The sequence below is a fragment of the Arachis ipaensis genome, chromosome B3 (assembly GCF_059453495.1).
Source record: "Arachis ipaensis isolate K30076 ecotype BB chromosome B3, ASM5945349v1, whole genome shotgun sequence".
Taxonomy (NCBI): Eukaryota; Viridiplantae; Streptophyta; class Magnoliopsida; order Fabales; family Fabaceae; genus Arachis; species Arachis ipaensis.
Genome location: NC_142438.1, coordinates 133420009 through 133480956, shown reverse-complemented (window position 1 = coordinate 133480956; position 60948 = coordinate 133420009). Strand labels below are relative to the sequence as shown.

The 60948-nt window shown below is 34.5% G+C and overlaps 3 protein-coding genes across 5 annotated transcripts; 2 read left to right on the top strand and 1 right to left on the bottom strand.

Annotated features, from left to right (window-relative positions):
• The first annotated feature begins 24110 nt into the window (after positions 1 to 24110).
• LOC107631191 (isoflavone 4'-O-methyltransferase) lies at positions 24111 to 25657 on the top strand. The gene is made up of 2 exons (XM_016334548.3): positions 24111 to 25019; positions 25112 to 25657. Exons 1-2 carry the CDS (start codon positions 24225 to 24227, stop codon positions 25412 to 25414), a joined length of 1098 nt encoding a protein of 365 aa, XP_016190034.1. The 5' UTR covers positions 24111 to 24224; the 3' UTR covers positions 25415 to 25657.
• Positions 25658 to 44801: 19144 nt separating this feature from the next.
• Positions 44802 to 46533, bottom strand: LOC148572506 (uncharacterized). Its single transcript, XM_088507554.1, has 3 exons — positions 46351 to 46533; positions 45706 to 46233; positions 44802 to 45161 (listed from the first exon to the last, which is right to left on the bottom strand). The coding sequence occupies exons 1-3, from the start codon at positions 46531 to 46533 to the stop codon at positions 44802 to 44804; spliced, it is 1071 nt and encodes a 356-aa protein (XP_088363680.1).
• An 8036-nt stretch (positions 46534 to 54569) lies between these two features.
• On the top strand, positions 54570 to 60014 carry LOC107631192 (auxin response factor 3). Of its 3 annotated transcripts, none has more exons than XM_016334553.3 (11): positions 54570 to 55571; positions 55811 to 55867; positions 56285 to 56446; positions 56697 to 56781; positions 56882 to 56972; positions 57059 to 57223; positions 57841 to 57960; positions 58044 to 58119; positions 58281 to 58440; positions 58533 to 59423; positions 59749 to 60014. In XM_016334553.3, the coding sequence occupies exons 1-10, from the start codon at positions 55230 to 55232 to the stop codon at positions 59375 to 59377; spliced, it is 2103 nt and encodes a 700-aa protein (XP_016190039.1). In that variant the 5' UTR covers positions 54570 to 55229; the 3' UTR covers positions 59378 to 59423; positions 59749 to 60014. The 3 variants fall into 3 exon arrangements, 2 of the variants coding, with proteins under 2 accessions (XP_016190039.1, XP_016190035.1); XM_016334549.3 differs by having other exon boundaries at positions 56273 to 56446; XR_015907327.1 differs by having other exon boundaries at positions 54584 to 55571; positions 56273 to 56446; positions 58533 to 59632.
• The last annotated feature ends 934 nt before the right edge of the window (positions 60015 to 60948 follow it).

Here is a 60948-nt window from a genome sequence, read left to right as displayed (position 1 = left end):
CATTAGATTCTGGTTATATGTATCTGTTGAGTACTTGAATGTAGTAAATGCCAAATGTCATCTTTAGAGTGATCTGATAATTATGAGCCTGCTCTGGCTGCAACGAATTGCAGGCTAATGTTATTCAAGCTCACTAGTAACATATTTTCATATTAATAAGAAATATGTAATAAAAAGATGTTTTGACTCAATTCTTTATTATTACTTTAAAAATCTCTTAATAAAAATATATGTATAATTTAAAAAACATATATTAAAATGAGGTATCTTTTTACTTACCAAAAATTTTAATTATTTAATACAAGAGGTAATGAACAAATCAGTACCGAAAGATTCAAACGCTGACATTTTGGTACCTTACTACTGTTATTGACAAAATGGTCCTTAAAAGGTTTTAAAATTTGACAAGCGTATCCACGAGTTCATCGGAGCACATTTCCGGCAAGCACAGTGCTGATGTGGCCACCGTGTTTTGGTGACTTGGCAAACCACCTCCAAAGTTTCCTCCCCAACGCACACTCCCTCTCCTTCCCTCTCCCTCCCTATCACAGCCCCCATCCCCAACGCACACTTCTCCCTAATCGCAGTTCCCGCCGCATCACAAGCCCCTCCCCAACGTACACTTTTCCTTCCTCCCTCAACACCACCATTTACATCAACAACAACTTTAACATCAACAGCAACAACAACCTCCACCACACTCTCTCTCTCTCTCCACCACTCCCCTTTTCCCAACGCACACTTCCCTCTCCCTTCCTCAACACCACCATTCACAGCAACAACAACCTCAACATCAACAGAGTTGCCCCAAATCATGAATTGTCCCAAATTTTTAGGTTAAATTATCATTCAAAAAAGATTAATCACAATAAAACTCAGAAACAAATTCATATACAATAATCAAAATAAAATAAAATAAAATAAAATAAAATTTAATACAGACACCACCAAAGCAAGAATAGAAGAAGAACACCAGACACAGAGGGGGCAGGACACGATAGAGTCAAGATGAAACCCAGACAGAGGAGGCATGGCAACGACTGGGGGCTAGCAGCAAGCAGATACAAGCAGTGAAGGCGACAACGGTGAAGGCGTGCAGACAACGCCATGCTACGAAGGAGACACTGGCGGACGCAGAAGACCCGACGACGAGATGGCGACAGTGCGGTGTCGATGACACTGGCTCTGTAAGACTGAGAAGGTTGAGCTCTACTGCTGTTTTAGGAGAGAATGAGTTGAGAGTGTGAGACACTGTGTTGGGAAGGGGATTAGAATTCAAAGAGGCAAGGGAATGGGATTATGGTTTAGAAAGGGGGATTTTGGACTGAGGAGGGGGGAAGTGCGTTGGAGATGGAAAATTAGGGTTAGAGAGAGGGAGGGAAGAATTAGGGTTGGGGAGGGGGGAGAATGCATTCAGGAAGGAGAAGGGGGGAGTACGTTGGGGAGGGAGAAGGAGAAGGAGAAGAATTAGGGTTAGAGAGGGGGAGGGAAGGATTAGGGTTGGGGAGGGGGGAGAATGCATTCAGGAAGGGGAAGGGGGGAGTGCGTTGGGGAGAGGGAAGGAGAAGGAGAAGAATTAGAGTTGGGGGTATTTGCCATATCATCAAAACGCAGTGGTCATGTCAGCACTGTACTTGCCGGAAATGTGCTTCGGTGAACTCGTAGATACGCTTGTCAAATTTTAAAATCTTAAAGACCATTTTGTCAATAACAATAGTGAGATACCAAAATGTCAGCGTTTAAATCTTTCGGATATTGATTTGGTCATCACCTCTTTAATACAAATATAAATGTTAGAATTGACTCTTTCACTTTTTACTTTTAATTAAATTTGAATCTTTTAAAATAAGAAGTTGATAAAATAGTAAAATAAATAAATAATTATTATTAATTTTATAATTTTTATAAATATATTTTTATTATTTTAATTTAAAAATAATTAATTTTTTTTATCAATTTTTTCATTTTAAAAAATCTAAATCTCCTTTAATTTTAAGTAAATTAGGCATAAATTTTATAAAACACCGTAGAGTTTTTTTAAAATAAATCTATTTAATTACCTATTATAATAATAGAATATATATATATATAGTGCATGGAGAGACTTGATATACACGAATATGTTTTAATACTCTGTCCTTATCACTCTGAGAGGTATATAAGGAAAATGTCTATAAAATAAAGTTTGGAAAGAATAAGCTTATGTTGTATATCACATAAAAGAGACGACAAATATGATCATGTATGCTTGTACAATATATATATTATTAAATAATACTGAATCACTGACCGAGGTCACCTATTTTGACTTACTTTATGATTATTCCGTCGAACAAATATGATATAGTTATTATTAATTGCAAATAAATATGCATGTATATAATAATACAAATCAAAATAGAAAAAAAATTCCCAAAAGAAAAATAAAAAATATAAAAAAAAACAGCTACCTCGCCAGCCGGCCACTCTCATCAAACCAAAAAAAGTTAAAAAAAAATACATAAATTTATTATATATTATTAATTTTATAATCAATATATATTGTATATCCTTTTTATTGTAATTAAAATTAATTTTTTAAATCAAAAAAAATTTCTTTTTTATTTTTTCGTTTCTTTAATAATTTTTTTATATATTAATAATTATAATTAATTACAAATTTAATAATTATAATATGTAATATAATATTTTATAATTATAATTAAAATTAAATTAAAACTAAAATTATAATTAATTAAAATATATAATTATATTATATTTATTAATTTGACAACTAAAATGTATTAAATAACATTCTCTCATTAAAATTGAGAAAAAATTTTTTTTTTAAATTAATAAACTCCTTTTTTTCATTTGTTTTTATCCATTCCCTCTTTCCTTCTCTGTTCTTCTTTACCTTTTTTATTTTATATATAACTTATAGTTTATATTTTGTATTATTAATTTGACAAATCAAAATATGTGACAAAATATTCTTTTATTACGATTAAAATAAAAAATTTTTCTTTAAAATTAACAAACTACTTCTCTCCTTTTTCTTCATCTTTCTCTCTCTTTTCTCTCTCATTAATTATCTATCTCTCACTATTTTTATTCTAGAAAAAATAAATTAATAAAATAATATAATTCAAATAAATTCATAAAATTATAAAAAATACTTTAAAATTATAATTAAATACAATTAAAAAAATATCTCATAATATTATTCACATGAAAATATATTATTGTTATTATAGTATGTATATTCTTTTAGTTTTTTTATTTAGTTTTAAATTTTTACCGTTTATTTTTTAATCTATATTTCACTTTATTTTTTTAAATATTTATTATATATAATTTGAAGAGAATATCAATGTTGTAATTAATAATTAGAATTAATATTCAAATATTTCAAAAAATATTATTTTGAGTTAATTTTATAACTATCAATATAATTTTTTTTATACTAATATCTAATTGTATTTTTATGTATAGAGAGAGGTAAGTAATTCACACAAACAAATTAAATGGAGAGCAATATTACACCAATATCCTACAATAAAAAAGCAGACATACATGTCTATTTTTCACACCAATTTTATGTAAATCGTAGCTATTATACTCGATTTACACTAACTCTATGTAAACTGATTTATATGTAAATGCTGCAAAAATAGTATTGATTCGATTTACTATTGACATAGCATATATTGTAAATCGAATCAAGTTGATTTAATTTACTATGTGCTTCTATTATAGTATAAATCAAATTCAATTAATTCTATTTATATTAAAAATGTATAAATCGAATTTAATTATTTCGATTTACATAGATTTATTTTAGGACATGCATATAAGCTAATTCACTTTAGAATATAGAGGTAATTTTGATTTTCAAATGATTTTGTTTGTGTGAATTATCCTATATAGAGAGAACAAAAAATAGGATAAAGTATACTTTTTATTTTTGAAGTTTGGCAAAAATTTTAAAAATATCTATAAGTTTTATTTTGTTTTAATTTTGTCCCACAAGTTTTCCATTTGCATCAAATATACTCCTAACGGCTAATTTTTCAAAAAATTTAAGACTAATTTAACTATAATTTCATAAGAGCAATCTTCAACACAAGCAAATCAAACATAATCATCATGCATTATTGTTGAATTGGTCTTAAATTTTTTGAAAATTTAACTCTCAGAGGTATATTTGATGCAAATCAAAAACTTTTAGGACAAAATTGAAACAAAATAAAATTTAGGGGTATTTTTAAAACTTTTATCAAATTTCAGAGATAAAAAGTATATTTTATTATTTTTAAATAATAAGCATGAAAATTAATTATTTTATTTGTACAGCAGACTTAACACTTAATCAAATATAAAATTATACACATTAAATTCTTTCAAATTTTAGATAATAAATATTAAAATTAATTATTAGTAAAAAATTAAATTATTTCACATGAAAATAATAATTAAAAAGCTTATTATTTAATTTATTTTAATCTACGAAGACTCTAGTCTTTTTAATTGACGAAGACTATTGTCTCTGTTACGTTGGGTAACCGGAGATTATTGGGCTGGACTCACTGGGTTAGCCCAATCGTCTAAGGGAGGAAGCCTTCGAGCGGGTTCACGTCTTGGGGGCCTCCGTCCGACTTGTGAGTATGAACGAATGGGGGGTGGTACCTGCAAAGACACTCCGATGCCTAAGTCAGCAAGGGTGTGAACAGGTCTAGAAAGTATTGGAACTTAGAGATACCTGAGGGATGTCAGGGTATTTATAGTGGTGAACCCATAACCACCGTTAGAGTAGTTCCACCTTTTAAGGTGGATAACCGTCCCTTTATCTTAGGGGAGTTGGGATATGGCTCCTGGAAGTGGGTTGAGAGATTTTAGGGGCAGTTACCCATTTGAATGAGTGTTTATCTGCCAGCTAACTCTCGTCCCCGACTTCTTTTAGAGCAAGACGTGGCTGGAACCGACTTCTTTAGGGGAAGGTCGGCGTGGGGTGAGGCTCAATCCTTTGGATTGGGTCTTTCTTTTGGACCTGGGCCTTAGCGTTGGGCCAGGGTATGAACAGTGCCCCTACTTGAGTCCAATTTCTTTTAAGAATTGGGGTCGAGTATTTAACTCAGAGCTGTAGCCGACCTGATGAAGAACCGACGTGATGTTTCAGAACCGACGTGTTTTAAAAATTCTCAACAGTCGCGTCTAATCAAACGTCGCGTCTGTTAGGGATTTGTGTATTCATACGCGGGGGTCAGTTACATTGGAAACGGTGCCTATCTTTAAATGACGACTTCCGCTTTTACCATTATGCCCCCAACGTCCTTATAAATACTTTTCCCTCTCTTTCCTTGTTTCGTTTCTGAAAATTTTTACACTTCTTCTCCTCTGTTCGTAAGAAACTTGTGCTCGAAGGGATTTTTCTTTCTCTGCCCCTATCCTTCCCCAAGTAAAGGTTAGTTTTCCTCTGCTTTCTTTTTACGAAATGCTTTTATTTGCATGTCTTTATTTTAGAGAGGAGGGTAGGCTTCTGTTTGATCCCCTTAGAGACCCTGTTTTTTATTCTTTTCCTTTTTTCCTTTGTAGGTTTCACTAATCTTTTTTAGGAAAAAATGTCTTCCATAGAAATTCTGGCTCAGTGGGTGGATGTCACAGTTCTGGGGGAAGAACCTTTTGTTGATACTGATTTTATCATCAACCTTCGCACTCATCATAGGCTCTGCACCTCTGATGAGGATGAGCCCAAGTATGAACTTCTTGCCCTGGGTCCGGAAGACCGGGTTTGTTTCGGGAGGGCTTCTGAGGCGGCCCCTCATTTCTTCTATATGTATGATAGTATGATCACTCGCCTGGGCATTTTTCTCCCTTTTTCTGATTTTCAAATCGCTGTTTTACGTCACTGTCGTGTTGATCCTACCCAGCTTCACCCCAATTCCCGGGGTTTTCTAAAAATTTACCAGTTTATCAGCCATGCCTTAGACTTTCTGACTTCTTTGAGGATTTTCTTTTTCTTTTTCCACATGACGAAGCCCTTTAGTGGGTAAAACAACAAGCAGCAGTGGGTGTCTTTCCGAGCTATACAAGGCCGGATAGTCTTCACCCTTTTTGATGAATTCTTCCATGACTTTAAAAATTATTTTTTCAAAGTTCAAGCTGTAAAGGGTCACCACCCCTTTTTCCTGGATAAGAGTTCTTCTTCTCACTTTCCTCTGTACTGGTTAGAGGCTTCCCCCTGTGAGAAATATAGTTTGGATGACCTGGATGAAGTGGAGGTAGCCATTGTGGGGTTCCTCCGAGAAGTGTGGGGGAGGACCCCGTATCTGGATACCAAAAAATTTCTCCAGGGGGCTCCATCCTTTGTCTAGACACAATTAGGTAGCTTTTGGTTTGTTTATATTTTCCGACTTCGCTTCTTCCGACTTGTTTGGCTAACTTTAGCTACCTATTGTTTTTTACAGAGATGGCAAAGAAGAATTCCAGGGAGTCTTACCAGAGGGTTCAGGAGGCCAAGGCAAGATCCCGCGCTAGGGTTGGTGGTGTCAGGGTAACTAGCTCTTCCCCTCCTTCTCCTCCCCCTTCTTCCCGCAATTTGGGGACTCCTTCCCGACCTATTGTTATTCCTTCCTCGGCTCCTTCTCGGCCGTCTCCTCCTCCCCGATCTTCTCCTGAGCCAGAAAAGAAGAAGCGCAAGACTTTAGAGTCTAGCTCTTCTTTTGAAGGTGAGGCTAAAGTGGATGCGCCTCAGTTTGTTCAGAAGTACATCTATCTTCATACCCGTATAGGTATGGATGATGTTTCTATCCGGAACCATCTCACTATTCTGGCTCAGGAGAGTATCAGGGCAGCGGGCCAGGGGTGTGCACAAAGTTCCTTGATATTTTTGAAAAGACTCCTCTTAGCTCTTTGGGTTCAACCTCGAGGGTTGAAGAGTTAGAAGGGAGGCTTCTCATATATTAGGAGCAGGAGAAGGGGTCAAATTGAGGGAGGAGAGGGACGGCCTCCGGGAGAAGGAGAGTAAGTTGCAGGCCCAATGCAACATGGAGGAGGGCTTGAGGTTGAAGGCCCAAGAGAGCTATTCAAGTTTGTTCGAGGACCTTGTGGCGGTGAAGAAGGATTTGCTGAAGGCTCGGAATGACTTTACTGAGTTGGAGGACTCCATTGCTGACGGGGCCGAGGAAGCATGGAGGATCTTTAAAGAACAGGTCGGAGTCCTTGCTCCCGACCTGGATCTCTCGCCTTTGGATCCGGACAAGGTCGTCATTGATGGGGCTATAGTCTCTCCTCCCTCTCCCCAGTATGTCACCGAGTCAGATTTGAAGACTCGGGGGCAGAGGATAATGGAGTCTCCTCCCCGACCAAAGGATGCCCCGAGTTCCTCGAGAGCTCCCAGAACCTCCTCTCCGTCTCCTATGGATACTTCTCTCCCTGGTCCTGATGGCGCTCCGACTACTCTTCCTGACTCTGGTGGTGATCCTCTTTGAAAAAATGATTGTGGCTATATGGGACCCGGCCTGTGGGTCCCCTCTTTTTTAAACTCTTTATTTTCTTTGTAGTGGTGGTAGTTTGTTGACATTCTCTTTGGCCTTTTAGGACCGTAAACAAAACACTTAGAAATACCCTTTTTTGGATAAGGGTTTAAGTTATCGAAAAAAATACCATTTTTTGGATAAGGGTTTTAAGTTACCTTTCTTTGTCTTTTTGTGTGCATGTTTTTCTGATTTTAGGTTTTTAGAAAACCCCTTTGATCCTTATTTTGAAAACCATTTTTCTTGGCTGGCTGTCCTTTCCTTTGAGTTTCTTTTTTCCTTAAGAACTTAGGACAACTTTTAGCTTTGGCGCTTTTAATAGGTTTTTCGATCTCTTTTTTGGTATTCCTTATACTCAATTTTTTGATTTATTGAGTTCCTATGACTTAGGTTAATTTTGTGATGCGTTTTCTTTGCTGCTCGGTTTTTCATTTCGACTTATGAGTCGGAATGTTTCCGAGTTTCTCACGATCAACTTTTATAACCTCTTTACGCCGACTTGTACCTCGTCGTTTTATCCTGACGACCATCTAGGTCGGTCATGGGATTTTCACGCTTTGTCGAGCTTAAGTCGGCGCGTTTCGTAGAAAGAAAAATGAAAAGAAATTTATAAGGGATAAAAGATCTTTATTTATTTGCGAAGGTACTTTTACTGCTACTAAGGGCTTTTCACTATTTATGACCCCTTAGTCTCTACTATGATGCCTCGTTAAAAACCCCCCTTCAGAAAAAATCCTCTTTTGGAAAAATTCATGAAGTTGGGAAAAGAGTACATCAGGAAGTAGAGTTCGCTTTTAACTGTAATACCTTTTCATGTTACAAGCATGCCAAGACCTAGGTAACTCGGCTCCGCTTAAGTCGGTTACTTTGTAGTAACCCTTTCCTAGGACTTCACTAATTTTGTATGGTCCCTTCCAATTGGCAGCAAGTTTTCCTTCCCCAGATTTGTTGACTCCGATGTCGTTTCTGATCAAGACCAAGTCGTCTGGGGTGAAACTCTTTCGAATGACTTTTCTGTTGTACCTGGTAGTCATCCTTTGTTTCAACGCTGCTTCTCTTATCTGGGCTTGCTCTCGGACTTCGGGGAGCAATTCAAGCTCCTCTTTGTGCCCCTGTATATTTCCGACCTCATCATGGAGGATTTACCCTTGGACTTTGTTCGCTGATCTCTACTGGTATCATGGCTTCTACGCCGTAGACAAGTCGGAAGGGTGTTTCTCCTGTGGCGGATTGTGGCGTCGTCCGGTAGGCCCACAATACTTGCGGGAGCTCCTCAGCCCAAGCTCCTTTTGCATCTTGTAGTCTTTTCTTTAGTCATGCCAGTATGACTTTGTTAGCTGCCTCAGCTTGTCCATTTGCTTTTGAATGTTCTACTGAGGTGAATTGGTGTTTGATTTTCATACTGGCCACTAGGTTTCTGAAGGTAGAGTCGGTGAACTGGGTTCCATTGTCTGTAGTAATGGAATAGGGTATCCCATACCTTGCGATGATATTTTTGTAGAGGAACCTCCGACTTCTCTGGGCAGTGATAGTGGCCAATGGTTCTGCTTCTATCCACTTTGTGAAGTATTCTATTCTCACAATTAAGTATTTGACTTGTCCTGGGGCCTGGGAAAAAGGTCCTAACAGGTCCATCCCCCATTTTGCGAAAGGCCATGGAGAAGTTATACTGATTAGCTCCTCTGGTGGAGCCACGTGGAAATTTGCGTGCATCTGGCATGGTTGGCATTTCTTGACAAATTCTATGGCATCTTTCTGCAAGGACGGTCAGTAGAACCCTGCTCGGATTACCTTTCTTGCTAGCGACCGGGCTCCGTGGTGGTTTTCGCAGATTCTATTATGAACCTCCTCTAGTACTTCAGTTGTCCTTGAGGTCGGTACGCACTTTAGCAATGGTGTTGATATTCCTCTTTTATAGAGGGTATTTTTCACCAAAGTGTAGTATTGTGCTTTCCTCCGGATTTTCTTGGCCTCTTTTTCCTCTTTGGGGAGGATGTCGAATTTTAGGTATTTGACCAAGGGATTCATCCATCTGAGGTTTAACCCGGTCACTTCAATGACTTCCTGTTTGTCCTCTGTTTTCACCACAGAAGGTTCTTGGAGAGTTTCCTGGATCAAGCTTCTACTATTCCCCCTGGTTTGGTACTTGCTAACTTGGAGAGGGCGTCTGCTCTGCTATTAAGATCGCGAATTATGTGTTTGATCTCGATTTCTGCAAAGCGCCCGAGATGCTCAAGAGTTTTTTCCAAGTATCTTTTCATATTTGGGTCTTTGGCCTGATACTCTCCATTTATTTGGGAGGTCACTACTTGGGAATCGCTGAATATCAGCACTTTGGTTGCGCCGACCTCTTCTGCTAGCTTTAATCCTGCAATCAGGGCTTCATACTCTGCCTGATTGTTAGAAGCTGGAAATTCAAATTTGAGGGAAACCTCTATCTGCGTTCCCCCTTCATTGGCTAGTATTATGCCTGCACCGCTTTCTGTCTTATTTGAGGATCCATCTACGTATAGTTCCCATGTAGTTGGTTTTTCCTCTTGGTCTCCCGCGTACTCCGCTATGAAGTCGGTGAGGCATTGGGCTTTGATTACGGTCCGAGTTTCATACTTCAAGTCGAACTCGGAGAGCTCTATCGCCCACTGAACCATTCTCCCTGCAACATCCATCTTTTGGAGGATTTGCTTCATGGGTTGGTTCGTTCGGACTCTTACTGTGTGGGCTTGGAAGTAGGGTCGTAACCTTCGTGAGGCTATCACTAAGGAGTAAGCAAACTTCTCTAGTTTGTGGTACCTTTGCTCGGGGCCCTGTAGAACTTTGCTGGTGAAGTACACTGGGTGCTGTCCGACCTCATCCTCTCGTATTAGGGCTAATGCGACAGCTTTGTCTGCCACAGACAAATATAGGACGAGTTTTTCCCCAATTAGAGGTCGGGTGAGGATTGGTGGTTGGCTCAAGAACTTTTTGAACTCTTGGAGTCTATTCGAACTGGCATCCTTTTCTTAGCAGAGAGAACAGTGGAAGGGACCTTAATGCTGACCCTGCCAAGAACCTGGAAAGGGCTGCTAGTCGGCCATTCAGTTGTTGGACCTCTCTCAAGCAAGTTGGGCTTTTCATTTCTAGGATGGCTTTGCACTTGTCAAGATTTGCTTCGATCCCTCTTTGGGTTAGCATGAACCCTAGAAATTTTCCAGCCTCCACTGCGAAGGTGCATTTTGTGGGATTTAGCCTCATCCCATGTGCCCTTATAGTGTTGAAAACTTGTGCGAGGTCCGTAAAGAGATCGGCCTTTTCCCACTTTTTTACCAGCATGTCGTCTACGTAGACCTCCATTAAGTGCCTGAGGTGGGGAGCGAACACTTTGTTCATCAGCCTTTGGTATGTGGCCCCTGCATTTTTTAATCCGAAAGGCATGACCACGTAGCAATAGTTTGCTTTAGGCATGATGAATAGGGATGTCAATGGGGCAGGGTGGGGGCGGGGGATGCCTCCCTGCTCCCCATCCCCGCCCTCAGATTTGCTCCCCATCTCCGCCCCATTCCCCGCCGTGGGGGAATATTGCTCCCCATCCCCATTCCCCACAGGGCCCCATTCCCCGCGGGGATCCCATTTTCCATGTACATAATAGTTCTAACTAATTATTAATTTCCATATGAATAGAGCTGCAAATATCTATCTTATACAAAAACTGCAAGATTTTATACAAAAAGTCTAAATGACACGATGGTGACTTCTTTCGAAATAACGTAATGGGGACGCAACGACGAGCCAAAGGATAAAGTAGTAGACGAGGTGGGAGACGCGGCAACAGAGAGGAGAATGGACACGACGGTAGAGTTACGAAAAGGAACGCCGCAAAAAAAAAATTACGACGCGGTAAGGGTGATGGCACGGTGAGGTGTGACGATGCGGTGAGAAGGGTGACGAGGGGGTGGCTACAAAGAGGTTGGATGAAGTATGGACTGCCTTAGGAATCTATGAATTGAAGAAGGGTTATGCAAATAAAGATTAGGAGTTTTGAGTTTCTATATATATGTGTGTGTGAGAAATCTCTAAAAAACATATATGAGAAATAAACTATTAAGGATAATTCAAGGAATTCATAAATTTCGGGGAATAGCGAGGACGGGGCGGGGATCCCCGCTCGGGTCCCCGCGCCTGCTTCGGGGGAATTTTGTCCCCCATCCCCATCCCCATGGAGAAAATTCCCCACAATCGGATCCCCATTCGGGGCAGTCCCCGCAGGGATCCCCGCGTCTCGGGAAATTTTGCCATCCCTATGATGAATGATGTCTTTTCATGATCTGGCTTGTACATCGGAATTTAGTTATATCCCGAGTAGGCATTCATGAACGACAAGTATTGATACCCTGAGCTAGAGTCCACTAGGGTATCAATGCTTGGGAGAGGATATGGGTCCTTAGGACATGCCTTATTCAGGTCGGTATAGTCGACGCACATCCTCCACTTGCCGTTTTATTTCTTAACTAGCACTACATTTGCTAGCCATGTTGGGTATTTAACTTCTCTGATGAAGCCGGCTTCTAGGAGTGCTTGTATCTGCTCTTCTACCGCTTGAGCTCGTTCTAGGCCGAGCTTACGCCTTCGCTGTTGTACAGGTCAAGACCCTGGGTGGACCGAGAGCCGGTGGGACATGAGCTCGGGGTCTATGCTTTTTCTTTTAGGAGCTTTGTCAACCTTTGTTTTAAGTTTTCTTCTAGGTTAGCTCCTATGTGGGTATTTTTCCCTTCCTCTTCGCCGACCTGTATTTCTTCAGTTTTTCCTTTTGGTTGTGGGCGCAGCTCTTCTTTGGTTCTTGTGCCACCGAGCTTTATGGTGTGGACTTCCTTGCCTTTCCCTCTCAGGTTCAGGCTTTCATTGTAGCATTTTTTCGCCAACTTCTGGTCTCCCCGTATCGTTGTTATCCCTGCAAATGTCGGGAATTTCATGCAAAGATGAGGGGTAGACACCACCGTTCCGAGTCGATTTAGGGTAGCTCTGCCAATCAAGGCATTATATGCTGATCCCACGTCGATGACTATGAAGTCTATGCTCAGAGTTTTGGATTTTTCCCCCTTTCCGAAGGTCGTGTGGAGGGGTAGAAATCCCAGTGGTTTTATCGGTGTGTCGCCTAATCCATATAAAGTATTGGGGTAGGCTCTTAACTCCTTTTCATCCAATCCTAATTTGTCGAATGCGGGCTTGAAAAGGATATCTGCCGAACTCCCTTGGTCTATTAGGGTTCTGTGGAGATGGGCATTGGCTAGGATCATGGTTATCACCACTGGATCATCATGTCCAGGGATTACTCCTTGCCCATCCTCCTTTGTGAATGAGATTGTGGGGAGGTCGGGTGATTCACTCCCGACCTGGTAAACTCGCTTGAGGTGTCTCTTGCGAGAGGACTTGGTGAGTCCCCCACCCGCAAATCCTCCCGAGATCATATGTATGTGTCTCTCGGGGGTTTGTGGCGGTGGGTCTCTTCTGTCGCCATCCTCTCGCTTTCTCTTCCCATGATTGTCCGACCTTTCCATGAGATATCTATCAATCCGACTTTCTCTGGCCAGCTTTTCTATCACATTTTTAAGGTCGTAGCAATCATTTGTTGAATGACCATAGATCTTATGGTACTCACAGTAATCGCCGCGGCTTCCTCCCTTTTTATTTTTAATGGGCCTGGGAGGCGGCAGCCTTTCAGTGTTGCAGATTTCTCTGTATACATCCACCATGGAAACCTTTAGAGGAGTAGAAGAGTGATATTTCCTCGGTCTGTCGAGACCAAGTTCTTCTTTCTTCTTGGGCTCTCTCTCTTTTTCTTTTGTCGAGTGGGCGTGCCCGGACCGCCAACTCGGCTCTCGTAGTCTGGCATTTTCCTCCATGTTGATGTACTTCTCTGCTCTTTCTTGTACATCGCTCAGGGAGGTAGGGTACCTTTTTGATATGGACTGTGAGAAGGAACCTTCTCTGAGTCCATTTACTAACCCCATGATGACTGCCTCGGTGGGCAGGTCTTGAATTTCCAAACACGCTTTATTGAACCTTTCCATATAGTCCCGCAAAGGTTCTCCGACCTCCTGCTTTATTCCCAGGAGGCTCGGTGCGTGTTTTACTTTATCCTTCTGGATGGAGAACCTCATCAAGAACTTTCTCGAGAGGTCCTCAAAGCTGGTGACCGATCTTGGTGGGAGGCTGTCGAACCACTTTATCGCTGCTTTTGATAAGGTGGTCGGAAAAGCTTTGCAGCGAGTCGCATCAGAAGCATCAGCCAGATACATTCGACTTTTAAAATTGCTTAAATGATGCTTCGGATCTGTGGTTCCGTCATAGAGGTTCATATCAGGGCCTTTGAAGTTTCTTGGAACTTTTGCCCTCATGATGTCCTCACTGAACGGATCTTCTCCTCCCAGGGACGGCTCTTCTCGGTCGCCACGGGAGTTCCGACTTCTAAGGGAGGATTCTAGTTTTAAGAGTTTTTCTTCTAACTCTTTTCGTCGCTCCGCCTCTCGTTGTCGTTCTAACTCCTGTTCTAATTGTTCCAAACGGCCTTGGTGGCCGTGGACCAACCCCATTAGCTCGGTTGCGTGGGGTGGCCCTTCCTTTCCTGACTCCCGTCCATCCGAGGAATTCACCTTCAGATTTTTAAGCCCGGAAGTGCCTTCCTGGTGTTGATCGCTGGCTTCCTGGTGGGGAGTTGGGTTTGCGTCGTTGTTTTCGGTATCCAGGTTTTCCTGTTCAGAATCAGACGCCGTGTGGCCATCTCTCGGTGATTCGTCCGCCATCACTGGTTGATCTCTCGGGTCCCCGGCAACGGCGCCAATGTTACGTTGGGTAACCGGAGATTATTGGGCTAGACTCACTGGGTTAGCCCAATCGTCTAAGGGTGGAAGCCTTCGAGCGGGTTCACGTCTTGCGGCCTCCGTCCGACTTGTGAGTATGAACGAATGGGGGGTGGTACCTGCAAAGACACTCCGATGCCTAAGTCAGCAAGGGTGTGAACAGGTCTAGAGAGTATTGGGATTTAGAGATACCTGAGGGATGTCAGGGTATTTATAGTGGTGAACCCATAACCACCGTTGGAGTAGTTCCACCTTTTAAGGTGGATAACCGTCCCTTTATCTTAGGGGAGTTGGGATATGGCTCCTGGAAGTGGGTTGAGAGATTTTAGGGGCAGTTACCCATTTGAATAAGTGTTTATCTGCCAGCTAACTCTCGTCCCCGACTTCTTTTAGAGCAAGACGTGGCTGGAACCGACTTCTTTAGGGGAAGTTCGGCGTTGGGTGAGGCTCAATCCTTTGGATTGGGTCTTTCATTTGGACCTGGGTTTTAGCGTTGGGTCAGGATATGAACAGTCTCCTATAACTTTTTTATAAAAATAGCTTGATTTTATAATAGTAGTTGATGAAAATTTTGAATGTTTTTTTTAATAATTTTAGATTTTTTTGTTATTGAATGTTTTTTCGTTTTCCGTCTAGTGTCGTCGTTCATAATCAAAACAACAGTATTGTCACAGCGCAAAAAACATCCCTCGTCATTGAATATATTGCTTACCTCCAGTCGTAACTTATTATAAATTTGGATTTTTTTAAAATAATTTTAAATATTTGTTATTTAATTTTAGATTTTTTAATAATTTTTAAAATTTTTTGTTATGTTTTAATATTTTTTGTTAAATTTTGAAGTTTTTTCAATTATTAATGTTTAATTTTTTGTTATAAAATCGACTAATTTATTAAAAAATTGACTGAAATGAGAATTAATTATCTATACTTTTTCATTTAATTAAATCCAACTTAAAAAAAGTATATCCATTCAATTCATTCATTCATTCTATTCAAATGAAATAAATGTTGTTATTATTGTTTATTCCATTCCTTTGACTTAGTGGATTTTGTTGAATAATAATGTCACAATTCACTAATTAAGTCATTGAGCTATTGAGGCCTGCTATTGACTTGACTGCTGCGTGGGCCTCATGTCAGATTGTCACCCATTTTCTCTCCTCATTACCACAAAATTCACACTCATCCACATAAATAATAGTAAAAAATTTGACTCCTATTTTATATATATAATACTTTATTAATTAATAATAAATTTTTAAATAAAATTTAAATTTATAACAAATTAATCTTTAATTTATCAAATTAAAAATATCGTAAACATAAAAAAATTCATAAAAAAGAGAAAATACTATATTTAATACTTATTAGTTATTTCTTTACTTATTTTGAGCGGTTGCTAATCATTTATTATAAAGAAAATCTTAACAGATTAGTAAATTTTATAATTTGTAATTATTAATTAGTTATTATTGATATTTTTAATAGTGTAAAATTTTATCTAATAATATAAAATTATTTTTTTTACTAATTAAGTACTGACCAAATTTTAATAAAAGTACTAATTTTTTAGATTTTTTTAAATTTTTTTTATTATAAATATAAATATAAAAAATGCTACTTTCCGTCCAAAAAAAAGCTACTGATTTGATTTTTTAAAATATTTTTTCAAGTAAAAAATACTAAAAATATTAGTAGTAGTGAAAAAATATTAATTATATCAGTCATGCTACATGTTCATATAATTTTGTATCAAAGTTCATCCAAATTGGTCCAACACTAAAAAAATCCAACATCTTTTTTCCGTGCTTTTTCTTCTTTTTCTCTCGCACTTCTTTTTCTTCTCATGCTGGTTTACGCATGGAGTGTCTTCTTCTTCGCCTTCTTCTCTGCGTTCCTCCTTCTCCTCATCTTCCTACTTCTTTTTCGCGTTCTTTCTTCTTCACGTGTTTTTCCTTTATCGTCATTCTTTGTTGTTGTTGCTGCGGTAGTTTTTTTTTTCTTTTCTTCCTTCTCTTTGGTGAAGAAGCAGTAGAAGGTGAGGATGAAGAGTTTTAAATTGTGCAGAACAGAAATGAACCAAACATGTTATTATGGTGAAACAATTGTATAGTACTAAATGAATGAAACTTTATCCATTATATAAATTCAAATTCGAACACGTACTCATGGTGAAACAATTGTATAATATTGAATGAACAAAACATAATCCATTATATAAAATCAAATTCAAACAGCTTTCTGCATAATGAACCGAACACAGTACTCATGATGAAATAATTGTATAGTACTGAGTGAACGAAACATAATCTATTATATAAAATCAAATTTGAACAGCTTTTTGCATAATGAACCGAACACGTACTTATGGTGAAACAATTGTATAGTACTCCGGAAGAAACAGGATCCATTATATAAAATCAAACTGCCTACAATTTACAGATTATCAAATCAATTCAATTCAGTACACCTCCGTCCATTCAATTCAATTCAAAATTGAATAATCCAAACTTCGTCAGTTTGATTCGTTTTAGAAGAATAATCCAAATCGCTCTCATTCAACTGATTTGAAGTTGAGTCCTTCATTATTTCGATTCAGAAGTGCATCGAAGAAGAAAACAAAAAAGAATAGGAAGAAGATAAATGCAACGTAACCAGATCGAAAGAAGAAAAAAAAAATATGAACGCGACTAGAGGAGAACCATGAAGGCAATGCAGATCAATAAGGAAGAATACGAGCAGAGAAGAAGAAGACGCGAATAAAGAAGAAGAAGTTTTATGTTAAACAAAGCTTTAGGTTGTAGCACGTTATATGTAGCGCATGTATGACAAACGAGTGAGAAAAGAGGAAGTGCATTTGACCAATATTGCTTGGATAACTTAAATGTATTTTTTATATGGATATAGAGCATTATTGTAATTATATATTATGCATTTAGACGATAAAAAACACTTATATATCTCAAGATAGAATTTAATTTAATGTAGTGTTAAAAAAATATATATTTAACAAATTAATTGTCACGTATGAGTGAAAATAGTTGTTTTAAATTTAGTGTAAATAGTCATGCAAATTAATCTGAAAGAGGAACTCAAGCTCACAAGAAATGAGGCATTTGCCCCCACTAAATAGTAAATAGCAATTTTATAGGAGAAAGTTTAGGGTCAATTTTTTATTAAAATTTAGTTAATATTTAATTAATAAAAAATAAATAATTTTATATTATTAAATATAATTTTATACTATTAAAAAATTAATAATAACTGATTAATGACTATAAATTATAAAATTTATTGATTTCTTAGTACTCTTCATTATATATAAATGAAAATTAGTAAAACTAATTTTAGAAAATATATAAATAAATAATAACTAAATAAAATGAGAGATAATAAACAATCTTAGTTTATAACCTTAGAATTTTAGTGGTTGAAAAAGAGAAGAATTATATACCTCTAATTGACGGATGGTTCATATTGAAGAGACTCACCTATAAATTGAGTTTTTCTTTAATTCATTTCAATCAAGTCATCCAAAGAGAATAACATAATATTTCTTTAAGTAGTTTTCTTCTATATATATAGAGAGAAGTGTGTTCTCCTTTTGTCAAGAGAGAGTGTTATTATAGTCTCCTTGTGATAGAGAAAAGTTGTAATTCTCAAAGAAAGTTATTCAATTGTTTCCATATTTTATACAAATTTCTAATTTTTTATCTCTATATTTTGCTGTGTCATTTGTCTGGTACCTAACAGTGGTATCAGAGCCAAAGGTTGCTGATTAATATTTTTTTTTTTCACTGCGAGTTACCGTCCAAAAAAAAATGGCAGCAAAGTATGAAATTCCAAAATTTAGTGGGAGTAATTTTTTCATATGGAAATTGAAGATAAAAGCCATTATGAGAAAAGACAATTGCGTGACAGCAATTGAAGGTAGACCCACTGAAATTACAGATGAAAAATGGAAGGAGATGGACAACAATGTTGTTGCAAACTTACACTTGGCACTAGCTGATTCAGTTTTATCAAGTGTAGCAGAGAAAAAGACAGCAAAGGAAATTTGGGATGCTCTCACCAGATTATATGAAGTCAAGTCACTTTACAACAAGATATTCTTGAAGAGAAGACTTTATACTCTTCGAATGAGTGAATCCACATCGGCAACGGATCACATCAATAATCTAAATACGCTATTTTCTCAACTCTCATCGTTGGAATATACCATAGCGGAAAACGAACGTGCAGAGCTCTTACTTCAAAGTCTACCAGATTCATATGATCAGCTTATCATTAACTTAACTAATAATGTTTTGACTGATTATCTTTCTTTTGATGACATGACTGCTGCGGTTCTTGAAGAAGAATCTAGGCGCAAGAATAAGGAAGATAGATTAGAAAGCTCAAAACAAGTAGAGGCTTTGTTGATGACAAGAGGGAGATCAATGGAGCGTGGTTTTAGTGGGAGTCAAAGTAGATCAAAGTCACAAAGTAAGAAGCAGGTCAAATGCTACAATTGTGGTAAGAGAGGGCACTTCAAGAAAGATTGTTGGAATAAGAAGAGTATAGAGAAGGTTCCAGAAGGATCAAGTTCTCAAGGATGTGTTGCAAGTACCTCTGATGATGGAGAAATCCTGTATGGCGAAGCAACAATTGGTTCTAAAGGCAGTAAACAGCTCACTGATGTTTGGATTGTTGATTTAGGAGCAACATGGCACATGACTCCTCATCGTGATTGGTTTTGTACATATGAACCTGTCTTGGAAGGATCTGTGTTTATGGGAAACAATCATGCCTTAGAAATTGTTGAAATGGGTACTGTCAAAATAAAAATGTTTGATGGTTCTATTCGTTCACTTCAAGGGGTAAGACACGTGAAAGGCTTGAAGAAGAATTTGTTGTCGATTGGGCAATTGGATGAACTTGGTTGTAAGACCCATATTGAAGGTGGGATCTTAAAAGTTGTTAAAGGAGCTCTTGTGGTAATAAAAGCAGAAAAGATTGCAGCAAATCTATACATGCTTATGGGAGATACTTTGCAAGAGGCAGAGGTATCAGTTGCTTCAACAAGCCAAGAAGAAATGACGATGATATGGCATTGCAAACTAGGCCACATGTCAGAACGAGGCTTGAAGATTCTTGTATAACGTAATCTCATTCCTGGACTCAAATCGGTAAACTTACCATTTTGTAAGCACTGCGTTACAAGCAAACAACATAGTTTGACGTTTGGTAGATCAACTGCTCGGAGCAAGCACATATTGGAGTTGATTCATTCTGATGTGTGGGAATCGCCGGAGATGTCCCTAGGAGGAGAAAAATATATTGTATCATTTATTGATGATTACTCTAGGAGGCTATGGGTGTACCCGATCAAGAAAAAGTCAGACGTGTTTGCGATGTTCAGAGAGTTCAAAGCAAAGTTAGAACTTGAATCTGGAAAGAAGATCAAGTGTTTAAGGATAGATAATGGAGGAGAATATGTTGATGGTGATTTTCTAACATTTTGCAAGCAAGCATGTATTCAACGACAATTCACAGTTGCATATACGCCTCAGCAAAATGGTGTAGCAGAGTGAATGAATAGGACTCTCCTAGAAAGAGCACGAGCTATGTTGCAAACTGCAGGTTTAGCCAAGTCTTTTTGGGCAGAAGCTGTTAAAACCGCCTATTATGTGATAAATCGGTCACCATCAACTGCAATTGGGTTAAAGACACCAATGAAGATGTGGCAAGGTAAGCCACCTAATTATTCTTCTTTACATATATTTGGTTGTCCTGTGTACGTGATGTACAATTCCCAAGAAAGAACAAAGCTAGACCCAAAGTCTAGAAAATGTATATTCTTGGGTTATGCTGACGGTGTTAAGGGGTATCACCTGTGGGATCCCACTGCCCACAAGGTAGTTGTCAGTAGAGATGTGATATTTGCAGAAGATGAATTGCAAAAAGAACAAGAAAATGACAGCACTATTAAAGAGATAACCACTGTTCAAATAGATGAAAAATGTAGAGAAGGTGATCTTTCTGAAGCAGAACTACAGCACGAAGAACAAGAAGCAGAGGCTAATGACATAGAAGTTCGTCGATCCACTCGACAAAGAAGAACACCATCATGGCACTCAAATTATGTTTTGACAAACCATGATGCATATTGTCTTTTGACAGAAGATGGAGAGCCAACAACTTTTATGGAGGCTATGCGCAATCCAGACGCTTCTATGTGGATGACAGCAATGCAAGAAGAAATTGTGGCATTACATAGAAACCATACCTGGAAACTTGTTGAACTTCCAGCAGGTCGGAAAGCCATTGGTAACAAATGGGTTTACAAGATCAAACGAGATAGTAATGATCAGGTGGAACGACATCGTGCAAGATTGTTTGTCAAGGGATATGCTCAGAAAGAAGGTATTGACTTCAATGAAATATTTTCTCCAGTGGTGAGACTAACTACTATTAGAGTAGTTTTGGCTATGTGTGCTGCATTTGATTTACATCTAGAGCAATTAGATGTAAAGACTGCTTTTCTTCATGGAGAACTTGAAGAAGAGATATATATGCTCCAACCAGAAGGTTTTGAAGAAAAAGGAAAAGAAAACTTGGTTTGCAGGTTAACTAAATCTCTGTACGGTCTAAAGCAGGCGCCAAGATGTTGGTACAAGAGATTTGATTCTTTCATTATTAGCCTTGGATACAACAGACTTAGTTCAGATCATTGTACTTATTACAAGAGGTCTGGTGATAATGATTTCATCATTCTGCTGTTGTATGTGGATGACATGTTGGTGGTAGGTCCCAACAAAGATCAAATCCAAGAATTGAAGGCACAGTTGGCTAGGGAGTTTGATATGAAAGACTTAGGACCAGCAAACAAGATTTTAGGGATGCAAATTCACCGAGACAAAAAGGATAGGAAGATTTGGCTATCGCAAAAGAATTATTTGAAGAAGATCTTGCAACGCTTCAACATGCAAGAATGCAAGCCAATTTCAACCCCACTTCCTATTAATTTTAAATTATCCTCAAGTATGTGCCCTAGTAGTGAAGCAGAGAGGATGGAAATGTCTCGAGTACCGTATGCATCAGCAGTGGGAAGCCTTATGTATGCCATGATCTGTACAAGACCAGATATCGCTCAAACAGTTGCGGTGGTAAGTCGATTCATGGCAGATCCGGGTAAAGAGCATTGGAAGTTGTTAAGAGGATCTTGAGATACATCAAAGGGACCTCGAATGTTGCATTATGTTTTGGAGGATCAGAATTCATTGTCAATGGATATGTCGACACAGATTTTGCAGGTGATCTTGATAAACGAAAATCTACTACAGGATATGTATTTACACTTGCAGGAGGAGCTGTGAGCTGGCTATCTAAATTACAGACTGTTGTAGCTTTATCTACTACAAAAGCTGAATATATGGCAGCTACACAAGCATGCAAGGAAGCTATTTGGATCCAAAGGTTGATAGAAGAACTCGGGCACAAACAACAGAAGATTTCTGTGTATTGTGATAGTCAGAGTGCCTTGCACATTGCAAGGAATCCTGCCTTTCATTCAAGAACAAAACACATTGGAGTACAATATCACTTTGTTCGGGAAGTAGTAGAAGAAGGAAGTGTTGATATGCAGAAGATTCACACTAAAGATAACCTAGCAGATGCCATGACAAAACCAATCAACACAGAAAAGTTTGAATGGTATAGATCCTCATACGGCCTATGAAAAACATGAGCAACATGAATTTTGAAAATTTATCAAAATTAGCTTTAAGTGGGAGATTGTGAAAATTAGTAAAGCTAATTTTAAAAAATATATAAATAAATAATAACTAAATAAAATGAGAGGTAATAAACAATCTTAGTTTATAACCTTAGCATTTTAGTGGTTGAAAAAGAGAAGAATTATATACCTCCAATTGACGGATGGTTCATATTGAAGAGACTCACCTATAAATTGAGTTTTTCTTTAATTCATTTCAATCAAGTCATCCAAAGAGAATAACATAATATTTCTTTGAGTAGTTTTCTTTTATATATATATAGAGAGAAGTGTGTTCTTCTTTTGTCAAGAGAGAGTGTTATTATAGTTTCCTTGTGATAGAGAGAAGTTGTAATTCTCAAAGAAAGTTATTCAATTGTTTCTATATTTTATACAAATTTATAATTTTTTATCTCTATATTTTGCTGTGTCATTTGTCTGGTACCTAACATAAATGAATGTGTATCTCACTGTTGTATTATGTTTGTTCCTACAATAAAATATAAATTTTATTCAGTTTTTATGTTAGAAGAAATTTATTATATAATAGTCATTTCCTATGCATTAAATATCTATAAAAATAATAGATATAACATTGTTCAAAATGATAAACACCTTGTATTCTTATTAAAATGTCTTTAAGTTGCAGAATTTAGACAAGTAAAGTATAATAATAAAACATTTTATCTATCTAGTAATATTCTTTATCTTAAATTTATATAGTATTTATTTATTTTTAAATTTTAACACTTAAAGGTAGCGTTTGTTTTGAGGTACTGGAACAGAGACTGAGAGACTGAGATTCAATATCATGTTTGTTGGTTCAGAGACTGGTATTAAAATTTATGTCTCTGTCTCTAAAATTTCAGTATTTCAGTACCTCCAAAAAGTGAGGACACAGGGGACTGAAATTTTTAGAGATAGAAATTGAAACTTTAATAACATTTTATACCTAAAATACCCTCATTTCAATTAATTAATTTCAATTTTACCTTTTGTACAAATTAAATTAGAGTTTCATTCTTGTTTTAATTTCTGTCTTCCACTTTGCACCAAACAGAATACTGAGATTTATTTCTGTCTCTGTCTCTCAATTTCAGTCTTTCAGTCTCTGTCTCTCCACCAAACACTACCAAATAGTCTTACCTCAAGCAGTTATTTAATTTTGGTTACATTAAATCATTTTTATGTCATATATATGGTAATAAGTAAATTTTGTAATGGAGTGATATGTGTTATCGCTGACTTAAGAAATAAATTGAAAATAAAAAAATATATACGTAATAAAAACAATAATCAGTTCAAAGGTTAGGTTTAAAAGAAAGAATGGAAAGTACATTAAGCATAAGAAGAAGAAAAATATTTAATCACTTGCACAATTAGGTATTGGTTCAGTCACAGATAAAGAATATATAAAGAGTGTTCAAAGAATACAAAAAATAAAATTAAAAAAAATAACAGAAAAAAAGACTCACATTGCACAATATCTACTTTTTTTTTTCTTTTTCTTATTATTTAATTTGTTATTGTTTTCTATTAATTAGTGGCTCTTTACAGTTGTGTAACTCTTCTCATTATGTTCTTTCTTTTAATTGTTTTGCCTTTTTTACTTGTATAGTCTAGTAAGAAATAGTTGAATAATTGTTTAAAATTACATGTAAAAAGAATTATATTTAATTATGTTAAAAATAAATAAAATACTTTTGAAAATGAACTTTTATTATTTTATATTAATATATATTTTTTATCGTAAAATATATTCATGCAAGAAAAAAAATTAACGAATATACTTAATTATTGACTATGAATCAAAAGTAAGGTTTTGAAGAGCCAATATAGACAATATAATATATATAAATTTAGCTTTGTTTGTAAAACTGGTCAAATTAAACAGAAAATGACAAGAAATAAAATTCAGTTAACCTGCCTGAACATAAACAAGTAAAACAGCCTCACCTACCCCTGTCCTCACTCAACTTCACCCACCCACTTTACCCTGCACTGCCTCACACTTGAGACGACGACAACAACAACAACCGTCTTTCTTAAATAAAAAGCTTTCGTATATAACACTTTATTCTTCACACTCCATACTCCATACATAGCTAACAAACAATTATGGATTTGAGTGCTAACTCCAACGGCACTAGCAGCAGTGAAGAGAGTGAATTGTACCACGCACAGATCCACTTGTACAAGCATGTCTACAACTGGGTTAGCTCCATGGCTCTCAAGGCTGTTATGGAGTTAGGCGTTGCTGACGTCATCCACAACCACGGTAAACCCCTCACTATCTCTCACTTAGCCTCTGAGCTCAAGCTCCACCCTTCCAAAGTCGGCGCCCTCCACCGTTTCCTCCGCCTCCTAACACACAATGGTTTCTTCGCCAAGACCAAGCTTCTAGAAGGACAAGAAGAAGAAGACGCTTACGCTCTCACCCCTCCCTCCAAGCTTCTCATCAAGAGCAAACCAACGAATCTTTCGCCCATCGTGAAGGGATCACTCCATTGGAGCTCCCTTAACATGTGGCACTCTTCCGAGAAGTGGTTCACTGAGGACAAGGAACAAACCATGCATGAGACCTCTTCTGGAGGACAGAGCTTCTGGGATTTTCTCAACAACAACCCTGATTGCATCGCCATGTTCCAGGAAGCCATGGCCGCTGATTCATACATGTTCAAGATTGCGCTCAAAGAGTGCAGGCACGTGTTTGAGAATCTCGGCTCCATTGTTGATGTTGGTGGTGGTACTGGTGGTGTCTCCAAGCTTATTCATCAAGAGTTTCCGCAGTTGAAGTGCACCGTTTTCGACCAGCCGGAGGTTGTTGGTAACCTCAAAGGAGATGGGAATTTGAACTTTGTTGGCGGTGACATGTTCAAATCGATCCCTTCTGCTGATGCAGTCTTACTCAAGGTATCTTGATTCTGTCGCCATTAATTGGTAACTAGCTAATTAATTGATGATGTAGTCTGATCTAATGGTTTTTGATTTGGTTTGGTTTTCAGTGGATTTTACATGACTGGAATGATGAGCAGGCCTTGAAGATATTGAAGAACAGCAAGGAAGCTATTTCGGAAAGAGGGAAAGAAGGGAAGGTGATAATCATAGACATATCCATCGATGAAACCAGCGATGATAAGGAATTGATTGAGCTGAAACTGGATTATGATTTGGTGATGTTGGCAATGTTCAATGGAAAAGAAAGAGAGAAGAAGGAATGGGACAAGCTCATCCATGAAGCAGGCTACAGTAGATACACCATTACCCCAATTTGTGGCTTCAAATCTCTTATTGAAGTTTACCCTTGATTTTATTTCAAAGTGTTTTGTTATGATGTCTAAAAATTATTGTCTAATTATTAAAAAAATCAAATAATTAATTTTAAATTAATTATTATAAAAAGCAAATTAGACACCAAATAAAAATACCATAAAATTAGCCTTATTTTGATATGAGTAATCTGTTTGTAATAATCAACTCTATATCTTATGCTACTTATGTTTCAACAAAGGATTAGTTGAGATTCAACGCATCATGAAGTGTTATTTAATTTTTAACTTCTTAATGATATTGCAAGTTAATTATATTTCTTGAGCCTCCCAAATTATGTGGGAATTCAAGCATGAAGCTGTTGCAAAATGGCTAACCAATAAGATTTAATAATATACCTTAATCGTTACAAAAAGTATAGAATACTAACCAGTCATTAGAAAGGCAATTTTATTAGACACATCATAAAGATACTTTTATGGTTAGTGGTTAAATTTATCTTGCAACTACCTTAATTTGATAATAGTTTAATTTTATTTTTTATATAAAAAAGTATAGGTAAACAATAAAAATATTAAACAATGTGAACAATAGATATATCGGATGTTTATTTCATTAGGTGTACGGATGGTTATTCTAATATTAAGATTTAAGTGGATAATTTGAGAGTGTAGTGTGTTTTTAGCCAATTTTAGAGCCTATTATTTACATTGTTTACAAAAGTTATTGTCAACTTAACAAAATCCTTTTTATAATGATTAAAATTTTACATTAAATTATATATTTTTTTAACTTATTCTTAATTAAAAATATTAATAAATAAATATTAGAAAAATCATGAGGTAAAATATTGTCCTACTATACATATATTATCCTTGAAGAAGTATATTCTAAAAGGTAAATTCTATGGTACCTTTTATTGTGGTGTTTAATTTCTTTGTCTTTTTTAATAAGTTAGGCACCATGTTTTAGGCACCATAGCATTCACCATTCTAAAATTCTAAATCAGTAAGAATAATTAGTTATTATACAGTGATCGAAATAATATATAGAAATAGAACACACGACAATTATATTTATGTTGGAGCATTTATATATGTGCCTCCCAAAATCAGATATCATATTAGAGATGGCATTATGTTATATAACAGCAGATCTTATTGCTTCAGGCTGAATTACCACGTATATGAAACAATTATATTATGATAATGGTATCCTTCATAATTTATAAGTCAGATAGGTTTCTTAGCTTAAAGATTTTATTATAAGTCAAGTAATCAAAATTGGGGATGAATCTTTCTACTCAAAATTACAGCATCAATATTTTTAAAAATTTTGAGGATTGGAGATCTAGTTAATTTTTTTAGCGAACAAAGACGGCCAATTACCTAATTAATTTGAAGTATTACTCTAAAAAAAAAGAATTAAGGAGTTAAACCAGTCAAGCTTAATGCACCGTCTGTTATTGGAAACTAATCAAACTATAGTTGCTAATATATTAGAAAAGTCACAGAAATATCTAGCTTTGGAATAAAGGGAGAAAAGAATGCATTGTCAAGAATGGCAACTGCATGGACATATTCACATTTGGAAAGAGTAAGTGTAGGAAATCAAAGAATCTAATTCTATGACTACGTAGTAGTGCAGTATGTAGCATCAGTGGTGGGGTCATCTGACTAAGGTAGGGGAGACGGTGGTCAATTCCAAATTTCTAAAGGAGTCTTAGAGTGTAGTATCAAAATAAATAAAGCTATCTGTATTAAATGTAGAAGTAGATGATCCACACTCTAGAAGGAAGAAGAATAAGTAACTGAACAAATCAACTAGTAAGTCAAATAAAGCAATGGTCCCATCAGATTGTGTAAGCCATGTGGAGATTGCGTAAGCGGCTTTGTTGCTTGTTTGAGATCAACATAACTACCACCAAGTAGATGACAAATTATTTAGAGTGACTAGATGCATAAACCATCTGGAGATCTTTTATTTTTTTATAAGGGTATTATATGGATTACCTTGTATGTGTATACTTTTATTGTACATGTTCTTCTTCTATTATAAAAAAAAATTTGATGATAAAACAAATAAAATGAAATACGAAATTTATTTTTTATATTATAAAAACATGTATATATAAAGAGATGTATGTAATTTTTTTTTTCCTATTACAAAATATAGTTCCTAAAAAGGCAATGAGATTGTGACCTGATCAAGAAGTTTGTATGTCATTCATATCAAACCAAAGTTTTCTACGGTTTTATGGTCCACTATCGACAGTTTCGCCAATTATAAACTTGTTTGATAAAATTTTTTAAAGAGTTGCTTATATTTTTCAAAGCATTTTATTTTATATTTAGAAAATTAAAAAATTCATTTATTTGTGCTTGTGATTTTTTAAAAGTTAAGAGTATTTTTAAAAGTATTTAAGAATGAACTTTTAAAAATTGACTTATACTTATCAAAATTAAAAAATCTAATATAACTTTATTCATTAATTAATATCTAAATTTAATTATTATATTAATATCTATTATACTATTTTTAAATTTTAAAAATTATTTTATCAAACATATTTATTATTATTTGTATTTATTAAAAATTATTTTTGATTTAATTTATTAAATATACATGCTATAATTTTAATAACCAAAAAAAATATTACAACTTTTAAAAAATTATTTTTTATAAATTATTTTAAAAAATAAAAATTTTACCAAATTAAGTCTTAAAAACAATTTATTTTTTGTTTTTGAGTCTTAGATAGTTCGATGCAGTCTTTCTGAGTCTTTTTTTTTGTACAATACGTTATACACACATTAAATGCTGTCTTTTCCACTATGCATTTAGGAGACATATTTGTCATTAAGACAAGCCTATGCAGTCTCTTATTTTTTTTTTTTGGACAGACAGTCTCTTATTTCTCTGGTGGGCTAGCTTTTGCTTATGGGCCTGGTTTACATTTGCAGGCCTTAGTTTTTGGGTCAATACTCTCTTTGGGTCAATACTCTCTTCAGCTCTTATAAATAAAACGTCCAATACCGCATAAAGTTCAGCCTCATAATTGACTAAAAAAAAAAAATTAGATCCTCTAAATTTTAAATTTTTATATGAAAAGATAAAATATAATCTCTCACTTTTAAATATTTTCTTTCTTATATTTTTATTTAGTTTTATTTATGAAATAAATAGTAAAAGATTATATTTTATCCTCCAGAATAAAATCTAAAATTTAGTTTAGGAGATTCAAATTCAGAAAATCCAAAAAGAAAACATTTCATTATAACTGGATCAAAGCTGATCAGATTGTTGACCCAAATGTTTTTGTAAAAAATAACAACATTTAAGTGCTTCCCACAAGGGCTAACTGAAGAACTGTTTCATTTTCAATTTGAAAAATGTCAAACACTTCTAACGAAAAAAAAAATGAAGAGCCAAACACAAATGAGGTAAATATAAGAAAAAAAAATATTGGTCATACGTATTTTTAAACAAGCAATTTGTAACAAGAGGAGGGTAAGAGAATCAACACTTTTTAGTGTAAAAAAAAAATGAAGAGTTGATTAATATTGACTTAAATACAAAAAAAAAATGTTAACCAATAACATTTTTCTTGTGGAGACAGATTTTGAAAAAAAAAAACTCAGAAAACAACATGTGTAAACAGTTCCTAACTTGCGAAATATCTCTCGTACAAGATAATATAAAATAAAGTTACTTTTTGCAATTTGCGAAAAAAATATGATCCATATCTATGTCTTGTAAACCCGTTTATATGGAATTCACCAATTTTAAATTCATATTCAAATATTTTATTTGCTCTTCTTTTCCTTTTCACTAAAAAAAACTAGGGTGAATAATAATAGGATTCCATTCGAGAGAGAGAGAGAAGAGGTGGGTCTGGGGAGTGGGATGCTTTTAATTTCAGTTTTGGCCGTTCCTGGGCGTACGATCAAAAGACCCACCGTCGGCGATGATAACCGACAAACTCTGATGAGGAACAAAGACCGGTCTTGTTCCTTTTGGCAACTCTCTAGACGGGCCCACACCTACCACCACAAGCAGCTTGCCACGTTTCGTAACAGCCTCAAACCATACCAGTTGTTGGTTAACGGCAACAAACCAAACAAATTTTTGGGGTTTTTTTCTTTCTGTTTTGATTGTGTCGTTCATTAGTGGTATTAGTAGTCCATAAGATTGAGTGTATACTATATAAAAATAAAATAGCGTGTAAATTAATATTTAATAGTATAGTGAAATTGTTGGAAGCAAGAAATGGGTTTGAGCTGAGTTACCTATGTAGAAATGTAGCATAGAATAGGAGAGCCAAGTGGATGGATTTAGATAATGTAGATATTGAGACGACCAAAGTACGATGAAAGCCTGACACACACCCACGAATCACCCGCGAAAAACTCGAGGGTTTTCTCTTCTCCATCCATCATCTTATTTTTTTCTTTTCTTTTCTTTCCTAACAACTTTTTTATTACAATTAAATTGATAAAAAAAAAAACTGCGTTAGTGTTTTCAATAAAAGAAAGAGTGAATACATCATCCCACTCTTGATAATTATTTCTAAAGGATAACGAGGTCCCAAAAAAAAAAAATTCAACCCGGTCTTTAATTTTTTTTAGACTGATTAATCCCTGTGCCAAAAAAATTAATATTGACTTTTTTTTGTACAGGATCTTGTTGTCCTTTCGAGATAATTGTCAGGGGATGGGTTAAATTTTTTTTGTTAAGCGCTTCGTTGTCTGTCAATGTAATTGTCAGGGGCTGTTTTGAGTTTTTTTCGATAATTATCTCAAAAGATAACGAGGTCCTTAACAAAAAAAATATAATCCGCTTCTGATAATTATTTTGAAAGGACAACGAGACTCCTATGCCAAAAAAAAGTTAATTTTATTTTTTTTTAGCATAGGAACTAATTAATTCTAAAAGAATATATCAGATATCGAATTAGGTATTTTTTTTTGAAAACCTTATTATCTTTTCGAAATAATTTTTAGGAGTCGGGCGAGGTGTTAGCGGCACATCAAACAATTGACGAGCAAAAACGTGACGGGAAAAAAAAAATTGTGCTCAGTGGTAAGTGGTAAGTGCTAACTTCTCATCATTATTCCCGTTCACTTTTGACCTCACATCTTTAATTCCTTATCTATCCTTGCCACCGCAACATCAGGAGCGTGCATGACACGGACGATAGGTTAGCCCAATGGGCCCTCCTCCGTATGGGTTGTGGTGTCATGGCCCCCCGTTGGTGGGCCTGTATTTTTTATTTATATATTTTGCAGGACTTGCAGATGGAGGCGGTGGAGTGTGATGAAAGGTGCAGATTCTTGTTTGGGCAATAAAATGAAAAGTGTTTAGAATATTTAAGTGTATTCATCAACACAAGGGACTGAAAATTGAACTGAAAACTGAAGAGAGAATGGTAGTGGGGGGGCTGGGTTGGTTCAGTAGTAGTGAATAGTGATGTATGTATTGTATGGTAGTACAAATTCATGCAGCCTTGCATTCATTGTATTGGTGGGCCATCTATTATTATTCATATGGAATGTATAAGTCACTTTGGTTAAGGCAACATTCAAAATTTATAGTGATTCTCAGAAATTTGGTATCTACATATGGATTTGGTGTCATATATACATATTCACATGCTGCTACAGGACTAATGTTTTTATTGTTTTATAGCCAAAATTATTTATTTCACAGGATTATAGTAAAAAAAAAGAGTTACAAGTACTAATAACTAATGTAACTAATAAATGGAGTTGATGTTGATGCTTCAATTAATTGAAGATGGCTTCATTTAATTTATATATATGTACAGGAAACCATTTTTCACTTTCTTTTAAAAGATGAGTAATGTCCAATCCAAAAAAATGTTAGCTATTTATAGGTGTTGATACTATTTTGAGTATGATATAATCCATAGGGAGAAAAGTACGCTCTGCTAGCTAAGAGTGTGTGTGACATTATTGATATTAAGTATAATCATGTGTCCATACTGATAAATGGCAAGGAAGCCAAATATGTGCTACGCTCACAAAAGAGAAACACTTCTTGTACTGCACTTAACTTCCTTCTTCATCTATATCTATATATTTATATTTATATTGTTATTAATTCTCATTCAAGATTTTTTTTTTTTTTTATGTCCTCACGCTATTGGAAGTATAACGTCATTAAGCACAACCAAGTGAAGCCGTGCATCATACTTTGATTATTCCTATGTGAAACAATAATGATAAAGTTAGAGAACTTTGGTTAAACCCATTTTTTATTTTTACTAAGTACTAACTATGTTTAAAGAATTTGTGTTTTTCTATCCACGGATATTTAAAGGGGATGCTCTTTTCTACTTTATGGTGAGTATGAGAATTTTTATGCAAATGTTAATAATATATAGATTAGGGATTAGCAGAGAAATAATTATTCCAAAATCGAGTCATTGTAGTCTAGGATTTTTTTCGGGACATCAAATTCCATGAACTGGACAATGCAAGCATAGTTAATTGATGTATAAAAAGATGCTTTAAAGGAGATCGAATGTTTATCATTAATCTTGTCTTTATGATTCAAATCATATTTAAATTGGGTCTTGCTAGTACATACTAAAAGCAACATTAAAAAAATAATTTTTAAAGGTTATTATTGAAAAGAGCTTTTTTATTTTATATTTTTAATGTATTGAAACATTAGAATTAAAAAATTCTATTAGTATACTACTAAAATTTGTCTTATTAAAATACAAAATAGTAAAATCCTTAAATTTAATTCAAAAGTAAAAAAACATAATTAAATTTAAACAGAATAATAAAACTAGACATTCAAATATTTTTTAAATTAAATCTTCAATTAAATTTGTCACGCGTTTCTTCTTTCGATTATATGCATGTATTGTTGGTGTTTTTTCTTCTTCCTCCTCTTTCTTCTTCTTTGTTATTTTCTTCTTATGCGCACTTTTATCTCCAGTGTCATCTTTGTCATTGCCACTGCCATCGTCGTCGTCACCGCAACTGCTACCTCATTCTCTTTCATTATCATTATCATAATTATCGTCATGTTTTTCTTTTTCTTTCTTCTTCTTCATTTTTTTTTCTTTTTCTCTTATATATGTTCAACAAAAATATTAAGCACAGAATATGTGATACACAGTACATAAATTTTGGTGTACAATCAAAATAGTCAATAGCATAAAAAAAATCTGTGCTATACCAAAAATTTTTTTTACTATGTACAAAAATTTGTGTGCTATATCTATAAATTTATATACTGTTCTAATTTTATTTGTGTTGTCTGTAAAAAAATTGTGTTTCTTTACAAAATTTATCTGCACGTGGTAATGAAATTTCTATGTTGAAGAGCACAGAGACAAAAAACCAGACGATGAACGTGCGCATTTTTAGTATTAGACTTATACCAATTTGATTAGACTTAGTTATAAAAACGTCTTGTACATTTAACATCATCATAGATAGAAATATTCAATCTTTTACAAAGAAAATATTATGTTTTTTAATTATATATTTTTAAAATTTTAAAGACAACTAACGAAATAAAAATGGAGTAGTAATTTTTAATAATTAAAAAAATTAATTAAAACAAATGAATAATTCAAAGAAGTAGTACTTTTTTATAATTAAAATAAATTAATTAAAACAAATCAATTCAAAAAAATTAACTTAAAAACAAGGTATTTATCTTCCTAAGTGCTAACTAATCATTTAAACCTCTTCTTAGTTATTAAATGGATAAAGCTTCCATTTATCTTTTAAAAGTTTCACAATATGATCTGAGACATATTTATTTTTAGAAAAATTATAGGATAGTAATATACTATTTGCCATCTTATTGTCAACAATAATTAATTATTATATTTTAAACACATGTATAAGGAGACACATCTAGGAAATACATCTATAAAGACACTTTCATTAAATACAGCTATAAAAAAAGACATTTTTATTAGACACATCCGCAAAGACACTTCTATTAAACACAATCATAAACAAAAATTAGCAGAAATTGACAGAAATACTGTTAATAACATATCGAAATTGTTATTTTTAATGAAAAAAGTCTTAAAAATCAACTACAATATAAGACAAGTAAATCAATCTTCTTTTAACTTTGATTTTGAAATTCAAAAAATTAAGATAACGAAAATTTTTTTTTGTAACAAATTTATTTTTTACTAATTAGCTCTGTTGGCTGAAGTTGTCTTCACTCCTAATTGGTTTCCTAGAGAAACCGACTTTTAATTCATTTAGTGTTTAACTAACAATTTTTTTTAAGAAAGATATGGCATTGTTATCCTAACCTGAACAAAAGTAGGCTATAGCTTTGAATCTCATGTGTTGAGCTCGAACATGACTTCCTCTGGATCCCTCTGCACTTTTTCACTTGGCTTTTGCCTCATCACATGCATGGTAGGTAAGAGAGTTAGAATTATTCAGGGTTAATCATGAAAGTAAAAGCCTGAAACCCATTTGCCAAATTTCACAATGTATGCTAAACAATCAGCTTTAATTTTTATAATTATATAAAAATAAGAGATGCGTGTATTATGATCTCTAACGTTACAAGATCAAATAAGTACACATTTTTTTATTATTCTTTTTATAATATTAATATATTATCCATCATATAATCATGAAAATCAATTGTTTATCCAGTATTCTTCGAATTCTAAACATATGTAATATATTGTACACATTAAAATCCAATTATTAAAATAGATCGCGCAAGAAAGAAAGAAAGCGAAAACTAATAATCGAATTGTTGTTGAAACTTGAAATAGTAAGAAAAGCATGATCAGATAGGAAGTGATAATGGTATGAGCTTTAGTGATTTGTTGAAAGCGATGATATCTTTAACATAAAAATGAAGACCTCTTAAGATACTTTGAACGAAAGGTTTCATCATGTTGCCTATATCTCTGCAATAATAATTGAATCTAACGCATTGGTCGCATCCCTTTTGATGAGAATCCATCATGGAAAACATAACCAATAACATGGCTCAGTAACTTTTATTTTCTTCATTCCCATCCATTCTTTACATACACCAACCAAGGATAATAATGATTAAAAGCTTGATATAACCAATATTTTTACCAGCGAAGAAAAAAATTCATGATAGCTTTATATAAACCATTAAACCGTTACAGTAGTGGAGAAGGAGCTACCAAAGGCTATGGTTGTGGGGATAGAAAGGGAAAATTATAATTATACAACTTAAAAGCCACAAACAACCAATACCTATACTTTTTCCTGATTTAGTGTATCAATATATATACTAAAAGAAATGATAGGGCTATTAGAATTTATTATTTTTTAGAGTATATATTTAAATAGATTTTTAAAAAATTTTGTATCAAATATTTTTGTTTTAAATTTTTTTTATTACATTGAGGTTCTGAACTTTATAAAAGTAAGACATAGAAGTCGCTGTCTTAGTTAGATTTATTGTTTTCACTTAGATAAATAGGTCCTTAAAAGTGTGACAGAAGGACCTGTATATCTTATTTTTATAAAGTTAAAGGACCTCAACGTATTAAGAAGTGTTGGTAACGACGATAAAAAATTGAAAAATAATAAAAAAGGAGGAGAAGAAAAAGAAGACGTAGCATCCATCCGGATTGAAGAAGAAGAAGCGCGATGGAGGAAGAAAACGGGAAAAAGAAACGCTTAACTCAAATCATTTGGATGTAAAATTGTTTGGATGTGAAGAATTACTCAAAATATTAACCAATTATAAATTAAAATATATTATAAAGAATAAAATTATATGTTATTTTAAAAAATATGAGAAAGTCTAGGGGGCCAGCACTTTTGTTGAAATCTGGCTAGCACTTAACCATAAAAAAGAAAATGATTAATCCTACACCATTAGATGTCATCTCACACCATTGAAAATATTGATGATGGCTAATTAATGGTTAAACATCACAAATTCTGCTGTCTTCCTAGCACTCCTAAAAAAATATTTAGTAAAATTTATCAAAATATAAATGTGGAAAGAGAGTGTAATAGAAAAAAAAGCTTATAATTTCAATACAAATAGAAACAAAAATCCATAATTAATTTCTTTAAGCTTGACGAGAGAAATATAGAAACTTAATTTCTTTATAAAATATATTAAAATTTAATTAGAATAGTAGGTAAAATTAGTAGGACTATAATTCTTTTAGAAATTGAATCTAAATATTATTGGATGAGATCTAGGTAAATTCATCACACAAATACCAAATAAACTCATCTTTCCAGTAATTAATAAAGTAATATTTAAAGAATAAGATATTATTTTAATTCACAACATTTTGATTAAATATTTAAATTTTAATTTTGTTCTTAATATTTGAAATATCACATTTTTATTTTAAATATTTTATTTTATTTATTTTAATCTTTTGGTCAAAAATTTTTTTTTAAATGTCCTTTCTTTCATTACCGTATTCTTTTAGGCGGCGGAAAAAATCATAATTATAGTAGTGGTAGTCGCATGGTAATATTGTAGTGATTTAAGAATCAAAATAATAGAATAATATAAAAAAGGATAATAATATAAAAAATAACACTTTTTTAAAAAAATAGTTTTGACTAAAAAATAAAAATATGACAAAATAAAAATTTTGAGATAAAAAAATATAACATTTCGAACGTCAAAAATAAAATTAGAATTTAGTTTAAATAGTAAAGGCTAAAACATTATTTTACTAAAAAAATATTTTACCACGAAAAGAAAAAAAAAAGAGTAATTATATTAGGTGTACATTAAAATTAGTTATAAATTTAATTGTCAGTATAAAATATATATTAAAAATAAATTAAGTTATATATAATTAATTTTTGTAATTAATTTTAATGTAAATTTAGACTGTATTTATTTACAAATATAGAATATTAAAATAAAAATACAGAGATATAAAATCATATTTTGTAAATAAGATATTGATAATATCTATAGATATTAAATTAATATATTTTATATTTTTTTGACAAAAAGGTATAAAGATATTAACAAAAAAATAAATTTATTTTTTTATTATTTTTATCAAATTTTTATAATATTATTATATTTTTAAATTTTTTTAATAATAAATAAATTATTTTTTATAATTTATTTTAATTTATTATTAAATAAAATATAAAAATATTTATTTTTATATTTTTATATTTTGTTATTAATATTTTATTTTATTTTATTTTATTTTCAAAATCAAAACTCAGCATTAATATTATTGGGTGTAGAGAGTTGAAATACACACACGAAAAAGGGCGTGGAGTGAGAAGTGTTTCCAGAAAAGGATAAAAAGCATGGGTCATGGCTTTAACCAATTGTGCACTAAGGTCTAAGTGGTGTGGTGTGACCCACACCTAGGTAGCTAGGCTAGGGCCATAAACTAGGAGGGTCTCTGTGTGTTTTGGGTCCTCGGCCATTCATAGTCTCTGATAAAGACCTCACCCTTTTCATTACTAACGGGATTGGTTACTATGGTCATGGTTTTGCACTTAAAATAATTAAAAGTGATGGAATTCACAAATGTGACCTTTTTGCCCTCTCAAAAGTGTGTAGTTTATGGCTTTTCCAATAGTAATGTGTGCAACTGCGCAACCAAAGCACTGTACCCAATTTGCCATTCCATGCAGGTCAATACATGCCATCCCTTTTCATCTTTCTGTACAAACATTGTCAAATAATGTTATTTTTACCATATCACTATTTTAGGTAACTTACCTAAATAAAATAATTAAAATTTAAATTTATTAAATTATAACTTTTTAAAACACGTATTTGTAATTTTTAAATTTTATGAAAATCGCTACAAGGTGTAACAATTTTTAATTTGCACGTTATCCGATGCAGAAGAACGCAAAATAGAAGCCGTTAGAAGGTGTACCATGCATAAACTGTTACTGGGTATAGCGATTTATGAGAAAATAATGAATAGCATAATCCTTTGCATTTTGTAGCGGATTATATACTAGTAGAGATTATTTTTATTTCTGTAATAATAATGCATGGAATAAAGTGAATAACAGGATGAAATTGAACTTGAAATAAGCATGTCATAGAAAGCGAGCAAAACAAAGCTTTACTTAAATTTTACATACTTTTTAATAAATAAAAATTTAAGATTTTTACTATTATTCAATTAAACTTATCTATTTTTATATACGATTATCTACTGTTGAAGTGTGGTCGGTGAAGCACTGAGCACAAAACAGAGAAAGAGATTTGGGAGAAGAAATGGAATTGAAAATTACTCAACTACAGTGAAAGATCTCAAAACTATACAAATGGGAATACAGTCTCTTATATACTAGTGAGGAGTTACTAATTAGACTATTCTAACTAACTAATATGCATAATTTAGTCACATCAATTGTGCAGGTATGAGAGTTATACTTATCTACATAAGCTGCATAGTAAGTTAAGGTGAGTGGGAGTCTTCTTATCAAGTAACACCCTCCTTCAAGTTGGGAGTGTAGATGTCTAACAATCTTAACTTGCGATGAAGGGTGGAGAATGTTGCTGGAGGCAGAGGCTTAGTGAGGAGGTCAGCAACTTGATCAGTGGTAGAAATTGGCAGCAAATGGATGTATCCCTCCATGAACTTGTCTCTAACTGCATGGCAATCGACTTCTATATGCTTGGTCCTTTCATGGAACACAGGATTCGAAGCGATATGAATAGCCGATTGACTATTACAGAAAATACTAATCGGCTTTGTCAGTGGCATGCCCAGATCCTTCAGGAGATACCCCAGCCAAATAGCTTCCTTGGTTGCTGCAGCCAATGCACGATACTCGACTTCTGATGAACTACATGAAACAGTACATTGCTTTTTGCTCTTCCAAGAGATCAAAGATGATCCAAGATAGAAACAGTAGGCTGAAGTAGAACGCCTGGTATCCGGACAAGCAGTCCAGTCCGAATCTGAGAAGCCAGTGATGCACAGGTCAGAGGAGGTAGGGAAGAAGAGCCCCTGTGCAGGAGCAGACTTTAGGTATCTTAAAATCCTATGAGCTGCATGAAGATGAGCGTTGGTGGGTTTGTCAAGAAACTGACTAAGTCTACTGATTGCAAAACTAATGTCTGGACGAGTATTTGTCAAGTATAGCAGCTTCCCAACTAATTTGCGATATCCTGTAACATCTGCAAGTAATGTGCCACTATCCTGTCCCAACTTGGCACTGTAATTCATGGGGGTGGAGACTGGTTTATGATCAATAAACCCAAAATCTTTGAGCATATTAACTACATGTTTCCTTTGATATAATGCAATTCCCTTGTTTGATCGGGCCACCTCAAATCCAAGGAAAAATTTTAGGTCCCCAATGTCCTTTATGCGAAATCGATCATCCAACACTCTTTTGATGTTGTCAATTTCAACCATATCATTCCCAGCCAACACTAAATCATCCACATAGACTGATATTGCTGTGAAATCATGATCAGAATGCTTGGTGAATAGGCTGTAGTTGGATCGACATTGTCTGTATCCAAGCTCAATTAGGACGGACTTGAGTTTATTGTTCCACTACCTGCTAGCTTGCTTCAGGCCGTACAATGACTTTTTCAGTTTGTAAACTTGACCCTTATCAACACAGAGCTCTGGTGGAGGTGTCATGTAGACTTCTTCATCTAAGTCTCCATGAAGGAATGCAGTGTTCACATCTATTTGTTTCAAAAACCAGTTATTAGCTGCTGCCAAAGCGAGAACAATGCGAAGGCTTGTTAGCTTGAGAACTGGACTGAAGGTGTCTCGATAGTCAATGCCAGGAACTTGGGTATATCCCTTTGCCACTAGGCGTGCTTTATGTCTCTCAATACTACTATCAGGGTTGTATTTGACCTTAAAACCCCACCTGCACCCTATGGCCTTCTTACCAACTGGTAGAGTAGTGAGCTTCCAGATTTTGCTTTTATTTAGAGAATCAAGTTCAGATTGGATAGCCTTTTTCCAACAAGGTTGAGAGATTGCCTCTTCATAGTGATTGGGTTTAGTGTTTGTGGACAATGCAATTGAAAATGCTCTATGTGATGATGAAAGTTTATCATATGACATAAAGTTTGATAGGGGATACTTACACTGAGACTGTGTAGAATGGCCAAGGTTGGAAGTGACATTTAGGCACTGATAATCTTGAAGATATGAAGGGCGACTCCTGATTCTTGTGGACCTCCTTTGCAGAATAGGTTCAGAACCATGATGAAGGGAAGTAGAGGCTGCCTCAGCACTTTCATTAGTATGCGAAGAATTAATTTGTGAATTTAAATTTTTATTTTGTGCAGTGTGTGAAGGTGTTAACTGTGTATGAGGTACAGTATGTGGAAATAGGTCATAAGAGAAAGGGTCATAATGTGGGTTGTAACCCACTGATGCAGAATTTTGTGAAAAGGTGCTTGAGGTTGCTTGTGTGTGGAAGGAAAAGTGATCTTCATAAAAATATACATTTCTGGAAATGAAAATCTGTCTTGTTTTTAAATTCATCAATACGAATCCTTTAACACCCTCCTTAAATCCCAGAAATACAGATTTGCGAGCCCTTGGGTCTAGCTTATGTCTTCCAGCTGTTATAGTGCAAGCATAGGCTAGACATCCAAATATTTTTAAATCTGAAGGATCAGGGAATGTTTGGTAAAGAAGCTGAAATGGAGACTTGTTTTGCAAGAAGGTGCTTGAAATTCGATTGACGATGTAAACTGCATGCAAAAAGAGCAAAGTTCCAAAAACATTTGGGTATATCAGACTGAAAAATCAAGCTATGAGTGACAGCCAACAAGTGTTGATGTTTTCGCTCAATAATGCCATTTTGTTGAGGGGTTTCAACACATGATATTTGGTGAAGAATTCCATTTTCTGTATGCAGCAATGAGTTTATTATCTGATGTAAAATCAAAGCTCTGGAATTGCCTTTCTTGTTGTGTGAGAAGTGAGAAAATAGTATTCAGACTTGGAAGCGGATCCATAAGCATGACCTGAGACCTTACTCCAACATATTGTTCATTCAGTCCTCTAAGAAATCGTGTTACTTGATCTTCCGTTCTGAAATTTCTTACAACACCTAATCCACAACTGCAATCTCTTCCACAACTACATGAGGGAATTGTTCTGAAACTGTCTAATTCCTCCCACATTTTCTTCAATTCAGTGAAATATGCAGTCACATTCATATCTCCCTGTTTGAGAACATACAACTCTTCCTGTAATTTGGCTACTCAAAATTTATCCCCCTGATAGTACCTATGCTTCAATTCATCCCAGAGGTCTAATGCCACATTTTTCCAACTTACACTTTGAGCAATATCAGAATTCAGGCTAAGGTTTAACCATGCAACTACATAAGTATTGCAACGCTCCCAAGCTTCATAGGTAGGATCGTGTATCTCAGGTCTAGGTAAACTACCATCAATGAATTTGATCTTATTCTTAGATTTCAGAGCCCTAACCATAGATCTACTCCAATCTCCATAATTCTTTTCATTAAAAATGACATTTGTAATAGCGATACCTGGATTTTCAGACGGATGCAAGAAGAAGTGATTCGAAGGATCCTAATTGAATCCTCCACCATTCCGACTCACGTGAGCGTGAATAGCAGAAAGCTGACTCAAAAATACAGAAATTTCATGCAGATCAAGGTTCTCCAATGGCGATCACGCTTGCGGATTCGTTCCTGCAGTGTCGCGAACTGGATCCATTCACTGCACGCTTTGCGTTTTCAGAACTTGCGTTTGTGATGTTCAAGCATAAAACATTGAGTTTCTCCTTCGATCCCAATCTCAGGTGCCCTCAGCAAGCTCCACGCTCACCGCACCATGTTGAAGTGTGGTCAGTGAAGCACTGAGCACAAAACAGAGAAAAAGATTTGGGAGAAGAAATGGAATTGAAAATTACTCAACTATAGTGAAAGATCTCAAAACTATACAAATGGGGATACAGTCTCTTATATACTAGTGAGGAGTTACTAATTAGACTATTCTAACTAACTAATATACATAATTTAGTCACACCAATTGTGCAGGTATGAGAGTTATACTTATCTACATAAGCTGCATAGTAAGTTAAGGTGAGTGGGAGTCTTCTTATCAAGTAACATCTACGATTGATTATAGTTGTAAACTTTTTTTATATTCTCAGAACATACAGAGTTAAATTCTTTCCTTAAATACTCTCAAAAGGTAATATATATAATTTTTAATATTTTAAAAAAATAATTTTAAATATATTTTTTATACATATTTATTGTTGCTTCTAGAATAAAAATAAAATTTTTAAATTTTATCACAATAATTTTTTGTAAGAATAAATTATTTGAATAAATTAAATTTTAAAATAACATATTTTTGAAGACAATTTTTAAAAATGAATTATTTTTTTAAAAACAAACAGTTGAATATTATACTCTTATTATTGTCTAGAATAAAAGAGTATTGTACTCTTTATTTTTCAAATAAACGGTGATTGCTATTGACCTGTTGTACTTAAAAAGTAGTGTCTAATTTGCTAAAAAAAATTAAAAATTAATATTAATTTAAAAATATAAAAGTAAATAAATTTTCAAAATTTAAAATTTGCTATAAAAAAAAGTTAGACAAAATTTAGATACCAATTCATAAGTACCATATAATTAGTCATAAATAAAAAAGTAAAAGAAAGTCAAATAATGCAACACCACCTTCGATTCTTAGTTTAATGGTTTTTTTTTCTTATTTGATAAATAATTATATTATTATTTAAGCGGTCAAATATTAATTATATTATAACTATTTTTAATCTTGCCAAAAAATATTGATACAGGTCTAATTATTAAATTTCATATTTTTTTTAGATTTTTTTAATAATAGATTAATTTAAGACCTTTTTAACCACTCTACCTTGACCTATCTGAGAGATTTGAATAACAATAATGTACAAATAATCCACCTATACATAATCTGCTACAGGTGCCAGGGATTACGTTTCCTCATAAACCGCGCGCTATATCTAGCAGCGATTTATGCATGGTACATGTTAAATTGGTTTTGAAATCAATGGGTAATCAGGTACAACCTGAACCGAACTGATGACATTATCTAATAATTGGTCCGAGTAACGGTTATGAGGTGCAGATCCCGAACCAACATGTAAACCCGAACCTTTATTAATTAAATTAACAAAATATAAATTTAAAATATATAAATGCATTTTACTGATTCTAACCTAATAATCCTAACCTAAACACATTGTAGTGACAATCACCCATGGTATGAACCCTAGCACAGCTTCCTGACCACCTCACCGTTACTTACTCAACCAAAACGGTAGCAGCTTCCTCACAATAGCTTTCTCTCTGTCGGCGTTTCCATCAGTGTTGTCTCTGTCAGCATCATCATCTTCGTGACCTTCAGCATCGTTTTCTCCATCGTCTTCTCTGGTAGCGGCAGCGTCGTCTTCTCCGTCAGCGTCATCTTCTCCGGCAGCGTCTTCATCTTTCATCAGCGTCGTCGTCTCCAGCAGGGTGCTTCATCCAACGTGCGTCAATGTATGTGGCGTGATCTACTCGTCAACAATGCCGTCACCTCCGTCTGTGGTGGTCGTCTTCTCCGATTAGGTAAGTGTTAATTTTTCTGTTCAAATTTTATTTTTGTTGATAATTTTTTTGTTCAATATTTTTTGTCTGTTTAAATTTTTTGTTAAAATTCTAAATTCTTAGTTCTTGTTGATATTTTTTTATTCAATTTTTACTAGCTGTTTATTTTTTTGTTGAAATTATGAATTTTTAGTTCTGGTTGATAATTTTTTTGCTCAATTTTTACTGTCTATTTATGAGTTATTGTGAAATACTAAAATGTATAAAAATTCTGTGTAGTTGATGGTTCTGTTATATGTTTCGCTGCTTCAAAAATGGGAAAAACTAACACTGTCAGCGACACTGTTGTTGGAAGCACTTTCTCTCTAAGTGCAGCTACTCCCACGGTCATTGACAATGGTATTTTTGGAACATCGCAAAGTCCAGTTCCTCCACAATTGCTTACCTCAAATCCTTCATCAGAATCTAATGCACAAACACAGACCGAAGCTGCTGGAACTACTGGTAAGCCTCCAAAAGAGGTAAAACATAAATCCAATAGGGCACTTAGTAGCGTTTAGTCTAGTGGTCGTGTGCTTGACTAATTTAAAAGCTCTTTAAGTCCTTCTATTGTTGAGCCTAATTTGCTCACAAAATTGGTTGAGGACTCAAGAGAAGATGCATGATTTAAAGAAAGAACTTGAGGAATAAGAAAAAATTGAATTAGGTAACTATTTTTAAGGACAAATCACTGAAATAAGCTAATGGGAGTTCAAAATTGGACCAATCAGCCAAAAGAAAAAATGGTTCATGAATCAACCAGATGCACAATTCTATGTAATTCGAATTAGGGTCATTCAAACTTCAACTCTATGTAATTCGAATCAGTGCACGCACACACCCACTAATTTGAATCAACCTGATTCGAATTACACACACACGCACTGCACTTAGTAATTCAAATTGGCCATATTCGAATTACTCAATTTTTGGTGCAAGTAGTAATTTGAATTAGTGTGTTCGAGTTACTCCAGATTCGGCTATAAAAGTAGTTCGAACCAACCTCATTCAAACCACTTTTTCAATAACATACCCCACCAAATCCCAGAGAAAACGATCCAAAACGACTCCAACAAAGGCTTGAGCAGGATATTCAGCCGATGAGGGATAATCCAGACAGACTTTATCGTTTGGATGAAGTATCCCATATAGCCGGTGTCATCAACGAAGAGGTTAGTACGAAATCTTTTTGTTAAAAGTAGGATTAACTAACTTATTTGTTTGTTTATATATGTTATGTTAGTGGTTTTGATAGTAAATGATGTTGGTAACATTGTATGTGAATGATAGTATAAGTTTCGTTAGTGATTTTGTATGTGGTTTGGTAAGCGGTTTTACTAGCGGTTTTGTAAATGGCATGGGTAGTTGTTATCTTAGTTATTTTGTTAGTGGTTTTAGGATGGTTTATTTAGTGGTTGTGCATGTGGATTTGCTTGTGGTTTTGTTTGTGGTTTTGCTAATGGTTTTGCTAGTAGTGTTGTGACTAGTTTTGGTGATGATTTTGTTAGTGGTTTTATTAGTGGTTTTGTTGGTGGTTATGTTGATGGTTTTGTTGGTGATTTTGTTAGTAGTTTTGTTAGTGGTATTTGTCAGTGGTTTTGTTAGCGGTTTTAGTGGTGGGATTGCTAGTAGGTTTGTTAGTAGTTTTGTTAGTGATTTTGTTAGTGGATTTGTGTGTGGATTTGTTAGTAGATTTGTTAGTGGTCTTGTTGATGCATTTGTTAATGGTATTTGTCGTCATGTGTCTGAATCTCCTGCCCTCATCCCGATGCTGAGTCCACAATGAATACTCAATCCTGTTCGCTCAATCACACATGGCAGGGTCTTCAGACCGCAGAATATCAAACCAGTAATCAAATTCGACCTCAGTCTTGGCATATGTTGCATTCACAAGAAGCCTCCTTGCGTTCTTGCGCTTGAATGTGAGGGCGAAATTTTCTGCCACGTGCCGAATACAGAATGCACGGTATGCAGCAGGAGGTAGCCATCCTCCATCGGGAGCCTCAAGTGCAGCCTTGATCCCGTTGTGCCTATCTGATATAACCAGGAAACCCGGTTGTGGGGTCACGTGCTGCCGGAGATGGGATAGAAAGAAGGACCAGGACTCCGCATTCTCCCCCTCCACGAGTGCAAATGCAACAGGTAGGATGTTGGAGTTCCCGTCCTGTGCAATCGCGACGAGCAACGTACTCCATACTTACCATACAAGTGGGTCCCGTCAACACTCACCAATGGCTTGCAGTGCCGGAATGTCTTAATACATGGTGGAAACATCCAGAAAAGCCGGTAAAAATATGCTTCGAGTCATCGACCTGCCCCCCACTCGAACTGGACTCGTCCTCAGCACTGCAACACTACCAGGCATCGTCAACTGAACTCCTAACATCCACCGTGGCAGCTCATTGTATGACTCATCTCAATCACCGTAGATATGGGCGGCGGCCTTTTGCTTCGCCAACCAAATCCTCCTATAAGTCGGCCTGAACCCAAAGTGTGCTGCCGTCGCATTCAGTAGAACCTTGATGCTGACGGATGCATCAGCTCTAACCATTGGCATGATGAAGGCCGAGATCACATGATAGTCCATAACACTTCCCTACATAACGGCGATAGTCGGACTCTACCACCTTGTACTGTACCCAGCGTCGGATGCTATAGGTCTTCACACTTAACACAACCTCATTTTTATCCTGAAACTACTGACCAACCTGAAACTCTGTAACACCACCAATCCCCTGGGCATCTCTAGCACCAAATCCAATAGGCTCCCCAAGAACCCCCTCCTGTCTCATGGCATCCAAGTCCAACGATAAAAAATGCGGAGGGTATTGCTGTGTCCCAGAACTAGAACCACCACCAGCCCCAGCCGGATTACTCCCTGCAATCTCATCCCCACTATCATCAGCAATGAGATCCGGCTCCACATCATCATCGTCAACATCATCCAGCAATGCATCGACCATACCAGCCGGTGCCGCATGCTGTAAACAAGCCGGCATCCTATCCACGATACCCACCTCTCCGCCTCCATTACAGTTCAGATCAACAGCGAACGATGGGGAGGCGACTGGTTCATCTGGAGGTTCATTCACAGGGATGGACGAAGCTACACCAACAAGTCTCGAGCTAGAACCGGCTACCGTGCCTGTAGTGTGGGTATTCCGGTTTGAACCCCCGGAGCTAGATACCACATCAACCAACTTCGCCAACAGCTCAGGTGTCCTGACCTCTGGAAACTGCCGACGACAATGAAACAGGACCTATAAATCCTTATCACTTCCTATGGTGAAACAATCATACTTCACAATTTCTTGCAGCACTGAGATCGAAATGCGATGGAATAACTTCTGAACCAGTTTCACGCCTTGCAGACCAAGTTTCTGTAGTATAGAATTCACAAAGTCGTCATAGCTCGTCGTAGGCCTGATAAATATACTGAGGGGATCCTTATCAGTGAACTTCACACCAGATCGTGTTTTTCTCTTAATTGATCCTCCGTGATGTACCAACACTATAAAACTCTCCTCACTAGCCATTTTGCCACTCTAATGAGATCAATTTGCGTTCACACCATATTTATACACCTCTGGCCATGTATAATTCAAAACAACATAATTCGAATTACTAAGTGCAGCGTGTGTGTGTAATTCGAATCACCCTGATTCGAATTAGTGGGTGTGTGCATGTGTGTAATTTGAATCAATGTGATTCGAATTACTCTAATTCGAATTACATAGAATTGTGCATCTGGTTGATTCATGAACCATTTTTTCTTTTGGCTGATTTGTGTAATTTTGAACTCCCATTGGCTTATTTCAGTGATTTGTCCTATTTTTAAATTATATTTCTTTAAAAAATTATATAATTGTTGTTATTGTTGAGTCTCTAATCATAATTTAATTATTGTTAATGTAGAGCTTTTATCTTTAACAATATATAATCAAGTCGTTGGAGTTGATGTTGTTTACAGCAATTTGAGGTTAATATTTTTTCACTAATTATTTGTTTGTTGAATTACTTCAATTAATCAATTTCATATATTGACATTGGCTAATTATATGCTAATTTTTTGAAAGTCACAACAACTCTTTTGAACATGCTTGGTTGATAAAATGAAGGATTATGGAGTGAAGGCTTTGAAGGATTATTTATATTGCAACTTTGTTTTTAGTTTTTAATGTGTTTGGAATTTGATGTGTTTGGAATTTAGTATATTTAAATTTTAATGTGTTTAGTGTTTAATATATTTGGATTTTAATGTGTTTGCTGTTTGGATACCTCTAGTTTAGATTTAATATGTTTAGACTTTCGATTATGATAATGACTTAAGTATTTAGCTATAATTGTGGATTGTTATGGGTATTTTGTTATTGTTAGCATATTATTGACTTGTTTATTGATTTTACATGTTTATTATATTTACAGAATTTTTAAGATAAAAATTGTCTTTTTTTTTATGAATTTATGTTTTATCGAGTACCCGATTATTCAAACCAAACCAATATGTTCTTCTTAGTCGGTTTGGTTTGGTTCGGGTACATACACAAAATAATTAAACAACGTAATCTGAACCAATTACAATTCAATTAGTTCGGTTCTAATTTCACCCAAAACCCAAACCAACTCGACCCGTGAACATCCATAATGCACGATTTTGGTGGGGATTCTCATATTCAAAAGAAAGATGCTACTCATCCTTTAAATTTTAGTCTTTGGTTAGTCTTTCAATTATATCTTAATTAAATTACATTCTTAGTTTTTAGATAAATACATTATTAATAATTAGAATTATGTAGATATTATCAACTACAATTTCAAAATTGAGTGAACAACATAAATACATCTAAAATTTAGAATTTGCACATCCAAAACATATTAGCATTATAAAATATATGAGAATCTCTTCAAATTATTTTATTTCATTATTGTTCACAAGGAAAAAAAGGATCTTGTACAGAATAAAAAGAGGTGCAACAATGACAAAAAATGCGTAAAAAGAATTTGAACACAGACACATCTAAATACCTGGGATACATTTCTGGCGTGGAGGAAGTAGCGACGCGGAGGAACGATGACGAGGATGAGTGCCGAAGAGGAAGGCGGCACGGATAATAGGGCAGCGGCGGCGCAGAGGAGGAGAATAGCGGTGCGGAGGAGGACGTAGCGGCACGGAGGATGAAGCGACGATGGAGGAGGAGGAAGACAACGGACGATGTGCAGCTTTGTGATTTTACGGCATTAGCTATCTAGATCGTTGAAATCTGATATTTTTTTAGAGTTTTTATTTAGGAGGTGTTGATAATTAAAATCTTTAAAATTGTTTTGAAAATTTTAAATTTTAGTTTTACTTAATTTATTTTTTGGATGTGTATTTAAATTATGATGTTTTAGTAATTAAAAAATTTTAAAATTAAAATAAAATGTTAAAATAGAATTTTAAATTTTAGTTTTATTTAATTTATTTTTTGAATGTAATTAAATTTAAAAAAATATTAAATCTATTTAGATATGTTTGTTTTAATTTTTTTAAATTAATGTAATAAAAATCTGAATAACAAATAATTTAAACTATATATATATATATATATATATATATATATATATATAAGATAGGTAGTGATTTTTATTTTCGATCAGTCAATTTTTAAAATTATTTTATTATTTTAAATTATAAATTTTTAATCTTAACATCTAAATTCTAAATAATAAATACTAAATCTTTCAAAAATAAAAAATTTTAAGAATTATAAAGAATTAATTGATATTAATTAACTAAAGATTAGCTTCTTATACTTTATATTATTATTATTATTATTATTATTATTATTATTATTGAAAATGTCATTTGGCTAATTTATCAGTTGATTGTAGGGCCATATTTGTGATAAATAATACTAAGAGTACTTTAGGAATAAAAAGTAATTAAAAATCAAATGTTTACTAAGCTTTGAATGGTCTGAATTGACACACTTGTGGTCGTTTTGTGTTTGTCTTGTTTGCTTTTTCATATTCTTTGTCTGTCTCCATCATTTTTATATGTGGATGCTACTTTTATTGTTAACTTGATTCCTAGTTTTGCTTTGTTTTTTTGTTTTTTCATTTTATTTTCAGTAAAGTCTATCACACTGGAAAATACAGGCGTGTCTTATTTGATTATTGCATGATATATATAGATTAATAATAAATTAATGTTTTCATCCAAAATTTGGTGGGATAGTAATAATGCATGATTTTTTCAGGAAGAACTTTGGTACACTGTGTATGCTGTGTTGCTCCGAACAATTTTGTGCATTATTAGGATAAAGCCCGGGACATTGAAAACGAACTGAAAGTGAACATCTAACTGTGTTTCTCAATTCTGTTTGTTTCTTCTCTTCCACATTATTATTTAATTTAAGCCATGCATGTGACTGTCGGTTGTGAGTTACAGTGTGACGAAGAAACACATTATTATTATTATTATTATTATTATTATTATTATTATTATAATAGGTAAAAACTTGCGTGTAAATAAATTATATTTACGTAAAGTTAATAAAGTTAATAGTAAAAAATTGTTAGATAATTTGATTTGACTAGAGTTATTAATTATTAACTTCATGTAAAGATAATTGCACGTAAATTTTTATATTATTATTATTATTATTATATACGGCAGTATTATATAATTCATTCGATTTATATATAAATGTAGTTATAAGAGATACACATAACGTTTTTAACTTTAAAGAATCTACGTAATTTTTTTCTTCAGCTGGTTTAATTACGTTTTTTACCCATTAGTTTAGGTAGAAAATATTTATATTATAACCATGATATTTTTTGTTCGAATTTAATAATAAAAAAAAGTTTTTTTTTTTACAGATATAAAACTATAAGGTATATATATTCTAATTAATTTTCATTATTATATAATAGATATAACTATAGCAGCATGTCTTTATTTTGAATTTCGTGAATAAATTGTATGTAGAACGCGTGGATCATTACTTAATAAAGAGAAAAATCCAAATCAGCCCCTGACAATTACCTCCAAAGACAACGAGGCCCCTGACAAAAAAAAAACTCCAACCCGGCCCCTGACAAAAAAAATAAACCCAATCCGACCCCTGACAATTACTTCGAAAGGACAACGAGGCTCCTGTGCCAAAAAAAATCAATGTTATTTTTTTTGGCACAGGGGCTAATCTGTCCCAAAAAAAATTTATCAGGGCTGAATTGGATGTTTTTTTTTCTTGGGGGCCTCGTTGTCCTTTCGAGATAATTGTCAGGAGGCGGATGGGGTATTCACTCCTTAATAAATAATGAAGCAAGCGCAAGTGCATCAGTAGTTCAAAATAAATAGAAAACCATGCTAAGTAGTGTAGTAGAATATGAATATGTTTGAATTATATATGCCGCCAAAATGAATTGCATGAAAAAACGGATATGATAATAAGTTTTGTCTGTGAAGACTGAAGAGTAATACTACTAGAATGATTTGTTATGAGTTGCCAATAATTTAGGTGATGACACAACTTGAGTGATCAAATTAAGGGTAGATTTCGAGTTTAGGGTGGATATGGCTATAACATTGAAGTTTCAAATTCTTAAGGTAGTGTTTGTTTTGAGGTACTGAGACAGAGATTGGGAAACTGAGACTCAGTATCGTGTTTGTTAGTTTAGAGACTGGTACTAAAATTTCTGTCTCTGTCTCTAAAATTTCAGTATTTCAGTACCTCAAAAAAGTAGGGACACAGGGGACTGAAATTTTTAGAGATGGAGACTAAAACTTTAATAACGTTTTATACCTAAAATACTTTCATTTTAATTAATTAATTCTAATTTTACCCTTTGTGCAAATTAAATTAGAGTTTCATTCTTGTTTCAATTCCTGTCTCCTATTTTGCACCAAATAGAATACTGAGATTTATTTCAATCCTTGTCTCTTAGTCTCAGTCTTTCCGTCTCTGTCTTTTCACCAAACGCTACCTAAGGGAGTAAACAAGTAAGATATCAATTATGTTAACGTTACCGACACCAAGGAGAAAAGTAGAATACAGCAGTATCATCTTCATGACTTAGCTTGTTATATAATAATGTTCATCTATTTAAGAATTCATAAAATTAATTTCAATTTTAACTATCAAAACTTTAACAGTTTTATAATTTTTACCAAATATATATATCTTTACATCATTTTCTTGGTGTGTTATCTCTTATTTTCTTTTTGTAGGTTGTTTAAACTTTAACGTAAAGTCTTATTATTCTAAAATTATTCTAAAATTAGTTTGCTTTTGTACACTAGAAGAAAGTTATCGAATATTGTTGGATTTATTAAAAAGTTCTGTCGGTAATCTGTTTATCATTGAATTTAGCATAAATCAGACTGTATAAACTTTGTCAGTAATTATTTACTGGCAGATTTTTTTCGTCCACCGCTAATTATCGACGAATTTAATGTCGGATATAAACTTTTAATTGGCAAAATTTTTAAAACTTGTTACCGTTAAATTTTTCTCTCAATAAATCTGACGATAATATATTATTTATTATTAATAATTAAATTAATAGTTACTAACGAGTTTAATCGATAATAAACTTAAATTTAATAATTTTTAAACTAACAAAATTCAAAATTTTAATGACATCATACATAAACTAACAAAATTCAATATATATAACCAATATATAAACTACAGGCGTGTAATAATATGCTAAAAGATTTATTTTGTGATCATGACATTATAACAGATAGTAAAATACAGTATACAATATGACCCATTAAATATAGTTATTTTTGGCATGTCAATTTTTTTTCTTTTTTTTTTCTTCCAATTATTTCTGGCGAATTTATCTTGGAAAATTGAATCTAACGGTAATATTTTTACTCGACGAATTTATTGTTAAATTTGTCGGTAAATCCGCTACTAATTTTTGACGCTAAATCCAATCATAAATCTGACAGTATTTAACGTTTTTCTTGTAGTGGTATTTAACACAACCACCTTCAATTCTTTTTCTGCATATAATGGAGAAATTCATAGAATACTAGTTAATTAAACAGTGTGAAAGTATAAGAGCAGGTAATTAAATAATTAATAATCCCATCAGAAAGTATAGAAGTTTTCTTTGTAGGGAGTAGGGGTGCACAGACCCGGCCCGGTCCGAAGGCTCGGCCCGGTCCCGAACACTTTTGGGGCTAATTTGGTGTGATTTCATCGGGTTTAGGGCCGGGTAAGGGTCTCAAAAATAGACCCGGTCATTATTTTGGGTCGGGTCCGGGCCATAGCTCGGGTCACCCGAAGTCGGCCCGGTGACCCGGTCATCATACACAATTAATATTTTGTGTTATTAGTGATGGATCATGACTATTCTTATGTGGAATTTAAGTATTATAAATCTTAATATTTTGTGTTATTAGTCATTATAAAACTATAAGTTAATGTTTTATGTTTAGAATGCATAAGACTTTAGACTAATGCATAATATTGTGTTATTTGTATTGATTTAAATATTTGGTATTATTAGACAATATTAGTATTGATTGTGGTTATACTTTAGTATTGATTGTGGTTATGCTTTAATTTTGAAGAATGGTTGGTTCTTGTTATATTTTTCTAAGTGAATTTTACCATGTTAAATAATGGTTGGAGTCTTGGAAATTTGGATTTTTTTACATGCTAGCTTACAAGAAGGTATCAACGTAATGTAATGTTAACGGCCCGGCTTTTACCCGGTTTTCACCCGGTATAATTGTGACCCGAAAGTGTATTGGTTTCATCGGGTCTAGGGCCGGGTTCGGGTCTAATAAATAGACCCGGTGTATATTTCGGGCCGGGTCTGGGTCACATCAAACTCGGCTTCACCCGGCCCATGTGCACCCCTAGTAGGGAGGCACAAGCTAAAGAGGTAGCTAGGCATGGACACCTAATTAAAGGCAACAAAATTAACATATAATTGATTAAGTGATAAATACTCTTGTAATCTTGTTTATTAATTAGTCTGTGTGTGTGTGAGTATTAGCAAAATTGAGAATGCAACTCTTTTTAAAAAGTAATCCGTTATTAGAAATGATAAATAGAATGACAGATTATATATTTTAAATGCTTTTTTAATTTCAACAAATGATTAAATTAATTATTCTTTTTCATATAATGTATGACAAAATAAAATGTTAATATTTGTTTAGTAAAAAATACAATAGTCTTTATTTAATAAAAAATATTTAAAGAAAAATTTTATATATGAATTTTTTATTTTCGAAAATTGTAAAAAGGTTGGCCTAAAAAGAACTGATATGGAATAGCTGCTCCACATTTGAAATGGTTAGGTCTATATATATAAAAATGACGGTCTAAACTATGAAAAGCATAAAGATATGTTGATCATCATTTTGCCATAGTTCTCTAATTGGTTAGGCACAGGGACCAGGATTAGCCGTTACTTTCGTTCTAAGAAACTAGCTAATAATAATGGTTAGGACCCTAAAGGAAAAGTCAAAACTTGGGTAGGCAGAAATTCCAAAATGAAGGATGAATTTCCCAAAAACAGCATGCAACTTTCCACATCCAAGCTCACTTATCTTGCACTTGTCTCTCATAGAAGTGGTAATGGAGTGCCTTAAAATTATTCAGCTTCAACTTAGATTTTCTAGAACAATATCATCATTATGCTTGCATTACGTTTCTGTATAGATATATGTTCATGATTTTGTTATTATTATGCAATTATAATAATATTATATAGGTTTAAAATTTAAAATAGTTCTTGAAATTAGTTACATTAAGAAAGTATTTAAGATCTCAATTGTATTAATTACATTGTTGAAAATGATAAAAATACATTATGTTAGTCCCTTAATTCTTTAGATGATGGATTCACAGTGTCGATCTTTAAAACTTAGTTAATGTAATTAAAATTTTGAAAACTATTTAAAATTATATATACAATTATTCTCAAAAACTATTTTAAAGATGAACTCAGATGTATAATTAGATGCAATGCACGTATAATCAGATTTTACTTTATCAAAAACAATTATATTAAAATTCTAAAATAATGTCAGATATTATATTGGCGTGCATAAAATATTTTTGTAATGTTTTTACTCAAACTAACAAAAAATAAAAAATATTTTTATTTTTAATTATATTAAATATACATTAAAATTATTTATTAGAATAAAATATATGTGTATTAACTAATTTTAGTGAATAAATTTTGTTTTCTATCTTTTGCCTCCAAATACTGTAAAACAAACACTCTCCTAGTCTCCTGTGCTAAAAATGATGGGAAATCTATTCACAATCAAAGGCCATTGGCAAGAAGCATAATGATATGAGGGAGAACCAAATCGAAAACCAGAGCTAATAAGTGGTAATCTAAAGTAGTGCATTGATTTTACTAAGCAGTAAGAAGAAGAAAGAAGAAGGGATAAGAGTGAGATTTGGTGAAATAGAAGGGGACAGAATAGACATCCCCCCCGGAAATACAGGGAGAAGCCCGTACATTCTTTTTATTTATTTAATTTTGTAATTGGCCCTTTCACCAATGAAAATTGAATAAAAGGCTCTCATAAAATGCATGAGCCACTACTACTACTACAGTCTACAGTACAGTCATTGTTCTTGCTTGTTTCTTTCTTTCTCTCTCTCTCTGTCTCTCTCTGCCACACATCACACCCAACAGTCTCAGCATTGCAGCAGCTGCAACCACTGCTCCTCCTGCTGCTTCACCCTGCAAACCAACAAAATAAAACATTTAACAAAAACAAAATATATTAAAAGAGAGTAAATAAAATAATGAAAAAAAAAAGGATTTTGATGAGATAAATGGGAATGAAAGCATGATTTGATGGTACCCAAGAGAGAGAGAGAGAGAGACCCCATTTCACTCATTCATTCAAAGCCAGGAAACAAAAGTAAAAGGAAGAAAGAACCCAAAAAAGAAAGAAAGAAAAGGAAATTCATCAGAGAGAGAGAGAAAGAGGGTCTCTTTCTTTCTTTCTTTTTGGGAGTATTGGGTCAGCTTCTTTTTAGCAAATGCCAAAGTTAGCTCTCTGAAAAAATGCAGTACCCATCATGAGAACATGAAATGAAATGAAACCCTTCTTCTCTTTCAAATCCCTCTCTCCATTCCCCATTCCCTCTTCTTCTCCACGCCAAGTCTTCAACTCCAAGTTGGTACCTTTTGCTACTCCATTAGCATTGTTCACAAGTTCTTTTCTTTCTTCTTTTAAATTTTAATTCTCATGGCGGGTTTGATTGATCTGAACACCACGGAGGACGATGAAACGCCGTCGTATGGTTCCTACGCTGCTTCTCCATCTTCTTCCTCCTCGCACTCGGGAACAAGCACTGCTTCTGTTTCAGCTTCAGCTCCTGTTGTTCCTGGTTCTTCTTCTAATTCCGTGTGTTTGGAGCTGTGGCACGCGTGTGCAGGTTCAATGATCTCGTTGCCGAAGAAGGGAACTCTTGTTGTGTACTTCCCACAGGGACACTCTGAGCAGCAACTTCACGATTTTCCTCTCTCTAACAACAATAACAGCATCCCACCCCATGTGTTCTGTCGCGTTCTCGATGTTAAGCTCCATGTGAGTACTATCTTCTTCTGCTCTCTGTTCTTTTATTTTGTTGTAAAGTTGATTTATTTTTCTGTTTATCTTATCTGGGTTTTGCTTGCTTGATGATGTATCACAAAATTATACTTTTTCATTTCCTCTGCTTCTTACTGCTTAGGGCGAGTCATGTAGAATAGAGAGCTTTAGGTTCGTCTTATTTGGAAATTCTTACGTGTAATGTGATGTTTGTGCGTTGTGATTCTTGTGTGCAGGCAGAGGAAGGGAGTGATGAAGTGTATTGCCAGGTTTTGCTTGTTCCTGAAAATGAGGTGAGGCTCATTCATGGTTTTTCACCTTTGTTCAGCTCCTTTTTAGGGAAAGCGATACCGTACCTAAGTCTAAGGGGCTAAGTAAAATTGACAAGATTGTGATAATTGTAATTCTTATGAATTTGCTTAGTTGAGGTAAAGCTCAATTGTCTAGTCTTTGAAATCCAAAGGTGTCAAAAGTACACAACATAGCTATAATTTTTGTTCTGTGTCTCTTTCAATGGTATTAGTAGTCATTTAAACACATTAACAGACCCTTACAACTGAACTGAACAAGGGAACTATAAAACACATTCTATTGTTACAAAGTTAAAAGAAAAGAGAGCTATGCTTTGGTACTAAATTGAGTTCCCTTCTTAAACTTTGATTTTGCATGAACTTGGCTGTTGTTTATATGAAGTACAGCAAAAATTTCAGGAAGGGGATATTGAGGCTGATGGTGAAGAGGAGGACACGGATGCTGTGATGAAGGCAACAACACCCCACATGTTTTGCAAGACTCTGACAGCTTCTGATACCAGCACTCATGGTGGATTCTCAGTTCCCCGTCGTGCAGCTGAAGATTGCTTTCCTCCGCTGGTAATTATAATGAGGATACATTCACTTCAAACTGACCTTGATCAAGTGTTTCCTTGATTCTACTTTTCGCATTTTTTTTATATCTACTGATGTTAAGCTAGCCTTTGTAAATGTATTGAAATTACACTGTTGTAGAATTTGGAAGTTTTCTTTCATTTATCATAACAACTGGCATCAATTTTCCTAGGATTAGGTAAGATCTGTAGTTTGAATAATTATGAATATAAGTTATAACTCAGTGTTACTTCAGGATTATAGTCAACAGAGGCCATCACAAGAGCTTGTAGCAAAGGATCTGCATGGCCGGGAATGGAAGTTTCGACATATTTACAGGGGTATGTCATGGTGTCTCTTTTCTTTCTAAGGAAAACAGTGAGATTGTGGATATGTGGCTGTTTGTGTATTTCATTAGTATTTCCTGTTTCGTCTGAACAGGGCAGCCACGAAGGCATTTGCTTACCACTGGATGGAGTGCATTTGTGAACAAGAAGCAGCTGGTGTCTGGAGATGCTGTCCTGTTTCTTAGGTATTCAGATCTAAATTATACCAAACATTGAATATTAACTAGTCTTTATAAGAAGGACATAACCAACATTTTATACTTAATGATAGGGGGGCAGATGGTGAACTGAGATTGGGAATTCGTAGGGCAGGTCAATTGAAAAGTGATGGTAAATTTTCAGTTCTCCCTCACCAGCAGTTGAATCATAGCACTCCTGTGGAAGTGATTAATGCTCTGTCTTCAAGATGTGCCTTCAGTGTTCACTATAACCCAAGGTATTTCTTCTGGTTTTTCTCTTCTGCTTTCCAAGTTGTTGAAATGGAAAATTTCAGTTTCCAGTTATATGATGTGATTCAGAAGGATGTTTAGTTATATATCAAATAGAGAGATATTCATTCGATCACTATCTTCCCGTATCGTCACAGTAAACGAACAACTGAATAGGAGATTTGGTTCTATAGACTAAAACAAGCTACAGTAAAGTTCTTGGCTACATCCCTCAGAAATTGTGAAGCCAATTTTCTAAGTTTTCTGCTTATACATTAAGCTTTTTCACCTGAAGATCTCCTTTTGAATGTCACTCAATTTGTAATTTTTAATTTGTCACTATAATTTTTATTTACCCTGTTTCAAATACAATCATTATTCAAAATCTCTCATTTTCTTTTGCCAATAGCATGGTTATTTACCCTCTGGTACTTCTGCAAAACCTTATTACACAACCAGTATTTTCTGATATATCTAGCCGAGCAACATAAGATTCCTGCTTTTTCTTCAGTCTCAGCTCATTAACTTAATGGCCCCATATACTATTCTTTAAACATTAAAGATTTCTGCCTTGGTGTGCCTGGTATCTGATTATTGTCTACTATAATTAATTGTTTCTTTGTAGGGTTAGTTCATCAGACTTCATCATACCTGTCCACAAATTCTTGAAGAGCCTTGATTATTCATATTCAGTTGGAATGAGGTTCAGGATGCGTTTTGAAACCGAAGATGCTGCAGATCGAAGGTTTGTTTGTGGTTTGTTCCTGTGCTTTGATGAACTTAGATAACCCTGTCAATGGAAAATCTTATTTGGACTTCTTTTGGCAGAATCACAGGATTAATTATTGGGATTAATGATGTTGATCCTGTCAGATGGCCCGGATCAAAATGGAGATGCCTGCTGGTATGTTGTTCACTTGTTTGGATCATTCTTACTTTGCTTAATATACTCTTGTCAAATGAGCATGTTTCTTGTTTACTGGATTTTAAGGACTCATCAAGGATGTGACATCATTTCTTCAGTGATTTAAATGATGGCAGCTATAAGTTCTCTTATCATTGTAGGTAAGGTGGGATGACTTAGAAACCACACGGCATAACAGGGTTTCTCCATGGGAGATTGAGCCATCAGGTTCTGCTTCCACTGCCAGTAGCCTGATGACAGCTGGTTTGAAGAGGAGCAAGATTGGATTGCCTTCAGCACAGCTAGAATTTCCAGTTCCCAGTATGCATCAATCTTTTTTCTTTCTTTTGATCTGGTTTAGTTTTTAGCTTGTCCAATATTCAGCTACTTAAGTTGTTATTTACTTCTAACAGATGGGATCAGTACATCAGACTTTGGGGAATCACTAAGGTTCCAGAAGGTCTTGCAAGGTCAAGAAATTTTGGGTGTTAATAATCCTGTCAATGGTATTAATGCTCAGTGTCACCAATTATCGGAACTAAGAAGGTGCTATCCTGGTACAACCTATCCTGGATTTACCACAGCAGGACATGGTACAATCCCACAAGTGAGTTCGGATGCTTCCTGCAATGGCATAGGCTTTGGTGAATCTTTCCGATTCCAAAAGGTCTTGCAAGGTCAAGAAATACTTCCAAGCCAACCATATGGAAATGGTCGCCTCGGAGCTTTTGATGGTTACCAGATGCTAAGGTCCAGAAATGGATGGTCTGCGCATATGAATAGCAATTCTTCTCATTTGCATGCACCCTTTCCATCTGGTCAACTGTCATCTCCATCATCCGTGTTGATGTTCCAGCAAGCATTTAATCCAGTTTCAAACTCTGATTATAGCAACAAAGCTAATCAGGTGAAGGGTGGTAAAGCACTTCAACGAGGTTCTTATGCTTCTGAAGTTGATGGTGGAACGAATGCTTCCTTCCCATCTTATGAGACAACTTTCCATGGGAAAGCTCAGGAAGGAAAAAATTCTTTCACTTTTTTAAATCTGCATGATCAGTTGGGTGGTAGTCCACGTTCACCTGATTCAAGATCAGAGCCGAGAGGAAGTCAAGAGCTGGTTTCTTCATGTAAAAGCAACTGCAGAGTCTTTGGTTTTTCACTAACTGAGGGTGCTCCCGTTGCAAGTGAAGAGACTGACCCCTCTACAGTCACTTTTCAATTAAATTCTGGGCCTTCTTTTACAAGACATTGCCAATGAAGGGCATTCACGTAAGTGCAAGACATTCCGAAGTAACTCTTCAGAAGTAAGCAATCTTTTTCCTATGAGACACTGTATTTGATATGTCATTCTAGTGCACTTGTCTTAAGATAGATTCTGTAGGTAAACGCTAAACAACTTCACTACCTGGAATTGTTAGCACACAGTATTTGACTTGTATGATTAGTGGATTCAGTAACAATTATGAAAAGGCCATTGATTAGATCACAATAAGCATGGATCGTTAATAACAATGTGAGTGCACCATATATTGAGGTTAACTTTACTGGGACTAATTTGAAAATGGCAGAAGAGTTTTTATGCATGTAGTTTATGTTATTAAATTTTTCTTCCTTTCATATTATGTGCAGGGTCAACTGCAGCATTGGTTTCAAAGTTAGAAGAAAGCACAATGCATGTTAGCGATGATCACTGGGATAAATGTAGCAAAAGTGCAATGTCTTTGGCATAATAATTTAGGATTTTGGGTACCAAAATAAACGTTTATAGACATGTACCTGAATTTGGCCATTATCCTGTGACCGGATTCTTGTATTAATCTTTGTTTACTCTAACCTATATCATGTTAATGTACCTTTGATGAAACGCAACATGCAAGCACTTTGACTTAGATTCATATACTTTTGGTGCTTTCTTGTTTCTTTGTACTTGTATGATTTGAGAGCATGTCCCCCTATAAACAACTATGAAAACATTTTGACCACGTGAGTCACTACTTTCCTAGTTTCACTCCTGCAAATCTTGTTAGACCCACAGTTTTATGTGATTATTAGAAAGTTGTGCTTGTGTTATGACAGCATGAAAACATGACGCACTGCATGATCGAATAGCATTCATTTGGATTTGGACTTTTATGTCACGATCAATTTGTGTTAAACGGTAACTACGATGAGGTCGCAAAACAAGTTGAAGGGTCGCATGAGACTCTTTTTGTGCACCATCAATTGATGTGATGCAAGCACAAGTAGGCCACTGGATAAGGATATTTGTGTTGACGTCATTGTTCAAATTTAATTCCAGCTATATAAATTCCAAACTTGGTGGTTTATGAGATGCATCCGAGTGATGATTTCAAAATGACACCTAGTGCATACAACAAAAATATGAAACTAGTGCTGAGTAATCAGTTGAAGTATATTTGCGGTTCTCTACTGTGTCCGGATACGTACTACACTACTAAACAAATTGTGAACCACCTTTGCATTTAGTCAGTCATCTAATTATACAATTTTTTGTGGATCATAAAATTCATTAAATTATTCTTTCCCATTTTTATTTTAATTATTTAATTGTTGTTATTACTACTGTAAAATTCTCGTACGCTGTAAGCATCAGTGTGTTTTTCCTCTTTTCTCGCGATGATTTTTTAAAGATTGTTATGAGCCGAATGTGTTTGGTTGAAGTTTGTCATATACCGTATTTTTAGAAATGCTATGTACATACCAGAAAATTATATATGTATTGTGTATAGATATATATATTGCTTAATTTATTTTCAATGGGTAATTTATATTTTAATATGTATTCTCATTTAATTATCATCATCTATT

Bases quoted from the DNA above. Each gene is read 5' to 3' on its own strand.
- LOC107631191 (XM_016334548.3), top strand. From the start codon at position 24,225: ATGGATTTGAGTGCTAACTCCAACGGCACTAGCAGCAGTGAAGAGAGT. The intron at 25,020-25,111 runs GTATCTTGATTC...TTTGGTTTTCAG, and splicing joins CTGATGCAGTCTTACTCAAG to TGGATTTTACATGACTGGAA.
- LOC148572506 (XM_088507554.1), bottom strand. From the start codon at position 46,533: ATGGCTAGTGAGGAGAGTTTTATAGTGTTGGTACATCACGGAGGATCA. The intron at 46,234-46,350 runs GTTCAGAAGTTA...TGTCGTCGGCAG, and splicing joins GTCTGCAAGGCGTGAAACTG to TTTCCAGAGGTCAGGACACC. The intron at 45,162-45,705 runs GTTGGTCAGTAG...GCGATTGCACAG, and splicing joins GTGGTGTTACAGAGTTTCAG to GACGGGAACTCCAACATCCT.
- LOC107631192 (XM_016334549.3), top strand. From the start codon at position 55,230: ATGGCGGGTTTGATTGATCTGAACACCACGGAGGACGATGAAACGCCG. The intron at 55,572-55,810 runs GTGAGTACTATC...TCTTGTGTGCAG, and splicing joins TTCTCGATGTTAAGCTCCAT to GCAGAGGAAGGGAGTGATGA. The intron at 56,447-56,696 runs GTAATTATAATG...GTGTTACTTCAG, and splicing joins AAGATTGCTTTCCTCCGCTG to GATTATAGTCAACAGAGGCC.